General features: G+C 32.7%; 7 protein-coding genes and 1 non-coding gene across 12 annotated transcripts; 4 read left to right on the forward strand and 4 right to left on the reverse strand.

The window, feature by feature from the left end:
• Nucleotides 1–2,552: 2,552 nt before the first annotated feature.
• On the forward strand, nt 2,553–2,636 carry TRNAL-CAA (transfer RNA leucine (anticodon CAA)). Its single transcript has one exon. It is a non-coding gene; the product is annotated as a tRNA-Leu (tRNA).
• Nucleotides 2,637–13,461: 10,825 nt separating this feature from the next.
• Nucleotides 13,462–14,617, reverse strand: LOC130970703 (uncharacterized). 2 transcript variants are annotated; one of them, XM_057896865.1, is made up of 2 exons: nt 14,007–14,617; nt 13,462–13,743 (listed from the first exon to the last, which is right to left on the reverse strand). In XM_057896865.1, the coding sequence occupies exons 1-2, from the start codon at nt 14,613–14,615 to the stop codon at nt 13,657–13,659; spliced, it is 696 nt and encodes a 231-aa protein (XP_057752848.1). In that variant the 5' UTR covers nt 14,616–14,617; the 3' UTR covers nt 13,462–13,656. The 2 variants fall into 2 exon arrangements, with proteins under 2 accessions (XP_057752848.1, XP_057752849.1); XM_057896866.1 differs by having other exon boundaries at nt 14,003–14,617.
• A 9,030-nt stretch (nt 14,618–23,647) lies between these two features.
• LOC130970574 (delta(8)-fatty-acid desaturase 1-like) lies at nt 23,648–25,553 on the forward strand. Its single transcript, XM_057896699.1, has one exon. It carries the CDS (start codon nt 23,985–23,987, stop codon nt 25,329–25,331), a length of 1,347 nt encoding a protein of 448 aa, XP_057752682.1. The 5' UTR covers nt 23,648–23,984; the 3' UTR covers nt 25,332–25,553.
• A 5,535-nt stretch (nt 25,554–31,088) lies between these two features.
• LOC130968386 (delta(8)-fatty-acid desaturase 2-like) lies at nt 31,089–33,300 on the forward strand. Its single transcript, XM_057893619.1, has 2 exons — nt 31,089–31,454; nt 31,685–33,300. Exon 2 carries the CDS (start codon nt 31,767–31,769, stop codon nt 33,111–33,113), a length of 1,347 nt encoding a protein of 448 aa, XP_057749602.1. The 5' UTR covers nt 31,089–31,454; nt 31,685–31,766; the 3' UTR covers nt 33,114–33,300.
• A 1,947-nt stretch (nt 33,301–35,247) lies between these two features.
• Nucleotides 35,248–41,093, reverse strand: LOC130968283 (cullin-3A-like). 3 transcript variants are annotated; one of them, XM_057893472.1, is made up of 5 exons: nt 40,607–41,093; nt 37,739–39,842; nt 36,672–37,670; nt 36,283–36,386; nt 35,248–36,176 (listed from the first exon to the last, which is right to left on the reverse strand). In XM_057893472.1, the coding sequence occupies exons 1-2, from the start codon at nt 40,765–40,767 to the stop codon at nt 37,805–37,807; spliced, it is 2,199 nt and encodes a 732-aa protein (XP_057749455.1). In that variant the 5' UTR covers nt 40,768–41,093; the 3' UTR covers nt 35,248–36,176; nt 36,283–36,386; nt 36,672–37,670; nt 37,739–37,804. The 3 variants fall into 3 exon arrangements, with proteins under 3 accessions (XP_057749455.1, XP_057749454.1, XP_057749456.1); XM_057893471.1 differs by having other exon boundaries at nt 35,470–36,176; nt 36,672–39,842; XM_057893473.1 differs by lacking the exon at nt 36,672–37,670 and having other exon boundaries at nt 35,487–36,176.
• A 6,893-nt stretch (nt 41,094–47,986) lies between these two features.
• Nucleotides 47,987–49,028, forward strand: LOC130965320 (acidic endochitinase-like). The gene has a single exon (XM_057890083.1). The coding sequence runs from the start codon at nt 48,033–48,035 to the stop codon at nt 48,918–48,920; it is 888 nt and encodes a 295-aa protein (XP_057746066.1). The 5' UTR covers nt 47,987–48,032; the 3' UTR covers nt 48,921–49,028.
• Nucleotides 49,029–49,031: 3 nt separating this feature from the next.
• On the reverse strand, nt 49,032–54,186 carry LOC130965319 (probable hexosyltransferase MUCI70). 2 transcript variants are annotated; one of them, XM_057890082.1, is made up of 9 exons: nt 53,841–54,186; nt 53,216–53,478; nt 52,912–53,082; nt 51,967–52,322; nt 51,199–51,410; nt 50,849–51,105; nt 50,578–50,756; nt 50,031–50,121; nt 49,032–49,605 (listed from the first exon to the last, which is right to left on the reverse strand). In XM_057890082.1, exons 2-8 carry the CDS (start codon nt 53,436–53,438, stop codon nt 50,059–50,061), a joined length of 1,461 nt encoding a protein of 486 aa, XP_057746065.1. In that variant the 5' UTR covers nt 53,439–53,478; nt 53,841–54,186; the 3' UTR covers nt 49,032–49,605; nt 50,031–50,058. The 2 variants fall into 2 exon arrangements, with proteins under 2 accessions (XP_057746065.1, XP_057746064.1); XM_057890081.1 differs by having other exon boundaries at nt 52,912–53,097.
• Nucleotides 54,187–55,858: 1,672 nt separating this feature from the next.
• Nucleotides 55,859–60,493, reverse strand: LOC130967618 (uncharacterized). Its single transcript, XM_057892562.1, has 6 exons — nt 60,078–60,493; nt 59,399–59,687; nt 59,101–59,294; nt 58,174–58,528; nt 56,977–57,419; nt 55,859–56,881 (listed from the first exon to the last, which is right to left on the reverse strand). Exons 5-6 carry the CDS (start codon nt 57,409–57,411, stop codon nt 56,411–56,413), a joined length of 906 nt encoding a protein of 301 aa, XP_057748545.1. The 5' UTR covers nt 57,412–57,419; nt 58,174–58,528; nt 59,101–59,294; nt 59,399–59,687; nt 60,078–60,493; the 3' UTR covers nt 55,859–56,410.
• Nucleotides 60,494–72,089: the final 11,596 nt, after the last annotated feature.

Consider the following 72,089-nt stretch of genomic DNA (forward strand, 5'->3'; position numbering starts at 1 on the left):
TAAAAATATAGAATAATTTTATTAATATTATTTTAATTTTATACTCATTTATATTTAAATTAATTATATTTTTATTATTAATAATTATTAATATAAATATATAAATAAAAATATCAAATATTTTTATTAATTACAACACCATTATTCTTTTTAATATTTTTATATGATATTTATTAAATATTATTTTTTAATAAAAATAATATAATAAATACAAACTAATTAGTTAGTTGTTGAAATAAAAAATAGTTACTTTAGTATGAAAATGAAATTAAAAAACTTTATTATAAAAAGATATTAAAATTTTATATATTTATTTAATGATAAATGGATTATAACTTGTTGATTATAATTTGTTGAAGTTTGATTGTTTTTAAAATATTAGTGAAGATATCTATTTTAACTTTTAATTTTAGAGACTTTTGACTATTTTAAATTTTTTATTTACGTAGAATCAGTTTTATCTATTCAACCAATAATTTATTAGTTGAATCAATAAATCAATGGACTAATAACCATCTAATGAATTCGATCATCGATTTGATTCTTTCAACTATGTTCAAAACTTTTTATGCTTCAAAATCAAATCAAATAAAACCTCTCAGGGTGCATGCATATCTACTAGTAATTAACAAGAATGAAACTATGATGACAGTGATAGCAATGAAAAATTGAAAATAATACATATGGTGTTCGTGAATTTCAAAAGAAAAGTCACATTGTAAAAGACTTTTGTACACTGCAATTTATTTGGTACCAAAATTAAAGATGTGTTTGAAAGCTGTGTTGTATGGATACGAGTGTATATGGTATTTCTACCGGGAAGTAAGAATCTGAATTTCTTGAAAAAAAAAGTGATAATTTTCCCTTAATAAAACATTTTATATCAAATTTAAAATAAAAATAAGTTTAAATAATTAATACTAAATTTAAAAATAAATATTTAAATAGTCTAAATAAGGATAATAAAGATTGAATTTAGACCTTTTTATGTCGTAAAATATTTTAATAATATACATGTCACCAACTATCAATCTTAAAAACACATAAATGATTTTATATCAAACTTATGAGCAAATAATTTGTATAAATAATGGTTTTGCACCAAATTTTAACTATACATGTGCCTTAAGTTGTTGGAATATTGGAAGCATGGAAAAAATGATGACTTAGTTTACTATATCAACTTAAACAAACAAAAGTCATATATATATGAGGATAATTTCGTATATAAATAGTATAATTGGTATAGTTTTCACCAACATGTTTTTTTCTTTTCTTCATTCATTTCACAGTGTGAAAATTGAAATTTGTCTATCCTTATGAAGACAGCTTCTTTTTCTTTTTCAAATGGCCCCACGAGATGCATTATTTTCAAACTAGTTATCACACTTCACCTTTACGTAGTTATCAACACTGGTTCCTTTCAAAATGTCACTCATCGTTCATTAACTTGCATCTATCACTTGTAATAACTTTGACAAATTGTTTGATAAAATCTTAGTACTAGCCTCATTTTTGGGCAACATATAAATTGGATACGCGTTTTTTTGACTCTGGATGCCAGATTGAATTTCCAAGAAATGTATCACAGCTGAAACTTTAGGCACGATAGAGATATAGACGCTTAACTCCAAATTTATCAATACGTTCGTAACTTTAATAATCAACAATTTTGTGTTGTTAAGTACAATTAGTAATTTATTTATTTTTGGTGAAGAGGTACAATTGGTTGGGTGAAATATTTTTTGACCAATAGTCCACATGGTTAATTGAAGCAAGTTAATACATCATCACATACTAATACCAAAAAAAAAACATCATATACAGTTGTTGTTCTTGTTGTGCATGCACATTAATTATACCACATACAACATTACAAATACCAGAAGAAAAAGTATAGGTAAACAATAAAAATATTAAACAATGTAAATAATAGATATATCAGATGTTCATTTTACTAGGATACGGATGGTTATTTTAATATTAAAATTTAGAAGATTAATTTAGAAGTGTGGTGTGTTTTAATTTGATTGGTAGTTATTCATATTGTTGAACAAAATCATTGTCCCCCTAACATTCCCCCTACTAAAATTGACATCTCAATTCTAACAGTTCATAACATTTTGGTTTCCAGTCAACAGTAACCACATATGGAGATATGACAATAAAAAACAAAAAATTCAAATTCAATATGGGCCAGCTTCTAGGCCTACTGGCCCAAATAAAAAGGAGCAATAATTTGATTAATTTCTAACCAAGAAGCATGATATTTACCGTCCAAAAAAAAAGTATGATATTTGATATATCTAATAATCTATGGCCGTTCATTCATTACCAAAAAAAGAAAAACGAAAAATCTATGGTCGTTCATTTTCTTCAAGGTGATACCATATTTATCTATAATGGCAATTCCTTGACAGAAAAAGAGAGGATTTTATGATTTATCTCTCCCAAACAGTATAAGGTTTTATACAATAATGTGATTATTCCATAATACATGGTGAGTGAAATAAATATTTGTTATTAAAAAGATCCATTTTAAGTACATCAATGTCAGGATGGCCGAGTGGTCTAAGGCGCCAGACTCAAGTTCTGGTCTTCGAAAGAGGGCGTGGGTTCAAATCCCACTTCTGACAATTATTTATCTTAATCTTTGTATTTTAGATCTATCTAACCTTATTCCATTTGGGTTTCATGTGAAACTATAACCTCTAGTATTTTTGGACTTCAAACTATAACCTGTTCAAGGTCCAAATCCATATATTTTGCTGGGTCGAAAGTCCATTTTGTAACTAATATAGCCTGATCAAGAATGGAATGAGATTCAGAAGCCCAATAAGAGTCGGATAAAGAGAGATGAAAACCAATACCAGCAGCTGAGGCTTTAGGTTAATGGTCCATCATCAATGCCTCAAATGTGATGAATCTGGGTTCAAGTCTCACTAGAGATAGTGGATGAACCCTTAATAAAGTGTGTGTCGAGTGTGAATGTGTGTGTGAGTTGTCTGACCCAAAAAAATAAATAAATAAATAAATAAATAAAGAGACATGAAAAAGGCTATTTAAAAAGAAAATTCCACCTGACCAAAACAAAAATACCAGATAACTACCATCAAAATCTATCTTTCTAGTTAGGAACTAGTAGTTACTCGTTAGCTTTAAAAATCTGCATTTCCGAAATTTCTTTTTATTCACCATGTCTATATTTCTATTATCTTTTAAAAAATTAACGTTTTTGATACACATACAAGCATTTAGTAACTAAGTTTAGTAAAATTAGTACAGAATCTAATAAAAATCACTTACACAATATACGAGTAAATAAAGTATTTTTTGTTATATATATATATATATATGTTGTTACTATATTTTTTTATTTCTTTCTCCTCTTGCTCTTGGAGTTATTGCAGTTTTTTTTTTCTGTTTTGTGATTATTTTTTTTCTCTGTTTCTTATTTTTATTCTTCTTTAGCAGGTAAAACAAAATCCTGATACTTCATACTAAATTAACTAAAGTGATAAAAAAGTTATTCAAACTCCCTCATCCTAAAGAATTCGAAAATTAATTAGTGATTCATGTTACATCAAAGTTCATAAAAAATAAAATTATTAAATTGATATAAAAAAATTTATGTGTTGGTTATTATAAAATTTTTGTGCTCGACTCTAAAATTTTTGTCCTCAGTAATTTTACTACACAGCTCAAAAATTACTTCTATTGTTGCTTTTTTTTGTCCTTTAATTTCTATATTAATATTTTTATCTAATAATTTTGTGTTGAGTTCTAATAATATTTGATATATTGAATACATTTTATTGGTTGAATTAGTCGATAATCTGAGTTTATAATCTTTTAAAAATAAAAAATTTATGTATTATTCATTACAAAATCTTTATGTTATGCAATACGTGTTTAGTAATTTTGTTGAACATACAGAGAAAGATGATGAAAAAAGAAAAAAAAAATCAAACGAAAGTGCGCATGCGTAAATATATGATTTGATTGAGAAAGTATAGGGAGTCAATGGCCTAAACATATAATGTCTACAATGGAGGTTTAGGAAGTATTAGAAATATAACCATTAGTGTTACATTGTCCTGTCAGGTTACGGTTTTGGGATGAGTGGATTCATAACATGGTATTAGACTTCTACATCTGAAATGTCAATGATTCGATCCTTGGTGAACTCCAAAATTAACTTAAGTTTTTGGGATGAATGATTTTATAACATGTATGATTTCGTTAAGAAAATGTTTTACTGCCTAGCTAATATTTCTGAAAAATTAATATAATATAAGATTATTGGTTTTTTCGTTTTAAAGCAAGTGGTGTTTGTTTTTTTTTTTTTTTTCATTTGGGATGAATGTAATAAGAAGACAGAAATTGTTGTTAGAATTCTAGGACATTCGATCAGCAACCTTATAAACCAAAACGAACATTCCTTTCAAGTTTGTTTGTCGTATACTCAAACGTAATTTTTTTGGTGAACTATGAATATGATTTAATTTTCTCTTTGTGGCCGCAGAGCTATATTCTTCCAAGTTTAAGCCTAATTATCTTATTCGTTTAACTGGTCCCCAATGTGTCACGTTCTTTTTCAAATCAGGATCTTATTCATAAGGTCTTGGGGTCCATCCATGCATTGGAAAAAAAAATATTTTATTCACTAATTAATAATACTACCTTTTGTTTTGAAATTGCATGCACACATACAACACAACTTTGCTAATAATGCACGTGTAATTCACGTGGATTACTGGGATTTCACATTACAATGGCAGCACCTGTGCTTGTCCCTATGTATGTATGACATGGCTTTTCTAATGGATCAACTTTGTTGGTAAGTGAGTCAAATATGACTATAGAGCCATACAATTAAAATTTCCGAAAAAATCTAAAACATGTATATGATCTTTATTTTTCTGATATGAAATAATAGTTATCTTGATTTTTTTGGGAGAACATGTTAGTTGTGCTTTATGGACATAAAAAAAAATAGTATAATAACATAATTTAATTTTGATCCTGGTAAAAAAATGTTTTATATTAACCTCCAACTATAACTGTTTTTTTATAATGATTTATCCAGTTCATATAAAAAATAATTATTTATATTAATAATAAATTAAAATTAAATTCATGATAATATATATTTGATGTTGATGAAAAGATTTGGAATAGTTTGATTCTTTTATTATAAGATATTTGGCTATTTTATTGATAAATTATTGTAGTTTGTTTTAGATACAGAATATAAAAAATGACACACACACACACACACATATATATATATATATATATATATATATATAAATTTACTGCATCTTAATTTCATGCTACTAATTAAATTTAAAATTAATTTATTCTTTTAACCCTATCAATTCACATTATTCACAAATTGTTCAAAAATATTGTTGGTTACCTATACTTTTTCTTAAATAATTGATTCATCATAGTGTTTGTATTTAGAGAGAAATTCTACTACCCTCTCTGTAGTCAGTAGTATGAACATATATTACTAGATTTATGTATTACGACCAAGTTTTTGAGAACCGGATCAGTTATTAAACAGTTTTAATTATTAGTTTACTAATTTATTGGTCTAATCGTTCTAATCGGTGATTTAACCGAAAAACTGTTTTAGAATAAAATAATAAATAAACATTCCAAAATATAATTATAATCTAATTATAATATAAATCTTAAAATATCTTCGAAATTTAAAACATTACATAAAATATCTTCGAATTTTTATCTTAAATTAAATGTAAATCAATCACATAATGTTATCTAAAGAATTATCCTATATATAACAAAAAATTCTAACATTTTGCTAATTTTTAAATTAAAAAAAATTATTTATAATTATCTTTATATAAAATTAATAATTAAAAAATATTCTAATTTAAATCAGATTATAAATTTATAACCAAATTTTAGAAATTTATGAGCCAAACTCGCAAGTTTATTATGCGTTAAGGATTAATTACGTATTTACTTTTATGTCATTTCCCCCCGAAACGGAATGAAGTGGAGGGAGATTGGATTAGTGCCTTAACCGTCAATTCACGCAGCAAAATATAAACTCCTCCACCCTTATCAATACGAGAGACATTAGTCATCACCCATTTTTTTAGGGGTGTGCATGGTCGGTTCGACTTGAAGACTCGGTCAGGTTCTGAACATTTTAGGGACTAATTTTAGGGACTTGAAGAATTGATTCATCATAGTGTTTGTATTTAGAGAGAAATTCTACTACCCTCTTTGTAGTCAGTAGTATGAACATATGTTACTAGATTTATGTGTTACGACCAAGTTTTTGAGAACCGGATCAGTTATTAAACCGTTTTAATTATTAGTTTATTAATTTATTGGTCTAATCGTTCTAATCGGTGATTTAACCGAAAAACCGTTTTAGAATAAAATAATAAATAAACATTCCAAAATATAATTATAATCTAATTATAATATAAATCTTAAAATATCTTCGAAATTTAAAACATTACATAAAATATCATTAACCAAATCCATATAATCTTATCAAAATACAAACTCAAAAGTTAAATAATAAAAAAATATATCTAAATATTAAATCCCAACATCATGATTTATCAATCATCAAAATTCGCAAGAACTTGTTGCAAATTTGCTTCGGTGGAATCATCTTCACCTTTATTTCCACCTTCTTGAGCAGAAGAATCAAGAAATGCAACATAAAGATCACTACTACCACCGCCACTTTAATATAAATCAGCATCAATATCACCTAATAAAATTCACATGTTATCATTATATTATAAACAACAATCTAATAAATCATTAGAAAATAAACTATAATACTCACACAATAAGTCATCCACATTACTAGGAAGATCAGGCTCTTTGTCTACAACTTCTTCCGTCACCCAAAAGTCAACTAAATTGATGCTTTCATAATCAATTGGATCATATTATATCTTTTACAAATTTGTTATGATAAAGATTACGTATGAAATAATATGATATTACATGAAACATATATTACCTGGATTTAAGACGCAAATTATAGGGTTAAGTATGGTTTTGGTTCCAAAAGTTTTTCGCCAGAATAGAAATCATCCCTCTTCTAATTTTCGATTTAAAATCGTTCTTAACGTTTTTTTCGTATTAAAATCGTCTTTTTAATTTTTTTTAGACTAAAATACCCTCACCACTACCAACACAATTATCTCCTCTACCACCATCACCACCAACACCAACACCACCGCCACAACCAGCACCAACACCACCACCAACACCAACACAACCACCACCAACACAAACACCACCACCACTAAGAACACCAAATAACAGCAACTTCTTCCATCAACAAATTAAAATTAAAAATACAATAACAAAAATCATATTCAACAAAACCAACAATTCAGAAATCCAAAAAAGAACAAAATCAATCAACAGCAATTCAGAAATCAAAACAAGAACAAAACCAACAATGATTCAACAAACTAAATCAGATTCAACAAATCAAGAAGCAGAAGACGAAGCATAAATAGAAATCGAAGCAAGAAGCAGAGGTGGCGAGGAACAGCGGCGAGGCGGTGAGGAGCAGCGGAGCGGAAGCCGACGATGACAAAGAGGTCACAGCGGCGACGACGAAGGCTAGACGGCGACGACGAGGGCGAGACGATGACGAGGGCGAGGAGGAGGAGCAGAAACGGCTCGACGAGGAGGGCAAGGCGCGAGGGCGAGATGGTGACGACGAGGGTGAGGAACGGCGTTGGCGAGGAGCGGCGGCGGCGAGGACCCCTTCTCTCCCCCCTCCTCCCTGTTTCCCCCCTTTCTTTCTCTCCCCACCCCCGCTTCTCTGTATCCCTTTCTCTCCTTTTTTCGGTGACGGCAGCTCCAAGCGGCGCCGGCGCCATCCCCTTCCCCCTCCCCCTCTTCCCTCCCCCTCCCCTCCCCACCCCTTCGTATTACGCGTTTTCTTCCCCCCACCCAACACGTGTTTTCTTTTTTTTTAATTTTATAACTTTTATTATTAAAATAGGAATATGGGTAGTTTAGGAATAACATAAAAAATTTTAAAAAGGACAATTTTAATACAAAAAAAGTTAAGGACGATTCTAAATAAAAAATTAGAAGAGGGACGGTTTCAATTCTGGCGAAAAACTTTTGGGACCAAAACCATACTTAAAGTAACATAAACAATATCATTCAATCTATCATGCTCCAATCTATTTCTTCTTTTTGTATGAATTTGGTAAAAAAGACTCTAATTTCTCTCACACCTAGAAGAAGCAGATACTTGGCTAAGAATGCGAACAACTATCCTTTGTAAATATGGAGCAGAACTACCGAATAACCTCCACCATTCATCTAGCAATTATAAAATCATAACACACTATTGCTTCATCAATTGCATCCTCTACCTCATTACCACCCTACCTCTTCACTAAAACTTACTTTTATTTTTATTTTTTAGTCTGAAATTCTTTCAATAAGCTTTTCATCTGTTTTTCCACATCATATAGAACTTTAGGACATTTTTTCACGTCTCTAGTAATCTTTACTAGATGTTTCTTCATTCTGTGAATTCCGCCTCCATTGAAAACTTGTAGACAAAATAAGCATTGATATTGTAGTTTTTTCATTCACTATTGTAGAGCAACATACTTCTAAGCTAAATCAGTTTTTTTTTTCGTAAATTAGAAGAACCTTGTGACTGACTATCATTAGTACTAGGGGATTAGGATTAGCAGCATCATTCGAAATAGGAAAATTGTCAGGCAAGTTATTATTCACAGAGGCATTGTTATCAGCAATTGCTTCTTGATTAATACTAATATCCATAACTAAAATTAATAAAACAGATACGAAATTAAAAATACCTACCGCACAATGAGAAATAAAAAAATCATCAACAAGACCATATCTGAATTCTGCCTAAAGCATTCAGCAACAAACAAACTAAAATATTAACCAATAATCACAAAACACTAAACCTTCACCCAGCAAAACCAGTAATCACAAAATAAAGCCAGCAGTAAATTTGAACAAAAAAATTAAGAGCCATCAGCAACTAGTAATTACAAAACAGAGACATCAGTAAATTTGAACAAAAATTTTAGAGCCATCACTATCAACAATTACAAAATAGTAAAACACTAAAATAGACTAACTAAGCCATCGAGCCATCAAGCCATCAGTAAATTTGAAAAAAAAAATTACAGTCATCACCAACCAGCAAATACAAGACAGATCTATCAGCAACAGATAATTACAAAACATTACAAGAAAATGGAATAAAAATTGAACAACAATTTCAGAATTTCAAATGAAGAAGAAAACCGAACATTCAGAATTAAAAGGAAGAAGCGGAGGCCACTAACCTTCGACGAAGACACAGACGACAATCGGCGAGACGAGGCGATAGGCGAGACAACGGTAAGTGGCGACCCGACGGTGAGCTACTCCAAGCCACGAACAGAGAAGCCAACGAAGATGAAGACGACGTACCGAGCTACCTAGGTTCTACAAAACGGGAAAGAGGAAGAAGCGGCGGCGCTGAGGACTTAGGTGTGGCGGCAAAAATGAAGGGCTAATATTTTGCTTTGCTTTAGAGGTCTCCAGGGAGTAGGGGTGGCAGGAGTACTCGAACCCGCGGGTACCCGCCCCGCCCCTACCGGTCGGTGCGGATTTTTATCGGGTCGGGTCCACTAGCGGGGCGGGATCGGGGTTAGGGTGAACCCGCCTCGAAGTATATATTATAATACAAAATAAAACATATAATATAAATATATAAAAATTAATAAATATTATTAAATATAAAAAATATATAAACAACTTTTGTGTGGAGTGTGGGTGTGCCTCAACCTTACTCTCAGATGTAACATTGAAACCCTAAAATTATTCTTCTCTTCTCCAGATTCCGGAAACCAGTGAGAGGCTAAGGCTGAGAGCAATAGAGCATCGAGCTTCTTGCCTTCTTCTTCTCCAACACCTACTCGCCGGTTGTCGTCGTTCTTGTCTTTGTCCTCCGTTCGAGAGCAGCTGAGCAGCGCTTCGCCACCATCGTTCTCTGTCCGAGCACAGAACTTAGCCTCCGTCCTCCGTCCTTTGTTGCCATGAGTCTGTCGCCGTCGCTCTGAGTTCGTCGCCGCACCCTCTGTCCGAGTGTAGCTGAGCAGAGCTTCGCCGCCGTCATCCTCTGTTCTAGCGCAGAACTTAGCCGACATTCTCGGTTCTCTGTCTTTCGTCTTTCGTCGCCATGAGTCTGTCGCTATCGCTATAAGTCTGTTGTGAATGCCTTTTTTTGGTAATTTTTATTTAGGGTTTACAATATTTCCTAATTTTAATTTGAGTAACAGTTTTGTCCTAATTTTAAATTTATGATCAAAGTAATACTTAGTTTGTGTTGAGTCTTGTTTGAGTTGGTTACTTGGTTGAGTCATTGAATTGTGTTTTGGTTATTTGGCAGTTATTTATTTTAGATTATAGTAGAATAAATTTGTTTTTAGATATACGTTTTGTGGCACCAATCATGTATTAAACTGTAAAATTAAAGTAAGAGAGGAAATTCAAGTTGCTTCTTTATTCTTTTTGTCGGTGACTAGTGAGATATATGACTAAAGAAATTACCTTCATTGTGAAAAATGTGTTTTATGATTTGTCAAGTTTGCAGTTTGAAAATATGTTGTCATTAATTTTAATGTTTTGAAATGATAGAAGAACAATCAAATGAAATTTAAAGTTCTTACAAAAATAGCTAAGGATATATATGCTATTCCGGTGTTTACTGTTGCCTCTAAATATGCTTTTAGTACAAGTGGTCGTGTAATTTCTCCTCATCACGCAAAACTCAAAGAAGACATAATTGAAACTTTGATGTGTGGCTAAAGTTGGTTGTGGGCACTTTTGGGAAGTAAAGATAATATATTGTTTAATCTTCATTTATGTTAATTTTTTACATAGTACCAATTAATTTGTTAATTGTAATCGCTTTTGATTTTCAAGTTTAAATCTTGATTTGCAAACTTTTAATGATGATGAAGATGTTGAAAGTGATTAAGAATAAGGATTGAAAACTCTTTTATATATCTAATATTGTAATTTCTTTATTATGGTGTTAAATTTGTAGTGATCTAACACTAGCTTTTTTTTTTAATTTTAAGTTATTTGAGCTCATGACATTGTATGAATTTTATGTTTGTATTTTAATTTATCTGTGAGTTTTAACTTTTTATCTTAATTTATATTTAAATATATAAAAATTAAAATATTATTTAATTTTTATAGAAGCGAATAGGAGTGGGACGGGTAGTACATGAGTAACAGGACGACGGAACGGGATCGGATAAGGCAAAAATCCGCCCTTACCCACCCCACTGCCACCCCTACTAGAGAGTGTACGAATGATTGGGGGAAGAAAGGGGTTGATTCAGGAATGATTTTGGCTTTCATATTTTTTTTACAAATAAACAAAACGGCGTCGTTTTATTCGAATCAGTCAGTTATCGATCCAATCCAACCGACCAAATTTTGGCCAATTCGATGGTTTTTAAATTATTCTTTTTCCAATGATTATAAATAACAGACCAAATTGCTTTTATCGTTGGTCCCTAATTGAACTAGTTCGACCGATCAATTCAGTCCGATTTTTAGAACCATAGCTACGACATGCGTGCCCACCTTCATGAATATTGAATATCATGTTTATTAGTTGGCACAATTATTACATGCAAGTAGTGCACCGACAGATTTTGTCCTCACATATTAAGGCAACGTTATAAGAAATTGGAAATAAGAAAATAATGTTATTCATTTATTTATCTATTGCCTTTTTTATTGAGGTAGTAATTACATATAATTAACAACTTGATATAGTTTTTTCTTAATTTCTTATTTTTAATATTTTTCTTCATTATCGAAGTTTGGCTTAAATAAAAAATAGGCAGGCAAAAACCGCCGAATTTAAATAGCTAGGATAGGATCTCATGTCGTTAGAATCCAGTTGAAGAAAATGTAATAATGAGAAAATTAAAGACCTAACCATCAATAATGCGTTTGTATTAATTTGGTATATAACATAAAATGGCAAGTAAGAATAAGGGATAACGGTCACTTTCCGGTGGTTCATCAATCATGATAGATAAGGAGGCAACACCACGGAACAAGAGAACAAAGAATAATGAAGAAAATAAATGCGCAGGAGTTATAAAGTGACAGAATCAGCTTCGGATTTTTCTCCAACACTATTTGTCCCTTCCTGCCCTACTTCTCTTGCACTGCTTTAAACGAACAATAATATTTCTTTTACAAAAAAGGTTAAAAAAAAAAAGTGAACCTCTCTGGGTGTGCCACTTAGAAATTAGATGACACATAACATTTAACTTTGAAGCATAATCTTAGATGACACATAACATTTCTCAATTGGGAATTCCACTTATCTATGATATTTACTTTCCTAAATGTTCATAACAATGATACAATTATTAGATCTTGAAAACCTACTCTTTTTAATAATCAATTTATTACCACACAATTGCAGGTAATATATATTAATTAAAAGAAAAAATACAGAGAACTATCAGAATTTATTATTTTTGACTATTAGTTATCCATCAATTATGTTTAAAAATATAGCCAAAATATATTATTAGATTACTAAATTTAAAAAATTAAACTAAAAGAATTGAGTTGATAGCTAAGTAATAGCTAAAAAAAATAAATTATGATGACCCTTAGTATTATTCTAATTAAAATTATCGCATTAATTCCTATTTGTGAAAACATTATTATTTCTGCATATGGAAAATTAAACTAGGTTTCATAAAGTTGCAGGAATAATTGTCCGGAGCAGAAGATTCTGCCAGGAGAATTTGCTTTCTACATTATGCAAAACATGGCTCTTGGCTATTTTATTCCCATCTGTGAGAATAACGTATCCTTTTTAAATTGACAAGCTAACCTTGTGGAGGTTGTTGGTTGCACTTGTAAGGTTGTGGAAAAGAAAGAGATACTTTTTTGGTGTACCACATAGATAACTACAACCAACAATAGCGAATAACTTTTAAAATTAAATTAAATATATATTGTACAACTAAATTAAAAAAAGTACTTTAAATAATTTTTTTTACATACATTAATTTATTTTTAAATAAATAAAATATCAAACAAACTCACAGTAAAAAAAAAACAAAATATAAAATACGTACTTCACACAAAGGTAAAGATATGACACTTTAGTGTTTAATTTTAGCAACTATTTGTCTAATAATGATATACTTTATTTTTGATACATTGTCTAATTAACTAATCAAGTCATAAAAATGTGTATATTTTCTTTCTTGCTTTTTCATAACTAGATATTTTCGAAATTATTGACGGGTTTTTTCCAAGAGAATTGGAATAATAAGAATGTGATAGAGTGAAGAGCACAAACATAAGTTGAAGGCAATTGATTAGGGATTTCAACCAAATCGATTAAAGATATCTCGAGGTATTCACTCTACTATAATGAAACACTACTTTGCTATGAAAGCAAGAATTTCATTGACATGTAGAGTGATTAATAATATACAGAGGAATTTTAAAATAAAGAACATATATATATATTAAAATGAATTACATATATTAACATCAGGAACATAGGATCCACTAATATATTCCAACATTCCCTTAACTTAATATATCATGTATAAATCCCTCAGCTTGGCATGTCTCTAGCAAATTAAAGCTTGTCCAATTTTTCTTCTCTTCAATTTTCTGAAATATGAAAAAAGAAGATTAAACAAGGAAGTAATAATATGCCTTATGGATAGCGTTTTAAGATTTTTTTTTTTCTTATCTATTTTTTTATATTTTTTTTTCACAATTTTACATATTCGTGAATATTTAATTTTTTTTTTATTTTTCTTGTTCTAACTTTTAGACATTGTATTTATTTTTTTATTAAATAAAATATCAATATTATATATATAAAGGATGATTAACAAATTTTAGAAAAGTATGAATAAAAATGTACCTACTGATCTTTTGCAATGAAGAACAGCTTCATGAATTGAATTCTCAAGATGAGAATCATGGAAAGCACCAATAACAGGATGAACTGTAATTGATGATCTTTTAACTTGGCTTTCTTTGTTCTTGTTATTGTGATTATCAATATCAATATCATCATCAATAACACTAACAATTTTCCCAGAACACACAACTTTCCGGCTTAACAGGCCGATACGCCTCGAAATGTTCTTGAATGTTCTCCTTGTTGATGCCTTCCACCTTGTGAACAATTCATCATGATTATGATGATGAATTGGAGACCTAAGATCTCTTGAATTGGAAGATGAAGAACTAGTAGGCTTATTAATGGTTTTGTCCAAGGAATCTACTAGTTTGGTGTTATTATTAGGGTGAAGAACAAACAGAGGTTTGATGGTACCAGCAGAGAAGAGTTCATCAGCATAAGCAACAACACAAGAAGAAGAATTAGGTGATGGATTAGTTAAAAAAGAGATATCAAAGTTGAAGTTGTGGCAATTTGGGTCTAATGGTGTTGTAGTAGTAGATTTGCAGGTTGATGATGATAACCAACTATATGAGAAGCTCTCAGTGGCTAGAGTCAATGAAGATTCCATGATATTGCAATGATTTGGCAATAATGATGAATAAAGAAAACTTATATGCTGCAAAAGTTGATATTAATATATGGTGTTGGTTGGTTATAATGACAAAACAATGATAACCACAAAAGGATAAAGGGACAAATGGAACAATATGAATGAGAAACTTTGTATTTACTTTATGTGCTTGCCCAGAAAATAGGTATATAGAGAAAAATATAATCATTTTTTTCAACTTAATTGATTCATTCATTTGCTTCTTTCTTTTATAAAAATAAAAGTAATAATAGAAAGGAAGAACATGATGAATGCCATGATTTATGTGTTAGATTGGCTCTTCAAGAAAGGAATGTTTTTTAGCAATAAATTTCTGACAGTGTATGATGAGGATTTCATGATGATGTAATTAAATTATTAGAAGGAAGGTTTTATTACGGGGATCGGATATCTTAATTGTCGGATTTTGTTCAGGAAACGGTAACAGTGACACTGGTAAGGTGGTAAGAGAAATTACTCTGAGTATGTTGGGAATGCACAATTATTGGAATTGAATCAATTTGTGAATAAAATATGTTATGTTTGGAATTAAGAAAAATTCCACTATTGTTTGTTTGTATTTTGAAATCCCACCATTGTAGATAAGTTTTGCTTCGAAATGCTTGGATTTGATATCTAAAAATATAACAGTATTTTGCCTTTATTAATTACTAAATACACGTTTTTTTTTTAAATGTAAAATGATAAAATCAAATTAATTTTATTATAATTTTAATGAAATCATTTGATTGATAAATCAATTCAATTGGAATGAAATAATTTCTTAACTTTGTTTTCTCCATTCCCATTGGTACTCGAGAGAAAATGATTTGATTGTGATTGCTCAACTAGGAAATGCTTACATCTTAATTAATTTAGGCTTAAGTATTATTTTTCATTTTCATCTCTAAAGTTTGAGGTTAAAATAAAATTATTTTTTATTTTTTTGTATTAAAATCATCCTCAACGTTATAAAATATTATAAAATTATCATTTTATTCATAAACGATATTTTTTAGATAATTTTACTCTTAAACAAAAATTAAAAAAACCTTTTTCACTCTCACCATTAACTTCTGCATCATCATCATTGTCGTTACGCGCCTCTCTCCTTCTTCTTTTTCTCATCGCCATCACCACTACCACTATAATCATTACCACTGTCATCATAATCATCACACCTTCTTTCTTTTTATTACTTGTTCATCATCCTAAATTACTATCACCCACTCACAAACTATCCCCAATCTTTTTCTTTCAGCAACAGAAACAATCACAAAATAAATCAATAGCAACATCCACAAAATAATTCGACAGAAATTTTAGATTAAGCAACAATTCAGCAATCATCAATTGCAACTTTAGATCCAAAATTAACAACAGAAATTAAAAAAAGAAATGATATGTATGTTCTTCAAAAATTAAAAAAAAAAATTAAAAAAAGAACGAAAATAGAAATAAAAAAATCAAAAAAGGAGTGGTGTCACTGCTATCAGTTGCCATCGCAGTTGAAGAAAAGAGGAAAAAAAAGCGACAACACGAGAAACTACTACTGCTGGCGTTGTCGCAGCTATGGCTGAGGATAGGAACAGATCGAGAGAGGAAGAAGAGTAGATCTCCTCACCACCAGAAACTCGACGATGGTGATAGAGCTCAACGCCGACAGAACAGCTCTCACCTTAGTCACGACGCGATGGCGGTGGCCGCACTGGAGTAGAAGATCCAAATCGGCGGCCTAAGCTAAAACGACATCGTTGAAATCGATGCCGATATGGTTGTCGTTGAGGGATAAAGAGGGACCAGGATCACCAAGGGAGTGGTCGCAGTGAGAGATGAGGAAGGAGAGACTGACGCCAACAGAGAAAGAGTTGAGGTTGGTAACGGAGAGAGAGAAGAAGGTAGATAAAAAAGCGGGGGCGAAATGGTAAGGTAGCGGAAAGGGACGGAGAGAAGAAGAATTGGAGTTTTGGGAAATTGGGGGGGGGGGGGAGTTTGGAGAGAGTAGTAAGAAGGGGATGCGGAGGGAAGAGAGTGAAGAGATACTGGAGCGAGGTAGAGGATTTTGTTTTTATTTTTTAATATTAGTTTTATTATTTTTATTAATTGTTAAGGATAATTTGATTAAAAAAATTAAAATTGAGGTAGAAAATGAAGATATTATGATATTTAGTAATATTGAGGATGATTTTAATAAAAAAAAAAGTTGAATAAAATTTTGATTTTGATTTTAAATTTTAGAGACGAAAAAAATATTTAACTAATTAATTTATATAAAGAGTAACAATTCCATGTTCTAGAAGCTACCAATAGCTACCTACTGTAACAACAGCGTAACATACAATAGTTTTTAAATTATAACAACGTAAATGCTTAACAAACTCTCTATGGGTCCTTGACCATTTAAAAGATAACTGACAATAACTAACTACCAGTCATTTAACTGTCATTATTATAACTAACGAGTAATATAAATTAGTAACAACTATAGTTATTCTAAGGATACATGATAAATTTATTATTAATGGATTGTTTTAAATTTTTTTTTTTTATGATATTTTTTATTTCGACAGGTCAAAGACTAATTTGTCACAAAATTTTTTGTTGGCAATAAATTGCTGCATATACAAGGTGGGATTCAAATTCTCGACACTTATTTAAGCAGACTAATAAACAAATCACTAGATTAATCCAATTTGATTAAATTTTTCATTTAATAAATACAAAACAAATGCATTAAAAACTTAAATTTTTTATATTTTTAATAAAAAATTTTACAATTTATAATTTTAATCTATATTCTTAAAATACATGATAAATAAACCCTAATAATTAATCTAAATGGAATGACATTAATTAGCATTACAATTGCGTGGTTTGTCATTTCTTGGAGTCAAAAGTACAATAATATTAAGGCAAATTCTGTGGATAATTTTGGTGCTAAAATTGCCGAACTTGCCTTTTATGGTAAGTTTTAAATATTAAAAATTTATTTATTTTTATATTTTTTAATTTAAATATTTATTTTTGTCTCTTTTTAGTAAGTTAGACAAATGTATATAGACACTATAGTATGCACCTAATATTAAAAGGATTTTAGTTTTCCGATTATAAATGTTGAAAAATTAAAGCAACATATAGAGATGAAAAGATAAAGTAGACGTAAAAAAAATTGCGATTTAAAGTATTATTTTGGTTTATAAGTGTTTGAGTCGAATTTTAATTTGATCTCTAATATTTTAAACGTTTTATTTTAATTTAAAAAATTTTAAATATCCTATTTTAATTCTAAATTTTTTTTAAATAGATTTAATGTTGTATCACAATTAAATTTGACATAAATAATTTGTATATTAAAAAGTCAATAACATTTAATTTTGAAGAGAAGTATTACAAAAAAAAAAATAGTTATATTATTATGACACATACAAAAATATATAACTTAACTACTAACTAATAATATTATTAACGTACACGCCACATTTAAAATATTAAAGATAAAATTATAATTTAATCTAAACGTTAGGATGAAAATAATACTTTATCCAAAAACTATTATCCCCAAACGTTCTTCCATCACCATCCTGTCTGCTATTTTAATTGCACCATTCTTACAATAAGTGGAGCATTATAGTTATAGTGGAAGAAATTTTAACACACCGAAGAAAGAACAAATAACTTCCATCAATGAAATCAACATCCATGATCATCATTGTACTATAAATATACATATTCATCCACTCATCACTTGATGAGTAAAACCGGTTTGAGACATATGAAGCCTATAAAAAGCCCTTATTCACCAGAATCGTTCAATTAAATTAAAGAGGTTTCTTATCTCTCAAGTTAATTGAACTCACTGGACTCCTTGCAAAAGGTTCCAATGGTGGCAGCATTGCAATTCAGCCAAATGCGATATCTAAATTGAACCATCATTGCCTCTTTGATCTGATAATTAATGTCAATAGTCAGATTCCATAATTATGCGTGCTCATTTCTCAAACTAATTCTGTCCTTATGCTCTTATTAATGTATTACGATTATGATTATGTTACCAACAACCTTAGATTTAATTGGTGGTTTAATAATTAAGCACGTCCAATCAAAAATGGATTAAGGGAAATTAAAGTACCCCATTTGTCTGCCAAAAGTTGAGGGCACCATCCATGCCAACATCAATGTGTCATTCTTTCTTAGCCTTCAAACAAATCTTCTCCTCTATATTTCATCGTCTTGCTCCTGCATCAATAAAAAGTTTGCTTTGTAATTTTGTTGTCCTTTAAAGGGAAGCATATTACAACACATCTAAAGAGAGTAATAACGAAATGAGCACCAATTTATTTGTGTACTTTTTTATTTAGTTTTTTTAATAATACAAAAATTATCTACTTTTATAAGTTTTAAATATTTTTTTATAGAGTCTGTTTGATAGAAAATAAATAAAAGATGTATACAATAAAGAAAGCATATATAAAATTTTTTATAACAATATTCTTTCTCAATTTTTGAATTATTTCTTAATTTCAATAAAAAAATTTAAATATATTTAACATGTAAAAAAAATAAAAAGCTTGACTTTTTTTGTATTTAAAACAACAATAACAACAACAACAACAATAACGTTTTAGGAGAATAAATAATCAATTCTATATTATAAATTTTCATCAGTGTTCAAGTTAGTAACTTAAACTATAAGAAATCATGAGGTCTAATATAAGTGGTCTTTATTTGAGTTTAAGTGTCATGTTTTAAGTTTGGTTTTTAAAAGTAGTAGGCATATAGTATTATAGTAAATTTTGGGTTATGCGATATGTACACTAAAATCAACCACTAAAGTCAGCCATCAATATAAAATACATGTTGAAATATAAATACATTATGAAAAAAAATTAAATCACATATGTATTTATACACAAATACATTGATAACTGATTTTAGTGGCTGATTTTAGTGTACAAATAGTATTTCTCATAAATTTTATGCTCAACCTCTATGAACTGAAAGATGATTTGGGATTAGGAAGTAGTAGTTGGCTCCCAATTAACAAACAGACATTGAGCACATTGTATGTGAAGCAGATCAGAAGCACTTTGCTTATTTTCTTAACTCTGCCGAAAGTGATTTTCTGGTGGCCACAAATTAAAGTCACACACCATTGCCATGTTGCATCACGTATTGCGGGGTCTATAAACATTAGTTAAGTTTTTAATTTGTCTATTATTGCAAATCTACGAAAAGTAAACTGTATCATAATAGGCATTGACCGTGAGGGAAGAATTGAGGTTCCATCTATATATGATTTATGTACGGATATACTTTTTTTATTAGCTTAATTTTTGAGAAAAAGTTTTATAATACGATTCAATGCTTGTTTTTATTTATATTATTATAGACTAGACAATTTTTAGTTTACATCACTAATTGAAAATTGAAGAAATAATATTGTGTAATTGATTGGTCAGATTGAATGCAATTATTTTAAGGAGATAAAAATTGCTTATTGAACATCGTTCAAGGAAGAAGACAAGTAAGTAACATATATAGTTAAATCTTTTTTTTGGTGTCATGGAAAGAAACAAACCAAATACTACCCTATATCCGAGCGGATGATTTATTGGAGATCAACACAAGGTTCAGATCAAATAACATGATTAGAGTTATTTTTAGCACCATATTTAGCCATCCAATTCGCAACTCTATTTGCTTCTCGGGACACCCATTCAACGTAAACAAACCAATGACAAGATAAAAGCTCCTGAATCTTGTGAACCAAATCTGTTACTTCAGATGAATACCCACTTGTAAGCTCATGCATGATGAGCAGAATGTCAAAACAATCTGTTTCACATATAATATCACTCAAACCGTAATTTCAAGCTAAAATCAGCCCCCTCCAAGCAGCAAATAATTCACATATGATGATAGACCAAAGGGAAATGTTTCTAGAGCAGCTCGAGATCCAATCTCCCTTAGAATCTCTAATAATACACCTAAATCCTATTAAATTTGAATCCATATACAAGCTTGCATCACAATTAACTTTAAAACTATTGCCTACCGGTGGTTCCCAACACAGGCAATTTCGGAAAGACCTAAAGGTATTGTTTCAATTCCTGTAAACCTGTAAGTCCTTAGCGGTAATTCTGGCCAAGACAACAACCTTGTGGTTTGTCCAAGGGTTGTCAGCATTGAATATGTCATTGCACCTATGTTTCCATACCCACCAAAATCCTGCACCAAAGAATGCCTCATTGTTAGCCAAATTCTTTCAAAACCACTTTTTAAGAACAGTACCAGCCGTCGAGTCCAGGATACTAGGATCCAACATATGCTAAATTGCCTTTAATCATTCACAGTCTCTAAAGTAATGCTCCATAGCCTCTATAGTTAATTAAGACTTAAGAACTAAGATACTAACTAGCTACTAACAAGGGAAAGTCTTACTGATGATTGACCAATAGTGAAACTAATGTCAAAATTTTTCGGTGTTTGTTAAAACTTAAAAACTAAATTAATGGACGATGTTTATCTTTTATTATCTAAATTATTAATATAATCTTGAAAATTTTTGGACAAACAAATATATTTACTCGAATTCAAGACATTTTCATTAAAATTCTCTATTCAGTCTTATTTTGTTCCCAAATCAAATTTCATTGGCTACAATTACATTCTAAAAAAAATAGAAAACCTTTTTTTATTTAATATATATCAACAATAATGAAGTTGATAGAGTAACGGGGCGGTGATGTAAGGGAATGTAATAATATGGTGATGACGTAATAGGAGATATATTATACTATATGGTGCATGTTTGATTTTGAATTTTTTTTAGAAACTATTTATTCCTTGATAACAATGTGAAAGGAAAGCAATTAATTTTCATAAGGTGTTTCATTTATGATCTCTCCATTCTGGGTCGAGATTATAAAGACTGGTTAATCTCATATATACTACTATACTAATTAAGTCCCTGACCATGTCACTTTTTCTAGATGGGAGAAAACTCTACTCAACTCAAACTTGATTCCCTGGCAACTGGTCCAAGTCAAGAATGGAAATTAAAGAAAATATATAGAAGGTTATTCGTATATTTAACAATTAATGAGAGCAGTTAACTTTTGCTTTTAATTTATCATAAATGGTCAACAAGGTCACTATGCCATGCAGATATTTATTTTTGGGTGATACAGTTAAATAAATGGAAAAGGAAATGAAAGCTAAACTCAATTGATATCGGCACATCATCACTCAATTTCTCTGCAATAATAATAATAATAATAATAATAATAATAAGGAAAGGTATTACAAAAGTCTATTAATAAAAGAATGGAGATAACTCTACGTCAAATAATGGAGATACAGTTTTTAGGCCTTCCTCGCTTAACAAAAAAAGGTGGAGATAGTCTAAGTCAAATAATGGAAATAATGAAAAGAAAAACAAAACCAAATTGAGACATGGTCCCGTTATTAAATGACGAGCACCCAATAGATTAGTACTAAATTGCCACTAGCTACTAGGCTTGCATGAATCACTCCAAAAACTACCATCCCTAATAAGGGGTCAAGTTTGGAGTTCTCCGTAGTACGTCTCTCACCTATCATGTGTGTGTATAATACATTAATTATCAAATTAGTTATTTGTGATTTAGCTAGCGATTAATTTTTAATATATAATATTTTTGTTAAAATAATTTTTACATTTTACGATGATGTTTATTAAAATTTGGTTAAGAATTTATAAATTATGAATATTGATATAAAATACGATATAATATGAGATATGTAAAGATATTAATTTAAATTTTTTGTAAAATATAGAATATGATATATATATATATATATATATAATAAAATAATTTTTAAAAATTATAATATTTTTTCATATTTTTATATTAAAATACAAGCTAATATTATTAAATATTTTTAATATCTTTTTTAATTGTATAAATGTAAAATAATTTATTTTAATAAATAATATTATATGTTAATTTAAAATTTATTTTAAAAATATATGTTAAAAATAAAATTAAATATGTTAATACATAATAATATTTTAATATGCTTAAATGTATTTAGATACAAAATATATATATATATATATATATTAAATAAATGTTAAATAAATATTATGTTCAAAATATGTTCAACAAATAAATACCCTAATTTAATAAAGTATCTTTACTTCATGGTTAAGAAATAAGAACACTCAATTTTATTAACATATATAATACAAATGATATTATTAGAACCTATTTCGTCTAATTTAATAATAGTAACACAGAAAGGAGGTGGTAAAAAGGGTTTGAGTAGGTGTGGCACTGTATGTGGCCAGAAAATAAAATGCAAAAGATAAAAGATAAATAAGTGGCAATAATGTTTTCGGTTTTATACGTACGCTTATAATTAAGGTCACCAGCCCAGCAGCTTCCATTATATACGTACCGTACGTATGGTTTCTTGTCGGTTAATTTATTTTCTCAAACTAAAATAAAAATTGAAAATAATTAAAAAATAATATTTTAAAATAAAAAATTATTAGATATATAATTATTTTTTAGAAGTGTCAGACCACCAGCAATTTTGATGATTTATAGTTATCAATTAGTTATTAATAATATTTTTAATGATATAAAATTATATCTAATAATGTGAAATTATTCACCTTTCTTTTACTGGTTAACCGGTTAAGTGTTGGCTCTAGATTTTTTTATTATTTTTTAATAACATTTTAGTTTTATACATAAAAAGAATAACATAATAAAATATAACCAACATTTTCCTTCTATTGCTTCTAAATGAGACTTAATAATATATGGTTAACTTATTTTATATTGAAAATAATTGTGTTGATAAACGTGTTCCAGCACACGTTTGCTGCCTTGCTGGTACCTTAACAACCCGCTGCCTTGCTCATTAAGCGTTAACAACATAACAAAAAAGACTTATTTTTTCCCATGTGTGGCTAACTGCCTTAACGGCTATAACTTAAAACCTTACAATTCTGTTAATATAGAGCTTATAAATCTTCCTACCTTGGAGAAACAAGCATCTAAACCTAACACAAAAACCAAAAAAAGGAAACAAACCGAGAAAAAGAAGGGGTTTTAGGTTCCCTCAATATCAATCCAGGTCCCTTGATCAAAGGGATTCTCTGATATAATATATTATTCGTAGAATCAGATACTTCATCATCTTTCTAGATATCTTTCTGTGAATGAATCAAGAATAATATAGTTATATACTTCCATTTTTTGTTATTCTTATCCCTTGGTTGATATAGATACACATATACATATACATAGTTTTGATATCATAATCAAGATCAAGATCAAGATCAGGATCAAGAACATGCAGGGGGTTGAGAAGAAGTACATAACCCCTGAGGAGCTGAAGAAGCATAACAAGGCAGGGGATTTGTGGATTTCAATTCAAGGGAAAGTCTACAATGTCACAGATTGGGCCAAGGATCACCCTGGCGGTGATGTTCCCATTCTAAACCTTGCAGGCCAGGATGTAACCGACGCATTCATCGCTTACCATCCCGGCACAGCATGGCAATATCTCGACAAGTTCTTCACCGGCTACCACCTCAAAGACTACAATGTCTCCGAGGTTTCCAAGGATTACAGAAAACTCTGTTTCGAGTTTGCGAAAATGGGGCTATTCGAGAAGAAGGAGCATGTTACTCTATACACTCTGTCTTCGGTTGCTGCCATGTTTGCCATGGTGGTCTACGGTGTCTTGAAATGCACAAGCGTCTGGGCTCATCTGGGATCTGCCCTTTTGCTTGGTTTGCTTTGGATGCAGAGCACATATGTTGGACATGATTCCGGCCACTATGAAGTTATGTCAAGCCGGGAATACAACAAGTTTGCACAGATTCTTTGTGGGAATTGCTTGACAGGGATAAGCATTGCATGGTGGAAGTGGACTCACAATGCACACCACATTGCTTGTAATAGTCTTGACTATGATCCCGATCTACAACACATTCCGGTTTTTGCAGTGTCTTCACGGTTCTTCACCTCAATGAAATCTTACTTCTATGATAGATGCCTCAAGTTTGATGCTCTGTCTAGATTCTTGGTGAGTTACCAGCACTGGACATTCTACCCTGTGTTGTGCTTTGCAAGGCTAAACCTTTATCTTCAGACCTTTCTGCTATTGTTTTCGTGGCGGCGCAATGTCCCGGATAGAGCTTACAACATTGCTGGGATCCTTGTGTTCTGGACTTGGTTCCCACTCCTTGTTTCATGCCTGCCAAATTGGCCGGAGAGGGTGATGTTTGTGGTTGCAAGTATGGCTGCATGCTCCATTCAGCACCTCCAATTTTGCCTAAACCATTTCTCAGCCAATGTGTATGTTGGGCCGCCAAGTGGGAACGATTGGTTCGAGAAGCAGACGAGTGGGACACTGGACATCTCTTGTTCATCTTGGATGGATTGGTTCTTTGGTGGGTTGCAGTTCCAGCTTGAGCACCATCTGTTTCCAAGATTGCCAAGGGCGCAATTGAGGAAGGTTTCTCCATTGGTGATTGATCTTTGCAAGAAGCATGGTTTACCTTACAGGAGTTTGTCTTTCATAGAGGCCAATATATGGACCCTCAAGACCCTAAGAACTGCTGCATTGCAAGCCAGGGACCACACTATCCCTCCCCAGAATCTGCTATGGGAGGCTTTCCACACTCATGGTTGAACACAGCATATATAGTTGACAATTGAGGTTTCTCTCAAGCAGATTATCATACACCTTATGGTGTTAGTTTTATTTGTTCATGTTCTATGTATATCTCAATAAGCTAAATGGTATTCTTGTACAGTTTTCTTCTGGAAATGATGTTAAATTGCTGCACATTGCATGCAAGTAACATTAGGCTTATGTATCTATCTGGATTATATATATGAAAATGTCCTCTCATTTGCTACACTCTTGCTTTTTCAAAATTAAAATTAAATTTTCAAACATAATTTTGCAAAACAAAAATACTAGGTATCTAAACCTATTTTACTAAGTCCAATCAAGTCATAATACTTCTTTTTCTTTGTTTTGGTGCTTCTTTTTCTCTCCTTTTCATTTCTCTTTCTTTTTTTTTTTCTCCTCCTTCCTATTCTTCTTTTTTCATTTGATTTCTTCTCCTCATTCCTTTCTCTCCACCTTTAATTCTTAATTATAAAAAAAATTGTCAATAATTATAATAGTCTATATCATATCTTTTTAATAATTATCTTAATTCTTTATTATATCTATGAATATTATATATATATCTTTTAAATCATTTTTTATACAATATTTTGAATATAGTATATTTTTATTTTTGTCTATTTAATTTATCTGAATAATTGGAGAATTATTTGTTAATATTTTTAATAGTATATTATTATTTTTTACTATTCAAATCAATATTTTATTATTATTATTAATTTGACAACATTTAATGAATATATAAAATTTATTTTAAATATTTTACTTCATTTTTTCTTATAGACATTGAGTTATTTGTTTATTGTATTTTATATTTTTTTATTAAATATAAATATTTTGTAAATTTTTTATTTTATAAATTGTTTGGTATTAGTATAAATAACAAACAAATATATAAAGTTATTTCATTTAAGATAAATATATTCATGAATAACTTATTTTAGAAGCATATTTAAGACATAAATATAAAGAAATAAATATTTTTTATATATCATACAGATACATACACTAGTATCACATAAATTAAATACATGATGAGTTATGCATCAATTTAGTTAGTTAATTTTAGTCTTTAATTAGTTAGTTTTTAATGTTAAAACTCTCCTGATTTTTTATGTACAAGGATTATTATAGTTGTAACCTTATCTCTGGTTTGAAATTTGGTAGAGCTCACATTGACACATTGTTACTTCCATTCTTTCATTCATTCACTGTATCTAGACACAGCAACAACGACAACAAATACTAAAAATAAATAAGAAAAAAAAACTTGGGAAATAACTGTGAACGTATTTGCAGGATGAAAACAGTGAATGAATTCATTCATCAATTGAGCTGATCGAATAGAAGGTCTGTGGGTGTGGGTGTCGTGCTTAATAGTTACTAAAATCCAAAAGGTGTACAAGAATCATGAGTGCCAAAACTTCGATGTGAATTACACATAATAATTAAAGGTATATGAATTTAACCGATTTAAATTAGTTAAGTGATTAGTTTATTTATTTATTTAAATATAATTTTGTTAAGAAATTATTTAGAAGTCTAGTTAATTAGAGTTAATTAATTAAAAAATAAGAGATTTAAACTCATATTATCCAAAATAAACAGTAATATTATGTCATGATACTACTCTTCTCAAAAATTTTAGTTGATGGAAAAAGGTAACATTAATTGTTATATTTTTAATACTCTATAAATCTCCATTGTACAATAACTCCCTATACTTTCTCTTTCTGCAATATCTCTCAACTCCATAGACTAAGAACTAATTCATTACATATCTAAATTCTATTTAAAGATGTATTGCTGGCTAATAAATATTAAATCTCCAACATCGAATCTCTAAATAAAATTTCGATCTACAACAAATTAAACTTTAACTTATTTAATTGATAATTATATTATGTGTACACAAAATACCAAATACTAAGTCACAAAAAAATTATTAATCACTAAAAGAAATAATATAAACTCCGTTTTTACTACTAGAAAAAGAATCCAAATAGATACTCAGCCCTGTATAAAATGTTATACTATACGAATTATGGACGACCGAAATTACAATTTGGGTCTATCTGACTATCTCCATTTCAAAAGGTTCATATGAATCACACATGAGGCACACGGGCAATGTGAAACAATATGGAGGAAAGTGAGCCTAAACTGCCTGCCAGCGAGTTGTTTCCTTTTTTTTTTCAAGAAAAACAACGTTTATATTATTTTTAGTATAAAAAAATAAAAATACATATACCTCTTTTTCGGATAGACGAAAAGAAAAAAAAAAAAAAAAAGCCAGGCATGAGCCACTTTTATTGACATATCACATGGTTAGCAATCCTTGATAGGTGGAGGACTTAATTAACGTGTCACGTGGCATGGGGCCATGGATCAGCCAATTGCGATATTTAAATCTAATTAACATTGCCTCTTTACTCTTTAGTCTGATAATGTCAATAGACAGATTCTATTTGCTCATACTAATTCTGTCCTTCCTGTTATTAACTTATCATTTATTACGATTATTAGTTTAGTAGCAACCATAGATTTGATTCGTGGTTTAATAGCTAAGCACGTCAAATCAAAATGAATTAAGAGACCCCATTTGTTCGCCAAAAGTTCAGGACATCATCGATCCCACCGTCAATGTGTCATTCTTTCTTAGGCTCCAAATAATCTCCTCCTCTATTTCATCGTCCTGCTTCTGTAATCATAATAAAAGATTGCTTTGTAATTTTATTGTCCTTTAAAGGGAAGCATATTATTAACACACACCTGAAAAGAGTAATCATGATATGACTTATGTATAAAAATAAATATTTCCATAAGAAAAGAAAAATAACAAGGTCATAAAAATATTTTGTTTTATTTCTAGAAGTTTTCCATATTTATATTTTCAGATACTAAATATCTATAATTTTAGTTTTTAATAGCACATAATTTGCTTATCTTCATAGGCTATACATATCTATATTTCTCTATAAAAATATACTTATTTGTGAAGTAAGAAAAAAGACAATGTACAACTAAATTTTATAATGATGTATTTTCTTAACTTTTAATTATTTCTTTCAAATTTATTTAGATATATTAAATGTTTTAAAATACAGAAAATGTTGACCACTTTTTTTAAAATTAAAATTAAAGGAATAATTAAAATAATAACATGCGTTTATGAGAATAAATCAATCCTCTGGTAAAAATCTCTATGAGCTGTGTTATCTTTCATCATTTCCAGAGTTAGTAACTTAAAATACAAGCAGACATTGAGCACATCGTTTGTCGACCAAATCAGAACCACTTTGCTTATTTTCTTAAGTCTGGTGGCCATGTTGCATCACGTTTTGCGATGTTTATAATAAAAGTAATACCAGTTATACTGTGTTTAGAGTCTAAATTTTTGTTTAATTTAATTTTTATAATAAATTTTAAATATTTAAATAATTTAATTTTTGTATTTTAAATTAAAATCAATTTTCTTTTTGACAATTGAATATCAAATCTTTTTTCATAAACAAACCTGCATATTATTATTATTAAGTTTTTAATTTGTCTATTATTGTAAATCTAAGAATAGTAAATCGTATCATCATATATTCATATCCATATAAACAAAAGAAAAATTTCTTAATACAGCTAAGCTAGCGTAACATGCCTGGCATTACCGAGTTATTATCTAAATAAATATGAAACTCGAAAATGTTACACAAACCATGCAAATATATATATACACACACATTTCTTTTGTCTATATGAGATATTAAATTTATTCCAATAGATATTACTTACAATAGACACAACTTTTTGTCTTCTAGAGTCTAATAAGATTTGAGACTCAAATTCACAATTTTTTTTCATCTCCATTTTATCACCCAAACAAAATCATGTCGACAATAAATATATTTATTCTTAAAAAATTGGAAAAACATTATATTCAGGTCCCTCACCGTGTCTCTTTTTCTAGGTGGGGATAAAACTCCACTCAGTTACTTTCCTGGCAATTAGTCCAAGTCAAATATTGGAAAGGTTCAAAAACTAACAAAGAAGTAAACAAAATATCGATCAAAATCGGCTTAGAAAACGCACCCTCTTATATATAGAAGGTTCGTGTATTTAATAATTAGTGACAGCAGTTAACTACTTTTGCTTCTTAAAAAAAAATAGCCAAACCCAATTATTTAATATATCAGTATAATACTTGTACGCTACTTGTAAATTACTCAACTCTAATTTAAACTTTTAATCAAACGTGATTCATAATAAAAGCACCAACAAATAATATTAAAGTAATGCGATTTTGAGTTAGTTTATAACTTTATATACATGGAATAATATATAATAGTTAAATTTTATAAAAATAATTAAAAATATTATATATTTATTACACATAAAAGTATGAAACGAAACAACATTTGAAAAATAAATAGACATTTGTTAATAAAACTCATGTATCCATTTATAATATTTAATTAATAAGTAAGAAGATATTAAATGTCAACTAAATAACAAATTAGAATAAAATAAACAAAATTGTATGACTTTGATGCTCTGTCAATTGAATCCTAGTAACAATACCTATTATAACGACATATACTTAAATAATGATCTATTGTTTTATTCGTTTAAAAAACCTAATACTATTTTTTTTTTAAATTAACCCATCAAATTAAGTAAAAAAGTCTGACAATTATATCAAAAGACAATGAGACCCTCAACAAAAAAAAATATATTTTTTTATCCTTAATTTTTATTTTATGAGATTAATTAATTCTTCTCTTAATATTTATTCTATGTATTAATGGAATAAGCTTATATAGAATGTTAAACTAGTAATTTATCTATTATAAACCAACTAGGATTAATAAATTTTATTTTGTTAAGAATCTCGTTGTGTTTTAATAATAATTATCAAAACTATTTAATTTTTTATTTAATTTTTATTATTTTTTTAAATATATTAGTTAAATTTATTATGTAAAATTAAAAAATATTAATAATTTTTAAATTATTTTTACGAAAATATATTAGTGATTCATATATCGCATAAATATGTTTTAAAGAGATAATAACAGAATTAACCAATTTTACGGAAATGAAATATTTTTTTATCTGAAAATCTTATAATCCTTAAAATTTTTATTAGAGGAGGGATTGGGTATTCAATTAAATTACATTACAAAATATGTACATAGCGGGCTCCATCGTCTAGGCTCAAGAAGAGACCTTCCCCGAAAGTAGCATCTATGCTTATAAGTTAGTATAGCTACAAAGATTGATATTTTTCATGCGGTACCATAACTATGCTTCTAGTCTTGTAGGACCGGATAGAAGACTTACTCCGTTATTGTATTTAAATAATAATATATGGTAGATGTATATTAAAATTAGTGGTTAAAAATAATTATCAATATAAAATATATATTAAAATATAAAATATAAATTAAAAATAATATTTAACTTTTTGAAATACATTTCATTCTTTAAAAATAAAAATGTAATATTTGGATATTTTACATGTTAAATAGTATAGTATATTAGAGATGAGTTTTTTATCATGTATGCAATTTGAATTTTGATGTTATTATATTGGTGTTAAACTGTTAATGTGTGTATAATAATAAATTAATGAAAGTGCAGGCTGGCACAGCATGAGTATGGTAGTGTCAGCTTCCGCATGTGATGTGTGAGAGCGAGACTGAGAGGTGAGAGCATCACATTCTCCGTTCCCCAAAATATCTCAGCATCGACTTTAACCCACTCTCAATACGTTGCAACGCGCTTTACCATAACTAGCCTGTGCCCCACCCACCCATTCACACCCTCATTCTTCGCTGGTGTTTTGCTCCTTAAGCATATCCTTTCCACCTTGGGTGGTTACTTTCTAAATCGTTTAATTTAATATACAAGTTATAAATAAATCTACCTAGGAGATCCCAAGCATTTTCCCCCGAGAGAGAGAGAGAGAGAGAGAAAGAAAAACGGGGTTTTAGGTTCAGATTCGGCGTTCCTGCCGCCCCCTTTCTTTCTCATTCACCGCTACACCTCCTTTCTTCTCTGTTCTCTGTTCGCTTTCTCGACTCCCTGCTGATCTGATCCATCTTCTCCACTTTAGAACTTCAGGTACATTGAATTCGGTTTTGTTGTTATTTCAGTTATTCTGATTCTCAAACTGAAATTTGCTATTAATTAGGAGGAGGCTGTTATATTTGTTAAGAATTAGGATGCTGATGTTATCATGATTACGAAACTGCTTATGCTTATATTTAAAACATGCGTTATGGATATATATATCACTGGAATGCTGATCTTTAGCGCAAGTTTATTTATTTATTTACATGATACTGTGGCAGGAGAGTAAAGGAGTTTGACAACCATGGGCATAGTTTTGGCTTCATCATCATCATAATCAATATCAATATTAGGATCAAGATCATGCAGGTTGTTGAGAAGAAGTACATCACCCCGGAGGAGCTGAAGGAGCATAACAAGCCAGGGGACTTGTGGATTTCGATCCAGGGGAAAGTCTACAACGTCACAGATTGGGCCAAGGATCACCCTGGCGGTGATGTTCCCATTACAAACCTTGCTGGCCAGGACGTAACCGATGCGTTCATCGCTTATCATCCTGGCACAGCGTGGCAATATCTCGACAAGTTCTTCACCGGCTACCACCTCAAAGACTTCAATGTCTCTGAGGTCTCCAAGGATTACAGGAAACTCTGGGTCGAGTTTGTCAAGATGGGGCTATTCGAGAAGAAGGAACATGTTACTCTATACACACTGTCTTCAGTTGTTGTCATGTTTGCCATTGTGATCTACGGTGTGTTGAGCTGCACTAGCGTCTGGGCTCATCTGGGATCTGCCCTTTTGCTTGGTTTGCTTTGGATGCAGAGCACATATGTTGGACATGATTCTGGACACTATGAAGTTATGTCAAGCCGCCAATACAACAAGTTTGCACAGATCCTTTGTGGGAATTGCTTGACTGGAATAAGCATTGCATGGTGGAAGTGGACTCACAATGCACACCACATTGCTTGCAATAGTCTTGACTATGATCCTGATCTACAACACATTCCGGTTTTTGCCGTGTCTTCGCGGTTCTTCAGCTCTATGAAATCTTACTTCTATGGTAGATACCTCAAGTTTGATGCTCTGTCTAGGTTCTTGGTGAGTTACCAGCACTGGACTTTCTACCCGGTGTTGTGCTTTGCAAGGGTAAACCTTTACCTTCAGACATTTCTGCTATTGTTCTCGAGGCAGCGTAATGTCCCGGATAGAGCTTACAACATAACTGGAATCCTTGTGTTCTGGACTTGGTTCCCACTCCTTGTTTCATGCTTGCCAAATTGGCCGGAGAGAGTGATGTTTGTGGTTGCAAGTATGGCTGCATGCTCAATTCAGCACCTCCAATTCTGCCTCAACCATTTTGCGGCAAATGTGTATGTTGGGCCGCCGAGTGGGAACAATTGGTTCGAGAAGCAGACGAGTGGGACACTGGATATCTCTTGCTCATCTTGGATGGATTGGTTCTTTGGTGGGTTGCAGTTCCAGCTTGAGCACCATTTATTTCCAAGATTGCCAAGGGCACAATTGAGGAAAGTTTCACCATTGGTGATTGATCTTTGCAAGAAGCATAATTTGCCTTATAGGAGTTTATCTTTCTTTGAGGCCAATCTATGGACTCTAAAGACCTTAAGAACTGCTGCATTGCAAGCCAGGGACCACACTATCCCTCCCCAGAATTTGCTATGGGAGGCTTTCCACACTCATGGTTGAAGACAGCATAGTTGACAATTGTGACTTATCTGGAGCATATTATCAAACACCTTGTGGTGTTAGTTTTATTTGCCCCTTGTTTTCTGAATTGGGCAATTGGAGTGAGATTAGGATTATACGTCTATCGGGAATGTATCAAATTATGAGCGATGATTCATTCAATAATAAAATCTTTTCCTTTTATGAATGTAGTTAGTTAGAAGAAAGTGAAAAAAGTGGCGGGTTTTGCTAGTTCTACACAAGAAGACAAATACAATAATAAAAACAGTAAGGGCAATGCAAATTAAGATAGATTCCCACTTGTTAACGTGATAAGATAAGTATTCGTAAACGATGGAGTGGTCATTTCCATAAATTTGGGCAACTAACCAACTACACACCTTTATTTAATAGAAACAAATGCTCAAGAATATCCAATGATGCTGTAGTATTTGACTATTTCCAATACTTAGTACATTCGAAGTCTTAATGTGGAAGAAACTTAGCAGATATTTATTTGAGATTGCGGTATACTAGTCTTTGGAATTGGTCCATGGCCATTGGGATTACTGGTTTCAGATCCCTGACTTATCAAACGTATATTGTTACTCGTTTTGCTACTCATTCCCCTTTTAAAAACAACCAATGATTTTATTTTGCTTGATTATATCTGATGTTTGCAATAAACAAATTTTTCTTTAAACATATTTGTGTTTAGTTTTTTTTATCGCATTATTCATAATTCTTTATTTCTTTTGGATATTTCTCTCTAATTATTTATCTATTTTTATCTAATGTGCTCTCCTGGTTGAAATGTTTTGTTGGTTTCCTCAGAACGTTTTCCTTGGGACAGAAAAATCGAATTTCATTAATGAAAATTACAAGGACAAACAAGTATAAGTTCAATATCACAACACTACAGATTATTATAAATCATCAAAAAGCATGCAGGGCATAGTGGCATACCCTTTAATCCCTATATAGGTATTTAAGTACATATAATATCATATTTCATTCTTGTACCCGAACTTTTGCTTAAACTCAACGACTAAATCTCCATTTTAGTCTCTGAGATTCACGCGATTACTCATTTTAGTCCCCGAAATTCAAAATTATTTATACTGGTCCTCCAGATTCAAGTTTCGGCACCAATATGGTCCCTCAACTCTTTTCGGTGATGATTAGGCAAATGGAGTGCTGAGATGACACCCTTCCTGTCATGTTGGACGCTGTCACGGCTAACTGACACGGCGATAGTTGTATTTGTATCTAATTTAGTCCCTGAAATCCTAATTATCTTATTATTTATCTGAGTTATAATGACAAAGTTTTAATAAGGGGGACTAAATTGGATACAAATACAACCCTCGTTACGTTAACTAGCCGTTACAGCGTCCAACGTGACAGGAAGGGTGTCATCTCAGCACTCTATTTGCCTAATTATCACCGGATAGAGTTGAGGGACCATATTGGTGCCCAAACTTGAATCTGGAAGACCAGTATAGGTAATTTTGAATTTCGAAGACCAAAATGAATAATCGCGTGAATCTCAGGGACCAAAATGGAAATTTAGTCTAAACTCAACTCTTAGAATTGCAACCAAATTCTATACATACACTTCTGGACCCATGTTTGTTAAAATTAGTCTCTTCAAAGTTATTATTTTACATTAGCCGACGACAACACATACTTTTCTGTTTCACAAATTTTGTTTGTATTTTTGGCCCACAATAAAAATTTGTTGAGAGGCAACTGACTCAATTCAATTAGTGGGCTACAGTAGAACCTAAGGCCCGGATTTCTTGTAACTGGTATCCAATAATTCAAGGATCTATGTACAAAATCAACAACCATTCAAGATTCAACAAACTTGGCCAAAAAAAAAAAAGATTCAACAAGTAATATTGAGAATATTTTACCCAAAAATATATATATATATATATATTGAGAATATTATTTACCCAAAAGAAAAAATATATATATATATATATTGAGAATATTATCTCTACCGGACTACCCATGATAGACACATTTTATACCTCACAAGCCAGAAAAAAAAAGACATTTTAATCCTATAGAATAATTAAGAATTTATCTCTCTACCAAAGAATTAAAAAGAGTTAATAGTCAAAATCGTCCTGAAAGATATTTTGATCTATCAAATTCGTCCCCGAAAGATAACCAACCTGATCGCGTTAGTCATTCCGTTACATGACTTGTTAACTGCCAGCATAGCAGCTTAGTGTACCCTCTTGTTGCTGATAAGATAAGTTTATTAAATCAATTCAAATCAATCCCTATAAACCCTAATCCCAAATTCAACCATTGAAGCAATTCAAAAACTTTCTCAAAAGAAAGACGTCATAGTCTCTCAGATATAGAACTTTCTTCTATTCACCAGGAAAATTTTATCTTTTGGTCTTTTTAGACACTTATTGCAAAAACAACACATGAAGGGGGAATACCATTAAAGTCTTTCCTCATAAATTATGAATTCTAATGAAAAGAAATGTTTTTTTTTTTCCTTTCTTGTAAATATGTATGTGTGCTTACCCGCTATCTCTGATTCCTTTTAGCCAATTTCGTAAATCTGATTCATTAGGTCCAGCATATCCTTCCCTACTCTTGTCAACATTAGCCAATGAACCCTTTGGAACCTTGGGGTTCCCTTCTCCAAGAAGAGTGAACCTTTCAACGTCCTTATGATCATTGCAGCTTGGATCTCTCCAGGTAAAGTTTGACGTACAGATGGAGACCAAAGGGAGTGTATAGTGCGAAGTAGCTGGGAAATAAGAACATGAACCGCTTAATACAAAGTACTTAATAAGTATTGGATTTATAGGAGTTGAATCCAGTGTTGAGCTGTTTTCAGGATTCCAATTAGCTTTCTTGATTCCACTCCTGTTAAGTGCCTTCTCAAAGAATGTCACACTGTGAAAACTTGACCACATAACTTGTGCTTCTGAGAACAAGTAAACCAGGCCATATGGTTCAGATAAATACTTATCCTGCCATTCTGAATGTGTCCAATCTTGGCTCAAAGGTTCCAAAAACCGTGCTAAAACTTCTTGCAGTTGTTGAATCCTGTGCAATTAAGGAATAACAAGAAAAGGTTAATTGATATCTTGACTGACTTTACACCAAAATGAAAGGAATATTGACAGAATTATCTGTTATATCTGATCATTACCCAGCAACAGAAGCCATCACAAGAAAAGCTTCACCTAGAAGATTATGCTCTCCTCGAAGCAAACAACCTTCCCTTTGCAAACTTCCAATGGTATTGGCAATGCCCTGCATATAACGTTGCAAGAGTAAATAAACACACTAGATCTCCCAAACTATGCTCTGGACATCAGAGTACTTTCAACTTAAGATTATATGAAATTTTGTAAATGTATTAAAAAGCCAGGATCTTCTGTTAAGATGCAATTATCCTTTCAGTCAAGTTTCACAAGAACTAAAGTCAAACATATGTATGAATGATGTTAAGATTAAAAACAAGAATATATGACAAATTTGTCAAAGAGAAACCAACTGAACATCTAATTCAATATTTTATAACTAATAACTAACTACCTGTTCAAGATAGAAAGGAAGTATGCTGCTATCTCCAACAATACTTTGCAAGTTAGTAGCGCCTAGTGACACCATATTTTCTCATATAAATTCCACAAATGCATATTAACCATCATCTATAGATTCTAGATTTGAGCCAGATCTGTACAAAAACTCAAAATCTTGAGGAAGAGGGACATGAGTACCAAAGCAACCAATGATTAAATTTGGAATTAGGGTCCATGGACTTAGGGACTGATTTAAATTGATCTAATAAACTTATCTTATCAGTAATAAGAGGGTACACTAAGCGAGTGCCATGCTGGCAGTTAACAGGACATGTCAGCGAGTGTTAACCACCTCAGCGCAAGAGATGACGGAAGGACTAACGCGATCAAGATGGTTATCTTTCGGAGACGAATTTGATTAATTTTATCTTTCAGAGACAAAAATGGAAGCCGAGGTATCTTTCAGGACCATTTTGACTATTAACTCGAATTAAAATAGAAGAGCAACAGCAAAGCAAAGAGAATAATATAACAAGATGCCTAAGATTCTTAGGCTAAGAACTAAGCAGCGTGCCACTTCACACAAAAAATGACCGACAGACAAAAACAAAACTGTGATCCATGCACAAAGAAGTCATTATCTTTCATAATACTTGAATCTAACTAACAAGAGAACATCATGAATCGGCTCCCTTGACAAACAGGACCTATATCTTGTTGAGCAGCATCTGCAACATTGTCAGACAACCAAACCATCTGGTTGAAGGCTTTAGGTATCAAATTTGAATGATGGCCATTTAAGTCAAATTCTTTGATAATATAACAAAATTAAAGCACATAAACTGGACTTGGATCCAAAATTTTAGTGATAATAGGGCATGGTTCCCCCACTTTCATTGGATGCTATCAGTAACAAGAAGTAAAAACTTAATCCGAAAAACATGTTAGAACTTCCTCACACCCAAAGACATTTGTCCGAATTGTGATGCAGATAACAATGAAGAAACAGCACCTGGAGGGGGAAAAACAAATCAATATACATTGAAAATCAATGGAGCTATTAAAGGGCAAGTTTCTCACCTAGTTTATAAAGATACAACATCTGGGTCACTGTAACTCAAACTAAAACAAAAGAGTTCACCAATTCTAGGCAAGATACCGATACAGTTTTCTGTCATTTTCATCCCTCTCCAAAAAGTCCCGTTCAATCAGGGACTCTATCCGTTTCTTTACCTCGGTTGGGTTCGCAAGAAATCGTGATTGCAACTGCTTTGTGACCTCGGCTATAAGGTTATTATGATCAAGTTGCTTCCTAGATTTCATGATCCTCACTATGGCTGCTTCGATCTGGGGCTTCCGGTCCTCCTCCACTCTCTGTCGAGTTTCCTGTTTCTCGGGCTCCGATTCCTTTTGTGCAACTACAGTTCCTATTTTCACCTTGTATAGTTTGCTACTGAACTTGTCATTAACAAAGAATGCATCATCCTCTCCAACATCTTTACTCATAGGCTCTTTCCTAAGGACATTTCTTCCTTTAACTAAAGCCAATGATTGCAGGCATCTCTTAAGATCTGAAGCAGGAATCTCAGTCGCTTGCTCAATCTCCTTGTAGCTAAGTCTGTCCGCATTATTAAAAAGCATAAGAACACACATTTGGTAAGTGGATACGTTTAGCTCGTGCTTCTGACCTTTCCCAAAGGTTGCTTTTAAGTCTGCAGTGCCCATATTAGTTTGCCAGGACAATCTCCGGCCGGTGTGGGTTCCGAGGTAATATGATCGAAACTTCTCACAAAGGGCAGACATTTCGGCTGGCAGGTTGCATGTAACACTGGACTGAGTTGGCCACGACCCAGTTGTCAGGACCTGTACAGTAAGTGTAGGACCATCAACAAGTTCGGGGTGGCTGGCATAAAAGCCCTGCATAGTGTCCTGGGAGGTTTTCATGTCTGTAAACATGCCCTCTAATTTGGATGTAAACTGGTAACCACATTCCGTCTTGAGCTTAACTATGAGACTTCTCTCTGCATCATCCGAAACAGTTTTTCCTGACAGAAGTCGCTTTGCCAGATGCTGTTTGTAATACTTCTCAAAAACATCCTTTTCTTGCAAGTAACGGAATAGCATCATCACCTTGTCAAGGGTAACCTCTACATCATCCTCACTAACCCCTTTCAGACCTTTACGAAGTTTATCATCAACAAACAGCGAAATAAACTCTGGAGATCGAGGGTTCAAGTTAATGAAATATTCAAAGGAGGAATTCAAAGCATTCTGGAAAGATTTGTCATTGTTAAATGCAAAGTTGATAATCTTGTCATATTTGTCCTTCTCATCTAAGAGCCTCTGCACGAATTCTACAGGATCCTTCAACCTTTCAGGATCATTAACAAGCTGCTTGCCGGTTTCTTTGATGTGTTCAGTCATGACTTCTCGAATTTTTGAGAGACCATCGGGAACACGACGGAACAAATTATACATTCTACCCAAATCATCATATTTATCATCAGAAAACATGTGTACCAATCCAGAATTCTCCATATGGATTAATCTAAGCATGTGATTTTCAATCATCTCCTTCTCCACCACATTAGTGATCTTCTTTTCAGTCCTGGGATCCAAGTAATGGCTCACTCTATCTATTTCTTCATTCAGACGCCTCTCAGCTTTCTTCAAATAATCACCACAATCGCAACACTCAATGAATTTCTGGGATTCTACCCGGTAGAACTCAGCTGAAACATGAAGAAAATGCAGTTCAAATTCATGCACATAAACAGAAGGACCCAAATCCACGAGCATCTTTGTTATATTTCTCATTATCCCTCTATCAATAACATCCCCAGTGCGTTCACTATGTACTAATTCCAGAAGTGTGTTCAGTAACCGATTCCTGATCTGATTGGAATAAATAACGATTTCTCTCCAAAGGTTCAAGCCGAGTTCATGAACAGGGGTCTTCTGAGTGCTTGGTATATAAGTCCTGTCCATGTACATAAGTATGTCTCTAATCATTTGCAATGCCTTATTATGATCATTCCATTTTCTGTTCAGTTCTTCCAGAAAGGAACCTCCTTGAGCAGCTTCAACAGATTTGGCTATTTCTTTTAGATGTCCAGTCATGGTAGCAACCAGTCCTGAATACAGCTTCTCACCGAATTTGTGAAGCACCATATTGTATGCATTTCTAAATCCACACACAAATAGAAGGGTGATATTAAAAGCACTATCGATTTTCCTTATGAAAACCAAAAGATATAAACATATTTTTAGTCCCTCCAATACATGATAAAAAATCCAACCCATATTTGTCATACACAAACATGCTGTACACTTCACTACGCCCAAGAGAGTTACTACTTAGGCAATACAGAATCCATGCTTAATCACCATGTGACATCACTTGGATTTTCAAAACTACCATTTGATGAGCTATCAAAACTACAAAAGAAGAAAATAAGAAAGGGCAAAGACAACGAGTCTAACTACAGGTACTGACAAAAGGGCACAGCCAAAGTCATGATTAGTGAATTGTAATAACAACATATATCAACATCTATGTAGCTCACCCTCAACAACTAAATGTTTGAGAGCGAAATCGGCATATCATAGCACTACATGCATAAATAGAACAAAAAACAATGAATTTATTTCTAAGGTAAATCATCGTTTGATAAACATTCCTAATGCTGAGTATGTGAACAGGCAATAGACAATACCTTAATATAAACATGAACAGCACCTCTATGAGCAACACCCCTAATCCCCAATCTCCTCTAGTTTTGTTTTTTTCTTTTATACATAATAATAATAACTAGAATCATATAATCATCAAGAGGAACTCAGTACCTTATCTACATAATACGCATCAATCATTTAAGGCATACATAATAATAAAAAAAGAAACCAAAATTATTTTTAAGGGGAAAGGGAAGAAATTGGGGAGAAAACCTGTAAAGCTCTTCAAAGCTGAGACCACTGGCGTTGTGATTGTAAATCTCATGAATAGCATGTTCGAGAATCTTCCATGTCTTGTCGGCATATTTCGGATCTATGACAACCCTATGCTTGAAAGCTTCTATCTGAAAATTTCTCTTCCTCTGGTTACTCATCTTCTCCCACTTCCCCCCAAAAAATCGAACCTTTCCTGCGACCCAAAACCCTTCCCTCTTCAGATTTACTCAAACCCCGAGATCGACGAGGTTGCACCAGAAATGAGCATGCAAAGAAATCGGGTCAAAAAGAAAAATTGGATTCTTTTTCTCTGTCTCTCTTTAAAGAGAAATTTATGGATGCTGATGAATCATTGGGCAGGATTTAATAATAAAATGATTTTGGAAACTTTGAATGATTGGACTTTTTTTTTCCGGGTGTGTGTCGGAGATGAAGAAGATGATGATGATGCTGATGATGGGACCCTTGGGCTTGGGTGCTGTTGTTTCTCGAAATTGTGGTTTATAATGGCGAAACGACCTAAAACGAAACGAAACGTTTCTTCTCGGAGTTTCGCGTTACACTTATTTTATTCTTGTGCTGTGTTGTGTGACACTAATACTACTAGTGATTCAATTCATTACATAGGCACTTGGCAGCATTACATTCTAAGCAATTCTCAATTTTAGTTCCTAAAAATATTTAGTAATTGTGCAGGATAATTTTACTTGGTTTACAAATAGGAATTTGTTTTAAAAAATATAAATTTTATTAAACACTGTTCTAAGAGAAATAATTAAGAAAGTATTTTAATAATTTTTTTGTTAAGTATCTTTAAATAGTATTTTTAAGACACTTATATTCAACACTCAAAAAATATATCTAACTTATATTTTGTATATATAATAAGAATGTAGGAAGGATTGGTATCTAATTTTTATTTTAAAATATTTGTTATTATATATAATTTATAAAAAAAATATATTTTTGTTACTTTCAATACTTAAATCCAACACCTTTCAATTATGTTATAGATCACTTGTCATTTCAACTAATTTTTTTATTGATTTTATATACAATAAATAAACGAGTGAATTAATAAACACTTTACTACTAAATAATGCACTAGTATATAAGTAATATAAGTTTCCATATATTTATTACATTAAAAAACTATAAGAAAAATGCTCATACTTTGATTCGTATCATTTTTCATCGTTCGATCAATGTATAACCTCTTAAGTAGTAAACTAGCAAAAATAAAGCATAAAACTCGTATACGTGACAATTTATAATTGAGTAATGCTACGGAGTTAAAATATTATAGATAATAAATAAAGATATATAATTAATAATATTTACGTGTATAAGAGAGTGTGAATTATTTTTTTAATTTAATTAATGTAATTAATTTTTTTATAATTAATTTTTTTTATTTAATTATACTAAAAATTAATTCTAAATTTAATAAGAATTAAATTCCAAAAATTTCTCTCTCATTATTACTACATACATTTATAATTTGATCATTTTTTTCTCAAATAAAAATTTTAAATTTTTAAATTTTTAATTTTAGAAAATCTTAAATCACCTCAACACATTTTATAAAAAAAAGCATCTTAAATTTGATAAATTTTTATTTTGTTGAAAATTAAAAACATCCAAAATTGTTGGTTCATGACTTACAAAATAAAATAATAAATGATAATAAATTAACACCAATTTATTGATTATAAATATTATATATATAATTATAAATATTATACGTATAAAAATACGGATGTTAAATTAGAAAATTTAACAACTTTTGTTATACAACTCATATTTTACATATAGACTATTATAAATTAAAAAAATAAAAAATAAAATATAAACAAAAAGTAAGAAATAAAATTTTAAAAGTAATTATTAACTCGTCATATTAAAATCAATAAATAAGCATACATATGAATAGTAAATAAAAAATATTAAATTATGACCCTTTAGTGTATATGTAAGATAATCTAAAATATATAACAAGACACATAGTTTAAAATTTAGTAATATTAATTATAAAAATTTGTTAGTTATGAATACTATATATATATATATATATATGTGTGTGTGTGTGTGTGTGTGAAATTATGAATGTTATGAGTATGAAATTATGAATGTTATATGTATTTCACCTAACTATAAATATTATGTGTATGAATTTCTGGATGTTATGAATAAATTAATTTAGGTATTTGACATTTTCTTTTTCAAATCTAATTATAATAAAATTTGAAAATATATATGAATAAAAATAAATCATTTTCACATTGAAAAACATGAAACAAATTTTTAAATTATCGAAGACGGTGATTTAAAAAATTATACGTTGATTTAAATGTATAATGTCTTCAAAAAGAAAATATTAAAATATTTTGAATCATAATTTATTAGTGCATATATAAAATAATTTAAAATATATAATAAAATATAATTTAAAATTAAATAATATTAATCGTAAAAATATATTAGTTATAAAAATTATGTATATGAATATATAGATGTTATATAATAAATAAAAAATGTGCTTTTATTATTATAATATAAATTAACTACCATAAATATAAATGATGTGTATTCATTTAATAAAAATATAAATTAATAAATGTATGTACTTATAATATGTTATTTAATATATGCCATTAATGCTTTTATATACATTAAATATTATAGTAAAAAAAACATAGGCGCGTGAAAGGATTACAATTAAATTTTATTCATCTCATTAAATAAAGTTAAAAACGAAAAATTTTGGCTGATTTTGGTCCCTAAATTTGGTTCCAAACTTTTTCCTTATAACTAGATTACTGATAATTGAATTTGAATCTATATTTGTGATGTCTAATTAATAAATGCACAAAGGGTAACCGGTGTTCATGATTAAGTAGCTAATGACATGAAGTATGGAATTGTACCTTTTCAATTTTTTTAAATTATTTGATAAAATATAATTTTTTATTAAATATTTTTTTATATATTTTTTATTTTATTTAAAAAATATAAGATAAGAGATCATACTTTATCAAATATTAAAAAAAAAAATTGAGAGGATCGATTGCTATGTAGCACTAAGCAAACGAAATAATTTCCGTAGGACATGTAAAGGCTAAAACATGTTCTGCCTCTAACAATGAATCTATTCCATGACTCACTAAACATAGTTAAGCAAGCAATTGAGATTCATATTTCTGCTTAGCTGTAACATAATGAGGCTTAACAAGCAACTAAAATTCCTCCTTGCTTTAGCTACCCGCAATTGTTGAATTTAGTTTAATGGATTTTCCTCGTTCATGAAGAAACTTTGTTGCTTGACACAAGTCATGATAATGATAAAGATTTAAAGAGATTAAATTAAGAATTGTTTTAATAAATATATAAAAAATTTAATTGATAATAGTAACATTTATCTTTTTATCTTAAAAATAGATGTTAACTAAATCCAATAAATAAAGATAAATATTAGAAAGTTATTAAAATTTATTGTTTTTAGTTATTATTTAATTATCAATTCAATTTTTTTAATTTAATTCGTTTAGTTTAGTCCAATAATATACTTTATCCTATACTTTAAAACATCGATAGCTGACTAATGGTTAAAAATAATAAATTCTAATCATTTTCTAGCATTTGTTATAAATAAATAGAATAGAATAATATGAATGATTTAAATGATTTGTCTAAGATATGAATCAAATAGTATAATAATCTTCCAATTTCATCTAGAAATATCATATTCCAGTCTAACATTGGGAAAAAAAAAAAAGCACGGCTCACATTTTGTCCTGCCATCATAATTTGTGAGTAAATACTCATAGTAGTCCCTAAGATTCGTGCAAATGCCCAATGTAATTCTTAAGATCCCGATTTTTTTATTATAGTCCTCTAGATAGAGCTTCGAGCACCTAAAGTGGTTCCTGGACATATTTCTGGTGATGAGTCATCATTGGAGCGCTGATGTGGACTTGGTTTGTCATGCTGGAGGGGTCCCAAACGTCGTCGTTTTGGTTTGACGCCCTTGATAGCCAAAAACGATGCCGTTTTGATGTTATTTAGCATGAAAAATAGTTTTCTCTCCAATACAAACTTCATTCGTCTCTTCTTCTTCCACCCTCAGTCTTCATCTTCGTCTCCTCATCAATGGCGTAACCGTAAGGTTCTAATCACTTGGTTAAAAAAGTTGAGAGAAGAAGAAGCAAGAGGTTTTCGTTCTTTTCTTCCGTCACCAGAAGCAAGAGGCTCCGACTTTGTGATCAAAATTCTCCTCCCTTTTTTTTTTACTTTGCATTTTCAATTCAGTGTTGGTTGATGATATGCAAGTTGTTAATGTGTTTGAGGTTCGGGAGTTTTGGTGTCGTTGTAGTGTCTAGGGTTTGAAGGTTGGCTGGGGTTCGTAGGGTTGCTCTATTTAATCCGAATGAAACAGGAATATCGTAAACGATGTATGCAGGACTGGTTCAAAATGTGTTCTTGAGGTGTTGATGTTATTTTTTTTATAATGCATTAGTAGGCTTTCAAATTCTGCCTGTATTAAGTAAAAACTTTAAATTTCTTGCAGATAGAAGAGAGTTTGGACATCATATTTCATAATGGGAGTTACTTCAAAAAGAATGTAGAAGGGATTATAATTTATTCTCCGGACAACAAGGCCTGTTTAGGTTATCTAGACACTGACACTCTAGATGTCTTTTTCATACGGAACTACCATAAGGAACTTGGGTACAATGACAAAAAGTATTGCTGGTGGCATGTTCCTGAAAAAGGCTTGGATAATGTGTTGAGAAATGTAAACAATGACAAAGAGATAAGAGAGACGGTGAATTGTGCTAGGACAAATGAGAAAATGATTTATGTATATTTCGAGTATGGAGTATCAGTGTCGGAGGTGTTAGAAGGAGGTAACACAGTTGTGTACTTTGATGAAGATGGTGAAGAGTGGTGTAATGCTAAAGATACTGATGTTAGTCCCCAACTGATTGAGACTCATGCACTCATAGTTGCTCCCACTCCGAAGGTTGTACCATCACACTCCAAAACCAAAGTTCACACTACATTTGAAGTCACACAGCCACCACCAGTGTCAAGGACAGCTGGAGACCTTTACATGCAGTTTCTGTGGTGAAAAGGGGCATACGAAGAGAGGTTGCAAAAAGAAAAAGGATGCTGATGCTGCCGCTGCTGCCGAGGCGGCTGAGAAGAAGAAAAAGGATGCATGATATCCTGCACCTGAGCAGCCTATTGAGTAGCCCCAAGACGGTTGTCGCCAAGCAAATGTAAAAAGCAATCCCATGAAAATCGAGATAACTCAGCCTATTGCTTATGAGGAAGAGGATTCTCAAAAGATAACTAAAATTTATATCTTTAGGCTTTTATTATTTTCGTGGATCAATTATACTTAATGCCAACTTTTTCTCATATAGAATCCTGGACTGAAAAGACCTTCGAAGCTGTCACCAAGAAGAAGATCCTCTCTGCCGCCAATTTCACCAACAGTGAACTCCTTGCAGGGTACATCTTCAGCAACAGCTACAAAGTTTGTCAAATTGATGAAGTTCATCCCAACACCAGGATTTAAGCCACCAAAAAAGAAGGATCGAAGACTTTAGATAAATCTACTTAGGAGTTTCTGTTTTGTGTAATTAGTCTTTTCCCTCGTACAATGACTAGATGGTGAATTGTGATCCAAAGGCCATTTTGAGATGCATTTTTTTTGATGAAACTACAGATAGCAGCATTCATATTCCTTGGCTACCTTTTATCTTTGTCTTTTGTTGTTTTTTGATAAACAATGGAATTTATCTTAATACACTATGCTTTGTGGTTTACCAATTACTTTTCTTGCCTTATTCGGCCTTTACTGATTACGGTTCATTTCATGCACAAACATAAATAACAACAGTTTCATAGTTAACAACATTTTCATTCTATCAACAAGCAGTTTTTTTACATATGTTGCTAACAGGGAACCTAAACCACCAACTCATTCATCATTTACAATACAGGATTACAAACAACACTATCAATACAAACACAACTAACACTAACAACTGGGTAATCACTTTTTGCATATGGACATCCTCTTCCAACCTCCGAAGCCTCCAATCAAAGTTCATCTTCACTTTATAATCATCACCACAAGATTCTGACTTATCAACCTGTTCCTCATTCACAGAATCTGCCCACACAAAAAAGTCTGCACCATCTCTTCCCACTTGTCTGTAACCAACAAACAATCAAAGTTCAAAGAGGAACAATAGAAGAACAGTGAGGAGAGAACAATCATAACAACACAAGTAATTATTCTAACCCACATTATAATTGGGGCATCCATAAAACGGTTTGTTCGGATTCGAATCTGTGCCAATCCATCTGAGAACCGGTCGGCAACCACAGCCGCACCATTCTGGCGGGCCCGATCTTCTGCTCTTCGTTTGCGTTCTCGTCCGATTTCAGCTAGATGGGAATGAACAGAGCTTCCACCTGCAGTGCTACCAGACCCATCATTGACATGAGTAGCGGCTCCAGACGGAAGTGTATGAAAAAGAAGAAGAGATGAACAAGAAGAAGAGATGAAGTGTATGAAAATTTGGTGATTTAGGGTTACATATAATAGGAGGGACCAACGTAGGTACAAATTGAAAATTAGCCAGCTCAGCTAGCCGTTTGACCCCTCCAGCATGGCAAACCGAGTCCACGTCAGCATTCTGGTGATGACTCATCACCAGAAATATGCTCAGGGACCACTTTGAGTGCTCGAAACTCTATCTGGAGAACTACAATGAAAAAATCGGGATCTTAAGAATTATATTAGTTATTTGCATGAATCTCAGGAACGATTATGGGTATTTTTTACTCCATAATTTGTCGATTTGGGACCAATTCATTTTTGGAGTGTGATATTGTTACTTTTTTGTATAATTCTTTTTAAAATTACCCTCCGTCTTTATTATTTTGTTTTCAAATGTAATACCGTAATCGAAAACTTGTGTAGTAGTTTAAGAGTACAAGAATTTGTTAGCTGTACATTTAATTCAACTATCAAAATTATTTACTAGTGTAAAATACATAAAAATCATTCATTTCTGTTATCAGAAGATGCTATTATATGAAGATACTATCATGACATAATAATTATAAGTTGAAAATTATAAATTGACCCTTGCCTTAGCTTATTATTGTGCTGTATTCTACACGACTTAAATGAATGAGATCAACATCAGTGACTGCTTTCTAAGCATGAAGCGCGAGACAAAGTAGCTGCCAAGCCACGCACTTATGAGGCAAAGCTAAAAAATTGTGTGTAGTTAGTTATCTTAGCGTTATAAAAGGCACTCTCACCAGCACTGTGTGGCATACATCAAAAGCATAGATTGGTTAACACTCGAAGAGTTCAATAGACATAGCCTTCTTGACAATGGCATTCAACTTGCCAGTCTCACTCACATTCTTCTCTTTATTGCTCTTAGCACTTGCAAATGGTTCTAATGCAGGTAGCATTTCAGTCTATTGGGGCCAGAACGGTAACGAGGGCACGTTGGCCGAGGCTTGTGCCGCAGGAAACTACGAATTCGTCATCATAGCCTTCTTGCCAACCTTCGGCAATGGCCAAACCCCCATGATAAACCTGGCTGGTCATTGTGATCCTTACAGCAATGGTTGCACCGGCTTAAGCTCTGATATCAAATCATGCCAGGCCAAAGGCATCAAAGTCTTGTTGTCTTTGGGAGGTGGCGCCGGAAGCTACTCAATTGCGTCTGTCCAGGACGCGCATAACGTGGCCACATACCTTTGGAACAACTTCTTGGGGGGAACTTCATCCTCCCGCCCTCTCGGTCCTGCAGTGCTCGATGGCATTGACTTTGACATCGAAGGAGGATCAAACCAGCACTGGGACGACCTTGCCAGGTTTCTTAAAGGGTACGACAAGAAGGTGTTGATAACTGCCGCGCCTCAATGTCCATTTCCTGATGCTTGGATAGGAAACGCCCTCAAATCGGGACTCTTCGACTATGTTTGGGTCCAATTCTACAACAACCCTCCATGCCAATACACTGCTGGAGGAATTGGAAATCTTGTAGCTGCATGGAAGCAGTGGACATCAAGTATCCCTGCCAACAAGATATTCCTCGGCCTACCGGCTGCCCCAACAGCTGCAGGCAGTGGCTTCATCCCTGCAACTGCCCTTACTTCCAGTGTACTTCCAGCAATCAAGGGTTCTGCTAAATATGGTGGCGTTATGCTGTGGTCCAGGTACTATGATGTTCAGAGTGGCTATAGCTCCTCCATCAAGAACCATGTCTGATACCTATATTCCTGTCATGTACTCTGTATACTTATCCCTGTCCTGTTGTATGTTCAAATATTTATGTCTATAATATGATTATATTTTGTGATGATCTATGACAAATTAAAGAAATAACACACCTGTGAAGAGTATAAGTTTGTTAATCAAGTATTTTCCAAAAAAGAGTAAGAAAAAATTAATTTATAGACATCACTGCAACTAAAAAGGGACATTTACAAATAAGAGTAAAAAATGTATCCTATTTCACCAAACAGATGAAGAGACATTTACAGTTTTCTCGTTTCACCATTCAACCATAATCCTCTACTAATGTGTGGGAGAGGATGGAAGACTGCTACTTGTTACTTGTTAGTTACACAAAAAAGAAAGATTAAAATTACATGTTAGAAAAATGCCAAAATCACCTCTTCCCTCACATTAAATTAAGAAACAAAAAAGGAAGCTGAACAAACTAAAACCTTGATCAACTTGCCTTCTCTCATCAACAACATCCACTTGAACGGTTGAATCCCATCCTTAAGTGAAAAGCTTGCCCACAATAATTCACCTTTTGGTACAGCTACATGACCAATAACTATTTTCTCCGCCAGAAGCAACTGACTTTGCCTCTCGTTAATCCGGCTCAAAATAAACATCAAGTTCGAGACTAGTCTATGATAAACTTCATTTCCAGTGTGCATCCCTTCACATATAACATATTCTAGTTAGATGCTTGGATAAGAATGAAGAGCAAGAGTGTGGTTAGGGAGAAGGTGGAAAGTAGAGAGAACGGAATTTGGAAGGTAAACCCATTTTCTCAATTTTGTTGCACCGAGCCAGGTGTCAGATAGTAGTGTTCAACTATTTCAAGTTTCATTTTCCCAGTTGCAGCTATACTAAACATTCTACGGTTGATGAAAAAAGTATTTGAAATTCAAGCAACAAATACAACTTCAAACACCTAATTATATCATATTCTTATTTACCAAATTCATGGAGATAGTTTCTCAAGTCAAAACAATGGACAGCTAGTTATTTGAATCATATTCTTAAGTTGGCATTGAAAAGATGAAAAAGCAGAAGAAAACAAAATCTAGCAGTATTAAATGAAGTGATATCAAAAGGCACCTTAAAAAGCTGGAACTGATCAAGCAGTCTATGGTGGAGAAGGAATTGTCCTATGCTGGAATAGTTTAACTAATGCTCTGCGCTCACAATCCTGCATAGATTAACGGTAAATGTGCATTTTTCAGCTTGCGGAATACATTAATCTCTTTGAAGCAACAATCATCAAAAGGGTCAGAAATAATAATTGACCAAGATAAAGTTTTGGCCAACTTAATATAAGAGGGAAGTGGCTAATAACATGAATAGTGGGTATAGTAGGTATCTAAGATTCAGAAACAGACAATTAGCAGAGGCTTAAATAATAGAATAAAAAAGATTAATGAAGTAAACGTTTCACAATAATGAACAATACTTGTATTTACTGAGAGCTTGGGTAAATTATTAAGTAATACCAACCAAGACAGATATTTCTGTGCAAACTAAATAAAATGAAAGATACCATTGACTAATAAGCAGTACGATGAAGATCACATAATACATGCAATGAAAAGTAAGTACTGAACACCAAAAATACTATGAATGTTATAAATTTTGAGTAAAAATTCACCTTGAACATATACAACTGAAATGGTCTCTCTGGATTCATTCTCCTCAATTTCAAATAAGTATAAGCAAAGCTTAGTTGATCTCGAGAAGTAAATCGATCAACTTCATTGAACCAAAGGCATGAAAATAAATTTGACATTGGTGTATGTGCCCTTATTATCAAGGAACCCTCAGGAACATCTGCAAAATGAAAGACTCATCAGTAGGAATTATAATATGCACAATTGGGAATATAAAAACTCCAAATGAACAAGGTTTTGAAGATGACGCACAACTTGGAAGAGGATTATTTGGGTTTGAAGGATCAAACTTGGTTAGGCCATCAGATTGGTAAACTTTAAACTGTTGGTCAATTGCCGTGTGGTTGTACTTGTTTAAGCGTTTGTTTTGGAGTACCTCATCCCAGACACAGTGGCGATCATAATGATTTGAAATGGCAAATTCAGCATTCCTTCGCCACAAAAAATATTCAATGATCAACATAGGATCAGCATTGAGTCTCATCTTGCTGTCAAGCCAAATTGAATACCTATCAAACAACGGTTTACAAAGTTCAACCAACATTACAATGAGGAATAGAAGGTCAAGCAACTCGGATTGCAGGAAATATTTCAAGAACTACCTAGAATTTGGGAAGAGGCGGTGAGCTAAAAATTTTGGCACCTTGCCAGTCCTCCGCATGTCTTTGTATGGCAAGTTTTTCACAACTACTACTTTCCATAGGCCAATATGCCCCCTTTCATCGGGACTGTTCCCTTCTGATGAAAGTTTGGATAGTGTTTGTTCATCCAAGAACATCACAAAACAAACATTGTTCTTTGAATATTGACTAATCTGCAGCAATGGACATATATAATGTTTTCTGTATGATAAACAGGTGCTTTATAAAGCTAAGATGCAATACATTTCACTATCAATAAAATATTGACGGAATCAAGGTTGATATTTAAGTTACATTACTTCATAGTAAGTGTAAAAAGAACAAATGATACATGAGTCCCAGGAAAGGCTAAGGCGGCTAGACCAAACGAAATAAATAAATAAAATAAAAAATCATCAATTATTGCCAAGAACAAAAAAAGCAATAGCTTTTTATGTTCCTTTTCCTTCTGTTTCTTTTTATTTTCTTATGTTCCCATATTTATTACTCTAATTCTTTACACAAGTGAATGCTTTACCGAGTTCATACATGAAACAAGAACACATATGACATTTATGCTCTGACTTAATATCTTTTATGTACATATATTTTTCTCGCCCCAGTGAATGACATCTTTATCAATTTATTGAACTGACATATGATTACTAGGTATCTTCAGCAAGCCTGTTTTCATAATGAATTATTTGCAAAACACCAAACAAAATATTCAAAAACAGGTAACATAATTACCAGTTTACTTGTAGGCCTCCGAAGAAAATCGGAGCTTCCAAAAATGCAAGAAGAAACTGCAATCTTACACTTTGACATGTATGCATTATCTTTTTCATCTAAATCAAATCCAGTGCTTGAATACCCTGGTGATCCTTTGACAAAACCACAATGAACCATTTGGTTTTTGGCATAAAATGACTTTTCTCTCTCCTCAAGAGTCTGATGTCCTCCAAATCGAGGTTCAAACAAACCACTATCGGATGTTTTTCCTTCTTGTTTAACATAATCTAGAGAAAACCAAGTGAAATTCATGTAATTCTTGGGTTCAGCAAGGCCATCTGCTGACTTCAGAAATTCAACTTCACAAGGAAAATCTGAAAGAAAGATATCGAGGAAATTATTGCGGCAAATTGAATTTAGTCACTAACTTAGCTTACTGAGGAAGGTCCAACAAAATTATGCTAATAGATAATAAACAATGCTGATTTAGTCAACAGAACTCGAGCACTATCAAGTGACATTAAAACCAGGTTAAAAATCTCATGTGCTTTGAACTTTGGAAGTAATCAACATATGTTACTATGACAAGAACTACATTTGCATGATAGGATTTGGTAGCTTATCAAATATGACTGTAAGACATAACAACCACATAAATTCATTCTAACAAAACTACATCTGCCATTATCTAAGAAATGCTCCACTATCTTTCTGACACCTTAGATGTCTCAAGGTCTTATCACTTTCACCAGCAACAATCTAAGTAGCTGCTCACTATATTCAGCAACTTCATATAGTCCAGTATTGCTTTTCTAAAAGGTATTAATCAACAAATCTTCAATTATAAAGAGGGTGTATCTGTGTATGAGGAAGCAATGCATAACGGAAAAGAAAATGAAGTGCCTATTCTAATTCATTAAACATAATGTAACAATAACTGAAGTTCAAGGCAAGGAATGTTACGCTTCCTGCGCTTGCTTTTAGGTGGTGGTTTTCCAAATTCAGATAATGAAACAGTTTCTTGAAGGTTGAGCTCTTTTTGTATACTGTGTAGGTTGAGCTCTTCATGTTTACTGTGTAGGTTGAGCCCTTCCCGTATACTGTGAGTCGCTGGGAACCTAGATTCCATTTTAGCTGTAATAGAACCATCTAAGAGAAATATAAGTGAAAATTCAGAAAGTTGAAGTTTTTCTTTGACACATCTTGCTACAAAATTCATATAACCTTTAAATGAAGCTGGAAAAAAAAGCCTATATTCAAGCCTCACCGTGAATAAACATTTTCAGGCCACAAACTGTGAAATAAACTGAAAAGAGTGCAGTAAGAAGGAGAAGCCAACGCGAAAGTCTGTGTTTGGTAATCCGACCAAGCCTTCTACCACGACGCAAGATTCGCGAGCCATGGTCACTTTTACCAAGAGAATTGACAACCGCATCAATGATGCCCCTTCTCTCGGTGAGCAATTCACCATTGTTTCTATAAAGAGCCATTCCAAAGCGCTTCCCAAGTTTTAGACATAGACTGGTTCATCTGTTAAAGAAAATAGGAAACAAGTCTTCACCTCTTAAATTTCTACAAACACACAAAATTCATGCATAGTTAAATCCTTGAAATAGTTAATATTTAGTAACTTAGATGTTGATGCATGCACTAAATTTGACAGCCTTATTACCAAAGTGAATCAATATTAAAACAAGCACATGCAAAATATCAAGCCCAAAATTGATAATCAATTCTTCTAGCTCCTACAGCTACAAGCAGCTGGCGTGAAAGGGAAAACATTCAAGGAAAGCCCCACCACAAATAGCTTCCAATTGGATTATCCATTGAAATTGGAAAAGCCAGAACATACGCAAAATGAGAAATGAAAAGATGAGAATGCTACAACTCACAGGGATTAACCAAAAGAGCAATGCAGGAAAAGGCGAATCTTCTTCTTTCCCAAGGTGAGATCTTTGTGCAAGAAACAAGAGTCAAACAGTGGAATGAACATCAAAAACGGATCCTTTGAGCAAATGGGTGAGCGAACAGAGGAACAGAAATGGATGAGGATCTATGGTGCGTGATGCATCAGCGGAGCACAGAAGCTGGTGTGTGTATTTAGTGGCTTTTCTTCATGTGAGTTGTTAGTGTGTCGTGTGTTGCCAAATATCACGATCCGAGCTTTTGATTATCAGAAAGTTTCCATTTTTATTCTTATTACGGTTTCTTTGATTCTTTCACAGGTTCTTACTTCCCTTTCTGGGACCCCTTTTTCTTCTTCTTCCTCTTCCTTTTTTTTTATATTAATATTATTATTTTCTTTTCATTTGTCACAGCTTTGTTTGACACCGACACGGTAACGAATAGTATAAAAATTAAAAAATAAAGCAGAGATTTTGGGTAAACAAGTGAACATGGTTCTGGAATCTGGACTATGACTATTGCTAACCCTGATTTGAGGAAAATAAGATGAGCAATATTTTTCATTAACAATTTATAATTATTTTTTAGGGTAAATGATGTTATTGAATAAAATAAATCTCTAAATTATACAAATGCAATTTTGAGATTTAGTTACATCATTGTCATCTTTCATATTTATATAAACCACGTTGACTTATAGAATTTTTACATTTTTTAAAGTAAACCGCTGTTTTATTTTAGTTCAAGTGAAAAATTCTACAGAACATTTACCATGTATATATAATTTGGCAGGTCTCATGGCATGTAAACACGTCCCTAAACCCTCAGCTATATATTTTAAGAAAAACTATTTTTTATACTTTGTCAATTTCAATATATTTTACATAGATATTTAATTATATATATTGACGCATAATAAAATAAAATAAGAGAAATGCTAGAAGCCAGCAAAATTTGTAATGTATAGCCATCAATTAACTATCATCAACATTTTTAATGGTATGAGATGACATCTAACGATGTAGGATTATTCATTTTCATTTTGATGGATAAGTGCTGGCCAGATTTCAATAAAAATACTGGTCCTTAGACTTTCTCATAAAATAATTACTTTCTACACTAATCAATCAAATTGTCAATTAAAAACGAATTTAACTACTGTCTTATGGTTGAAGTTATATGAGTAAAAAATAATAATACCAAATTTCTAGAGTTTTACATATATACATATACTTGTAAACCCGCAACCCTTTACATAGTTAAAAGATGCAAATTTTTAAAATTTATTTTCTGCAAAATGTCAACAAATAAACTGATGATTAATTGATGACAAAAATAATAAATTTTGATAACTCCTTGCATTACTCTAACAGTTTTTCATAAGGCTTGTTTTTGTTTTAAAGTTAAATTATTACAGGACAATAAATGTTAATATGCTCCAAAAAAAATAAAAAGTGCAATATTATTTAAATTTTAAAGCATATATCTTAAATTTTAAATTTTAAATTTTGAATTAAAAAATTTAACTGTTAAAATTAAAAATTTAAACATTCTAAATCTTAAATTTTAAATTATTAATCATAAATTTTAAATTTTAAATATAAAACATTATTCATATAAAATATAATAAATAAAAAATTAAAATTTATTTAATTAATATGGAGTATAATATTTTATATTTAATAATAAACTTTTAAGGAAGATCCTTATAGGACTACAAACATACCAAAATAGTATCAAATGAATAACAGAGTACAATTTTGGGAGGTCATTGTTCATAAGTAAATTAGTGAAATCATGGGAGCATACAGGAAAAGGTTGAATGCAAACGCCTTTAAAATTAGTTTAATTTAATTTAATTTAATTAGCATAAAAAATAGCCATTCAATTTTCAAAATCATCATCATGACAGTCTAAAATGGTGACAATTGTGACACAAGAAGGATGGATAAAGGAAAACAATAAGAAAATATAAAAATAAATAAATAATAAAATAAATCCCATATTCTAATAATTTATTGAAAATTAAAATATTTCATAATGCATAAATTTAGTAAACTATAAAATTCTAGTTGCATTTAAAAATAGAAAGAGAAGAAAATATTCCGTTACACTCGAATATCGATTTAATCTTTGAAATTTCAATTGCCTCAATTTAATTCCTAAATTTTTCAAATTTTAATGACGTTAATTTCTAAAGTGATTTTCATCACAGAATCAATTAAAAAGTTTAACTACATTGAGGCCATTGAAATTTTAAGAACTAAATAGATATTAAAGTGTAACTTAAGTGACCAAATCCAATATTTTCTCTAAAAGAATAGTTTAGTTTTGGACTAATTCTAACTAACTAACAATGACCATTCCATGCAACAGTATTGTGTGCCCGATAATGTTCAACCAACAATTGTTGTCTAAAATTTTCGGCTTCTTTTATTGCTGATGAAAGCTTTTCTTGCTCCCGCTCTTTTTTTCTCTTTTTCGTACAAATCTCTGGCTTCTTCCTCTGACTTTGTTAGTTCTTCTATTATATCGAGCAATTCCTGTTTTTCTTGGTTCAAAGCTTGGATTTCTTGATCCAATTTTGATTTCTCTTTTTATAAAATTCTTCCAATTGTTGTTGCCTTTTCTTTGCTTCCGTCATGGCATCTTCCATAAACATTGCAGCCAATTTTTGCATCTTCTCAAATGCTAAGTGCCATTCACCCAACATTGCCTCACACTTGGAACATTCTTTATTCGTCTTCTTACTTAGCCACTCCGAAATTGTAGAGTCGGCATCCTCTTCCTCTTCCTCTTCCTCTTCCTCTTCTTCCTCTTCCTCCTCCTCCTCCTCCTCCTCCTCCTCCTCCCACTCTACTTCTTTGAATTCATCATCACTTGTGTGAACCTCTTCCTCTTCCTCTTCCTCTTCCTCTTCCTCTTCCTCTTCCTGGTATTTTCCATTATCATGATCCTTTTCTTCTTCTTCTTCTGTTTTGGCGGAATTTATACCGGTTGTATCCGAACAGTAGTTATTACTGTCAACCTGAAAATAACACGCAGGTAATTAATTCAGATCACATGGCAAAGGATATGTATTTTCTATGGAATTATGTTTGCAGTCATAAATAATTTACTTACAAAGAATAAAAATCGATGGAGGCAGCAGAGGAAGTATGCGCCAGTAACAAGAAGAGACAAGAAATACATTAAGAGAGTTGGATTAACAAAGATGGATCCCTGGGGAACCGCAGCAGGCATAACCATCACCAGCAACCTCTCCAGAATGAAGAGAATTCTCCCTACCCACGGTGACATCTCAGTGGTGGCCACCGCGGTATAGAACCACCGGAACACGTAGAACGCGGGCATGATGGTATAGGTAAACAGCACCAGATAAATAAACGACCACGTGTGAGGATCATCCGTGCTAGGGCAAGTGGCCACGTTGTGTGCTGCACATGACCACCATATTGAACCAGTGACGATGGCGATGGAAACCAACGTAATGCGCTCCATCAACAAAACCTTGAACTCAACATCTGACCTTTCTTTTTCTGTCATTCTGTTTGCCATTCTTGACACTGCTTAGATTAAAGAAGGTGAAGCACTCAATTAGGCTCTGTTTGCTCGCTTATTTATAATCTCAACAATCATATCTACATTAAAACTGCTTATTTATCTTATCTTTTTTTTTTTTTTCGGGTAGAGTTATCTTATCTTTTTTTTTGTATTGTTATCTTATCATATTTTATCAAAGAATCACTTGTATTTCAAAAAGGCCATCAAATTAAAACACAAAAAAAAAGAAAAAGGAAAAGGAAAAAGTACTGATGAAAGTTTGGATAGTGTTTGTTCATCCAAGAACATCACAAAACAAACATTGTTCTTTAAATATTGACTAATCTGCAGCAATGGACATATATAATGTTTTCTGTATAATAAACAGGTGCTTTATAAAGCTAAGATGTAATACATTTCACTATCAATAAAATAAAAATGATTGATACTCAGGTGTGCAGTCGACTTCACGTAAAGTACTCTCAGCCATCAACTTTATGCGAAGTCGACTGCACCTGAGTATCACCAAATAAAATATTGGCTTAATCACAAGTGAATGCTTTACCGAGTTTATACATGAAACAAGAACACATAGGACATTTATGCTCTGACTTAATATCTTTTATGAACATATATTTTTCTCGCCCCGGTGAATGACATCTTTATCAATTTATTGAACTGAGATATGATTACTTGGTATCTTCAGCAAGCCTGTTTTCATAATGAATTATTTGCAAAACACCAAACAAAATATTCAAAAACAGGTAACATAATTACCAGTCTACTTGTAGGCCTCCAGAGAAAATCGGAGCTTCCAAAAATGCAAGAAGAAACTGCAATCTTACACTTTGACATGTATGCATTATCTTTTTCATCTAAATCAAATCCAGTGCTTGAATACCCTGGTGATCCCTTGACAAAACCACAATGAACCATTTGGTTTTTGGCATAAAATGACTTTTCTCTCTCCTCAAGAGTCTGATGTCCTCCAAATCGAGGTTCAACAAACCACTATGGGATGTTTTTCCTTCTTGTTTAACATAATCTAGAGAAAACCAAGTGAAATTCATGTAATTCTTGGGTTCAGCAAGGCCATCTGCTGACTTCAGAAATTCAACTTCACAAGGAAAATCTGAAAGAAAGATATCGAGGAAATTATTGCGGCAAATTGAATTTAGTCACTAACTTAGCTTACTGAGGAAGGTCCAACAAAATTATGCTAATAGATAATAAATAATACTGATTTAATCAACAGAACTCAAGCACTATCAAGTGACATTAAAACCAGGTTAAAAATCTCATATGCTTTGAACTTTGGAAGTAATCAACATATGTTACTATGACAAGAACTATATTTGCATAATACGGTTTGGTAGCTTATCAAATATGATTGTAAGACATAACCACATAAATTCATTCTAACAAAACTACATATGCCATTATCTAAGAAATGCTCCACTAACTTTCTGACATCTTAGATGTCTCCAGGTCCTAACGCTTTCACCAGCAACAACCTAAGTAGCTGCTCACTATATTTCTGCAACTTCATATAGTCCAGTATTGCTTTTCTAAAAGGTGTTAATCAACAAATCTTCAATTATATATATGAGGAAGCAATGCATTATGGAAAAGAAAATGAAGTGCCTATTCGAATTCATTAAACATAATGTAACAATAACTGAAGTTCAAGGCAATAAATCTTACGCTTCCTGCGCCTGCTTTTAGGTGGTGGTTTTCCGAATTCAGATAATGGAACAGTTTCTTGAAGGTTGAGCTCTTTTTGTATACTGTGTAGGTTGAGCTCTTCATGTCTACTGTGTAGGTTGATCCCTTCATGTATACTATGAGTCGCTGGGAACCTAGATGGCTAGATTCCATTTTAGCTGTAATAGAACCATCTAAGAGAAATATAAGTGAAAATTCAGAAAGTTGAAGTTTTTCTTTGACACATTTTGCAACAAATTCATATAACCTTTAAAGTGAAAAAAAAAAAAAAAAAAACCTATATTCAAGCCTCAACGTGAAGAAACATTTTCAGGCCACAAACTGTGAAATAAACTGAAAAGAGTGCAGTAAGAAGGAGAAGCCAACGCGAAAGTTTGTGTTTGGACAGTTTGGTAATCCGACCAAGCCTTCTACCACGACGCAAGATTTGTGAGCCATGGTCACTTTTACCAAGAGAATTGACAACCGCATCAATGATGCCCCTTCTCTCGGTGAGCAATTCACCATTGTTTCTATAAAGAGCCATTCCAAAGCGCTTCCCAAGTTTCAGACATAGACTGCTTCATCTGTTAAAGAAAATAGGAAACAAGTCTCCACCTCTTAAGTTTCTACAAACAATAAACTATCCATAACAAACACACAAAATTCATGCATAGCTAAATCCTTGAAATAGTTAATATTTAGTAACTTAGATGTTGATGCATCATGCATGCACTAAATTTGACAGCCTTATTACCAAAGTAAATCAATATTAAAACAAGCACATGCAAAATATCAAGCCCAAATTTGATAATCAATTCTTCTAGCTCCTACAGCTACAAGCAGCTGGCGTGAAAGGGAAAACATTCAAGGAAAGCCCCACCACAAATAGCTTCCAATTGGATTATCCATTGAAATTGGAAAAGCCAGAACATACCCAAAATTAGAAATGAAAAGATGAGAATGCTACAACTCACAGGGATTAACCAAAAGAGCAATGCAGGAAAAGGCGAATCTTCTTCTTCCCCAAGGTGAGATCTTTGTGCAAGGAACAAGAGTCAAACAGTGGAATGAACACCAAAAACGGATCATTTGAGCAAATGGGTGAGCGAACAGAGGAACAGACAGAGGGATGAGGATCTATGGTGCGTGATGCATCAGCGGAGCACAGAAGCTGGTGTGTATATTTAGTGGCTTTTCTTCATGTGAGTTGTTAGTGGGTCGTGTGCTGCCAAATATCACGATCCGAGCTTTTGATTATCAGAAAGTTTCCATTTTTATTCTTATTACGGTTTCTTTGATTCTTTCACAGGTTCTTACTATCCTTTCCGGCCCCCTTTTTCTTCTTCTTCTTCCTCTTTTGCTTTTTGTATTAATATTATTATTTTCTTTTCGTTTGTCACAGCCTTGTTTGACACCGACACGGTGACGAATAGTATAAAAATTAAAAAATAAAGCAGAGATTTTGGGTAAACAAGTGAACATGGTTCTGGACTATGGCTATTGCTAACTTGATTCGAGGAAAGTAAGAAGGCAATTTACATAAATAAAAGAGTAAATGCCCTTTTCGGTTTTTAACGATTTGTCCGATAAACTTTCCACCCCCTAAAAAATCTAAATATCTAAATCGATCCCTATCTATTATGATATCTGTACGTTTCAGTCCCTACAACCGGTTCCGAACAGATCACTGGCTGATGTGTCACTAACTTGTCCATGTGGGTTTCTCTCCTTCATAATTAGGACAAATCGCCCCCTTAACTTTTGTTGAAACGTTGCGTTTCAACAAGAGTATTATTCCATAAAACACCTTCCTCTCCCTCTTCATTTATATTTGGCCCTAACTCTGAAACCTTTATCCTTCCCTCCAAAAAGAGCATTACGTTGAGGACGTGCGATCGTGCTGCACCACTGTGTGGAAAGACATTGACTGCATTTGGCAAGTTTCTTTGAAACGGTAAAGAATCTTTCGTTCTCTTCTACTTACTTTATCTTTCACTGTAGTCAAGTTGAGGAGTGTGTCAGATAGTGGGAGTGAAATTAGCTTTGATAACTCAGTTCTCCTCTGCATGGTGATTATGGGTGGATGGGGTGAAGCACTAGCTTTGTTTGATGAGTTAGGGTTGTTGCGAAACTATAATAGTGATGTTAACTTTGAAAGTTTCTACCTTTCTGTTTATTGATGAGTTAAGAATTCTTAACTGATAGACATTTTAGTCTATTTGCTGGTGATTAAGTTTGAAATTTAGCTTTGTTACTGAGTTATAGTTTGGATTTTTACAGATGTCTGTATTTGTTATCCCTGTTTTTCATCATGGTGGGATACTCAAGAAAGATCCAAATGGAGTGAATCCAAAGCCACAACCCCCCAGGATAGTAAAACCAGCTGGTCGTCCAAAGAAACGCAGGACTGAATCCGGTGCACCCCCTCCCCCTCCAGTGATAGGCGACAAAGTGAGAAGAACTTTTTAGGTAACGTGTAGCAAATGCGGGGAGAAGGGGCATTATTATAAAACATGCAAGGGAGCACCAGCTAAACCCGACTGGCAACCAAAAAGGAAGAAGACAAAAGCGGCTAGCAAAGCTTTGGTTGTGATGACTGAAAATGTAGCTCCTGCCCCTCCCCCTATAGGGAATGTGGCTAGTATTGATGGTGGTGTAAATAACATATATGTTGAAGAATCTGAACCTATTAACCTGGACCCTCTTGTAAGTTTTTTTTTAGACAAGTATTTTGTAACTCGTATACATTTTGGGTTGTGTCTTTGAGTATTCACAATGAGTTAATATTTGAAAATATATGTGGCTGCGAAACATGTTTCTGTCATACAGGATACGGCTAGAAAAAACAAGAAAAAAATGCCAAAGAGGCCGCATGTAGAGTCAAATGAGATAAACATTTCACAAAATGCCCCAACTGTAGAGGTAAATAGACACACCATAGTTCTTAACTTTTTTTTTTTAAACACAAAAGATGTAGTTTTGGAGCCCAAATGTTATTCACTATTGTTTTACCAGGTTCTAGGAATTGATCAAACTACTCCAATGAATCAGGCCACAACTCAGGCATCAAAGGCTCAGCTCCATTCTGCAGCTCCAAAGTTTAGGCCCAAACAGAGTGTCAGAAGGCCCCCAAGTCCTCCAGTGTAACCCAACGAACCTCCTCACAATGTACAAGCCCAACCAGAAGGACAAGGCTTAGAGAGAACCTCTCATGCAATCTCAAATGAAACTTTGGCAGCAGCTAGCACTGGGACCTCATCAAGGCTATTCAAGTTCATTCCAACTCCAGGAATGAAGCCTCCACCAAAAAAACAGTGAAAGAACTTGCTATATGGATATTATGTTGTTTAGGGAATGTAGAACTTTGGTTTAGGGGGAGACTCTATCTTAATTATTTTGGTTATAGTGTTGATGTTATGATTAGGTTCTGATTTGATGTCTACATAATACTCAATGTTGATTTAGAGATACAGTCAATTTTTTTTGTTTTTGTTTTAGTATCAAGTTGAAAAAACACACATGGTCTTATGAGTGAAACTCTGGAGCTGTTCATATTTTGGAGTGAACTTTTTGTAAAACACTCATGCTTTGGTTTGTGAATCACTTAATCACTTTATATGTTGGTTTCAACTTTTATGAAACTCTCAGGAATTGGAGTGCAATTCCAAATGTCTCACAAATTTGAATATTTATTTACATTGTTATCTTCATAGACATGTGTTTCACAAACTCATAATAATACAATATGATAATATCTCAATACACTATTTTAAATTCTAATAACTACATGAAATAAAATAAATTAAGTATCATTGAATTAGAGTAAATAATCATAACATCAGTTGTTGTCTTCATACAAGCTATGAATTTCAACAATAATACATTAAGTAGTTGTCTTCTATTTACATAACTTTGCACACTAAATCAAATTCACATTTTTCTCAATTAACCCACTGCAAATTGATGAAATTATAAGTGTAACTGCAATTCCAATTAAAAAAGTGGTTAAGGTTCAGCATTTAGTGTTGCCTCAAATATTTTTTCAATTTTCTGCTTTGCCATCATTACTTCCAGTGCCTCCAATCTTTCTTCCATCGTCTTCAAACTTTCAACCACACCATTCTGATTGGCATAAGCTTTATGTGAATATGATTCAACATATTCATCAAGCCAATCAAAGTATTTGCAATGTGGAGCTGCGGTCTGCAACAAATAACACTCCATGGTAATGGCAACGAATTTTGAAACAAAACTAAAATTGAAAAATGATTACCTTAAAATAAGAGCAACCAAAAAAAAGTATGTTCGGATTTTATACAGTGCTAGATTGAAACAATATTGTATATGTGCCACAATGACATCTGGGTGCTACAAATCTTTTCTTGCCTTGGTTTGCCTTTTCTCCTATACTCCCAGTGGAACCCAGAGTCGGACTCCAACACAAATTCTTCCCAACTTCATTGCTTTCCTCCACGATTCGTGAAGAAGAGTCTCTGATTTTCATAGCCATATTGTTCTTCAGGAGAAAAGCCCTTATCTTCACTCTACACACAATGAAGACAATGAAGAATAAAGAAAAAACCCTAAATAACTATGAACACCCAGGAGATAATTGCTCATAATAAAACGCAACATTTCAACAAAGGTACAGGGGGTGATTTGTCCCAATTATGAAGGAGAGAAACCCACGTGGACAAGTTACTGACACATCAGCCAGTAACCTACTCAGAACCGGTTGCAGGGACTTCCGTACAGAAATCATAATAGATAGGGATCGATTTGGGTATTTAGATTTCTTAGGGGGTGGGAAGTCCATCGGGCAAATCGTTAGAGACCAGAAAGGGCATTTACTCTAAATAAAATGATTGAAGAAAAACGTTATGCAAATATAATATTGGCAAACTCCAGACGCAAATGCAATAAAAGTAATTGTATGTAATCTGCGACACTTTGTAGCAAAATCCAGATGCACGTAATCTGCTATACTCCTCGCGGATTACGTTGAGAGCATGCATAACATAAACCACTACACCCTGTAGCGGTTTATGACTAAATTTTTTGAAAGCATAATCTGCTACACCATGTAGTGGATTATGAGAAAAGTGGCTCATTATATAAACTTGTGTAATAGTAACAACCCATGATGCAAAATGTACGAATTGATACAAAATGGAATTGTCATTTGCAATAAGTCGGACGAAAATAATAGCCACCAGGCATTAACACTAACACAAAATAAGTTAACTACATAAGTCATACAAATATAACTGTCACAAGTTGTTAACCCTAACAGAAAATAAATAAGTCATAATTCATACAATGATAACGGTAGAAACTAAGACAATGGGCACTACTGATGGTGCGAATGGACCAAGTAGGTGTGAGCCTGTGCCACATCGAGTCGGACGCCTAACCCTGGCTGCTCGCTGATCTCTGGGTGGAGCCTCATGTAGCCCAACCCCAAATGCAGATGGTGGCATCTCCACCATGCCGAACCAAGTGTCATACGGGCTGCCTGCGGGCTCATTCAGGTCGACCGGGAGCTGGGTCTCAGGAACCTGGGACAGAACATTTGCTGGCTGTGGCCTATACTCCGGAGTGTCGGATGGGCCTCCTGGAATCGGACTCTGGTACTGATGAACGTCGTTAACCCGTATGATCTCAACAAAATCCGCATAGAATTGGGGTGGGCCAGCTGATCGTACAAATCCATGGTGAAAGTAGTGGTAGCAAGATCAGCTAACATCTGCGTGCTACACTCATGCAGTACCTGAGAGTTAGATCGTGAGTAAAAGGTATACCACCCATACTAGCCTCCGCAGTGCCACCAACTTGAGTATCAGTAGGGTACCCACGAGACGATTCAGCCTCGTCATCATGGTGGACTGGAGGTGCTCGTCCAGCACGAGCAGCCCGCCGTCTAACACTAGATCGATGAAGGTGATGATCTGCCCGACCTCCGTCATCACCACCAACCTGCTCCTCCTGCATCATGTCGTCGAGCCAGTGCCACTCGCGATTAGTGGCACGTGTACCAATGTGTCGTCTCCGCTCCACACGTCTGTTATCGGGCATATCCGACGCTAGAACTCTAGTCGGTGCCGGCGACGACCATCTGAGTATAGCATCGTCCGGAACCTATGTCGGCCTGGGTCGGAGAAAGCAATCCTTGGTGACAGAATCCTATGTGCAACACGGTGCCACCAGTTCAAGTACTCAGCGGATGGACCGGGATCAGCCACTCTCTAGATACTCAACACAGAGCGAACTCGCTCGTCCCAATGCTGATGGCATGTCCTATAGTAAGTGGGGAACCATCTATCTCCACCCCTACCGTCCTTACTATGAAGATACTCAATATTCAGGGCTGGCTCATGCAGATGTTGTACGCCCCCTAGTTGTGGGAAGACCCTGTCTACATGATGACACTCAATCACTACAAAGTATATTAGACTGGTGAGGCCCGGCATAACCGGCTGTGCTTCTCAGTCAGTATCTTCCGATGAATGACTGCCAGTACGTCCAGAGAACCATAAGGCTCCCACACAATCTGATATCAGGAGGCAAGTCAACATTATACCAATGTATACATATAAGTGGGGGAAGAACTAATAAAATAATGAAAAAAAACAAATTACTTACATCTCGATGTGTCAGTCGATCCAATGCCAGACGATACTGAATAATCCGTTGTTCCTTCCCATCAGAAGTGGGCAAATATGTGGCCCATTTGAGTTGCAGAAATAGCACATAAGTATGTAATTTCATATATAGAACGTTATGAACTTGAAAGAATACGTGAATTAAATTATGCTCGGATGCCAATGGAAAAAAGAGAGCGTCAAAACCTTGCGGTCTTAGTGGGGGAACCGCCAAAAGATCCATGACTATAGCAACTATAAGGATCCAGCCAAGTTGGTGACGTTTCTGTTCACCACCCTACACATACATCGGTACAGCCACGCCAACGCAGCGGCGCCCCAACTATAGCTGCCCATGTCGTCAAGTCTCACCATAAAAGGCAACCAGCGAAGGTGGACCCGATTAGCACTCTTGTCCATGAACAGCTGTGTCGACAGAAGCATCATAATATACGCACATGCATATATGCGCACGGTCTCCTCCGAAGCATCAGCCGGTAACACCCTGAACCGCTTATGGAACCATGTGAAATGGACTGTGTATAACTTTCTCTTATCCGGTGACAGAAGCTCACCAAATAAGTCCTCGAACCACTCCCATGCCGGTCTGGCCCCCTCGATATGCAGGTGAAAGTCATTCATACACCCAGATACAGCCTGCCCATCCACGGGCAGCCTCAGCTAGTATGCCACATCCTTGAGCGTGATAGTACACTCTCCAAATGACATATAGAAAGTGTGGGTCTCAGGCCGCCACCTCTCGATAAATGCGCTGACCAGTGGCTCATCCAACCAGAACCAATGGGCGTTCAACCTAGCTAGGTGGTACAACCCAGCTCTCTCCAAGTAAGATATGATCCTATCATGTAACGGCATATTCTGTTGTCTACGGACGCTATACACACATCGGGTTGGCTGCATATTCAGAAATAAAGAACACCGGCTTAATTTCTAACAATGACATCACCAAACTATAGCTTATGTTTCTATTCTTAAGCTACTTGGGTTTTAAAATTATTAATTTACCATCCACAACTAAAAATCCAACTTCTCTACCTTTATTTTTAAATGTTAAAAGTAAAAGTTTAAATTTCAAATTTTGATTTTCAAACCAAAAGCTAAACTAAGTCTCTATCTTTCTAATTAATAAATTACTTCCTTAATATTGAATAACATATACAGTTATTAAAATATTGAAAGAAAATAAAAACACTTACCTCTTCATTGGTGGTTTCGGCTACGTGAGCAATGCAGTCGAGCCAGTACAATGTAACCGCCGTTTATCCTCCATTCTTCCAATGCTAAAAAATTTTCTCTCCCTTCTCTCTACTTTCTCTCTCTAACTTTCTTTCCAAATTTTCTCAAATGAATTCCGCTACAGCCTCACGCGGTTTATATAATAAGCCACTCTCCTCATAATCCGCTACAGGTTGTAGCGGATTATGCTCTCAAAAAATTTGGTCATAAATCACTACAGGGTGTAATAGTTTATGTTATGCATGCTCTCAACGTAATCCGTGAGAGAGTATAACGGATTATGTGCATCTGGGTCCGCTACAGGATGTCGCGGATTACATACAATTGTTTTTGTTGTATTTGAGTCTGGAGTTTGCCAATGTTGTATTTGCATAATATTTTCCTTCAACCATTTTATTTGTGTAAATTGCCTAAAGTAAGATGGGCAATATTTTTCATTAACAATTTATAATTATTTTTTAACACTAAAGAGTGTAATATTGTCTTATAAGTTTTTAGTAACCATAATTTTCAATTTTTATTTTTAAATTTTAAAAATACTTTTTATCTAGATTTAGCTCAATAAACTAATTATGATAATTAAATTAAATAACTTTAAATTTTATTAAATAAAACAAAAAATTCACAATGACCTAAATAAACAAACAAACAAATTTTTTTAGAAAATAAAAAATTATTGAAAATTGTTTATACTTCACGAAACATATACTCTAAATTATACGAATACAATATTTAAAATTTGGTTATATCATTGTCCTCTTCCATATTTATATAAATCGCGTCGACTTATAGAGTTTTTATATATCTTACGTACGAATTCTAATAGGAGGATGAAAAATCTTAACAATGTGTACAATGAATTTTGAATTTAGCTCAATACAAAAAAAAAAAAGAAATCCAAGAAATTATTTTAAAAAATTAACCATTTTAACTATAATTTATCAAAAGAATTCACCCAAATATCCTCTTCCCTCCCAAGCCATCTGTCACTCCCACTCTCATCAATCATCCCACCTCTCCGGCGTTAGAAACTTTCTCATCGACCATCATTATCCACCCTTGTAGCCCCCTCTTCCATCACCGTTGCGAAATCGTCATCAAACAACCATTCACGTAATTATTAAAATAACTATCTAGCTACCTAGTGAAATGACCATCCAACATTTATTAATTGTATATACGTAAACTGAATCGAACAAAATAACCATCTAATTAATAATTAAAATAACCATCTACATACTTAGTGAATTGAACATTCAGCACATTTGTGGGGTGGATAGAGTCGACGACGACACATGAAGATAGGGGAGGAGATCCAGCGACAGAGCAGCCACACAACGACAACTTCGGCTAGGTGAGGTTGCAAATCTACTCCATAGTATTAATCAAAATTAAAAACTAAAATACCTTGGTAATGTCACGTGGCAATGACGGTTCGTCAACGGGGTTGGGGATATCCATAAAAGGAGAGGCTGTAAGTAAGAATTTTTCGGTCTCGAGGTTGGCTTTTAGAAGAACATTTGTAGTCTGACCGGGTACTATGACAATGGTGTTTGTGTTGATTGGTTTTATGTATGTGACATCAACTTCAACCATCGTGAGTTTGTGCCCTACTACTTTGAAGAAAAGCTCTTCATTCTCTACACCATTTATTAACGGCGTCGGCTGGGCGGTGTTGGGCCGACTACGGGAGAGGGACTGCACGACTGGCGCACTGCGGGACTACGCAAATGATGCAAACTGCGCGACTGTGCTGTTTGGCGTTCGCGGTGCGCACGACAACGTTTGCCAAAGTTATGGACGACGGCGGCTACTGTCGATGACGGCACGGCAGCGATGAGACAAGAGGAGACTGAATAAGAAAGAAGTCACATCACATTAAAAAGAGCAATGTCGTTTTTGCGGTATACGTAACTGTTACAAATTTTTATTTATTTTAAATTTAAATTAAAAATTATTAAAATTAATTAATTTAATTATCATTTAATATTAATTTTAATGTTACACGTATTATACACATTATACACTAAATTTATTGACTTTCCATATTTTTTTTACGTAAACCGCTGTTTTATTTTAGTTCAAGGGAAAAATTCTACTGATGAACATTACTATGTGTATATAATTTGGCATGTATCATGGCATGTAAACACGTCCCTAAAACCTCAGCTATATATTTTAAGAAAAAATATTTTTTATACTTTGTCAATTTCAATATATTTTACATAAATATTTAATTAGATATATTGACACACAATAAAATAAAATAATTACTTTCTACATTAATCAATCAAATTGTCAATTAAAAAAAAAACGAATTGAACTACTGTCTTATGGTTGAGGTTATATGGGTAAAAATAATAATACCAAATTTCTAAGAGTTTTACATATATACATATACTTGTAAACCCGCAACCCTTTACATAGTTAAAAGATGCAAATTTTTAAAATTTTGAGAAAATGATATATTCATCTTGATTAGTCCACAAATATTTAAATTTTTAAAAATTTAAAAATATATTTAAGTTCTTTATAAGAATTGAAATAATTATTTTAATAAAATAATTTTATACTGTCCAAAAAAGATTTGAAAATATAGAAATGATATTTTAAAAATAAAAAGGTGAAATTAATTTGTGTAAATATTTTGTGTTTTGTAATTTCTCTTTATGCGATTTTGAGTTTTTATTTTTTTATCATACTTCTAGTTATATAAAGTAGTCTTAAATTACTACCATAAATATGGATTTTAGCAACGCCAAATTTTGTAACGTCTTAAAACCGTTCTCTTAAATAGTTTTAGAGAATGATTTTTTAAATTGTTGCTAATAAAGTTCAAATTTTTATTACGTTATAGCAACAAAATAAAATCATTTTTTTACTATTTTAAAGAACAATTTTATAACTATTACAATGATTTATTTTTAGGTAACAGTTTTTTATTGTTGTTTAAATATTTATACAAAGGATACGTATAAAAACCGTTGCCAATATTGTAACACTTTAAAACCGTTTTATTAGATGATTTTAAAGAACGATTTTTACAATATTACTGTTGAAGTTCAATTTTTTACTATGTTATAGCAACAAAATAAAACCGTTCTCTTTGATTATTTTAAAGAACGGTTTTATAATCATTACATCAATTGTTTTATTAAGAAATAATTTTCCAATGTTTAAATAATTTAATAAATATTATTTAGGGAAAACATAAATTTAAAAATATATTAGTTTTTGTTCCATTCAATTTTCGCTATAAAATTTAACATATAATATTTTTTTACACTTAAAGAAAAACAAAAAAAACAATCAGAACCTTAGCGCAAACTTCCTGCTCATTCCTTTTCCCTCCTCTAGCGACCCATAACCCACTATTCATCATCTTCTCTCTCTTTACTAGTGAGTCATAACTCACTACCATAATGGTGAGTTCTAGTCTGGGGCTGGCAGAATAAGCCTCCCCATGAGGCTGGTACCGTCTTGACACGGTTTTTAGGTTGTTTTGGTTTTTGTTTTATTTTTTTTATTAAAAATAATATTTATACAAAGATCCTAAACAATTTTTTTTATATAAAGTACCCCTTTTTTGTTTTACAAACATTAGTGGACCGAATGGACCTCATAAAAACTAGTCCAATATGTTTTTACTGAATAAACAATAGAGTCATAGTTTGTCCAAAAAAGTAATAGAGTCATAGTAAATTTATTATTTTAAGTAAATGAAAACATCAGTCCAAAAAAAATTCCCATTTTCAAAAAATATTAAAATTTCAGAAAATTAAAAGTGCTACCCAGCTATTACATGTTCAAAATAGTTTCAGCATATAAATATAATCACACTCCTACAACAATTTTACTGAAAACAAATCCAACTATTACATTGTTACCGACTAATCTTCTACAATAAATTTTTTTATTTAAATTTTTTTAATTTTATTTTTTCAAATAATAATTTTATAAATATTAATAACTTAATTATATTAGCATTTAACTATTTTATCAGTTGTTGTACTTTTATTCAATTTTTAATACAATTCGTAATTATTGGATTTTAATTATGTGAAATAAGAATTTGTAATTACATTTTTAATAGTAATTAAAAGTACTCAAAACTATATTACCTGCTATTAGCATTAGTATTATTATTGCTATTATTTAACACTGTAGCTTGGCACTTTCTCTTCATGAGAAGAAGAAGGGACATCAAAAAAGGCCACCAAAATAATGGTCTGCATTAAGGGGAGTTATAAAATTTCAAGGCCTGCATTAAAAAAAAGAAAAAAAAACAAACAAATAGTTTAGTCCATAAAGTCCAAAAACTGGTATATACAAATATTTTGAAATTGGCATCTCAACCTTTATTATTTATACAATGCACCATGTGTTGGGGAAGAATAATAATTTCTATACAACACCGGAATTGTCTTTGTTCGGTTACAAAGTCATAGAGTAATACACATACCTTTACACGTGTAGCACCCTGACAGTGGACAACAATCCACTCCGTACCAGCCTCATGGAGAGGCTCATTCTGCCAGCCCCAGACTAGAACTCACCCTACCATAATCCACCATTCATCATCGTACGTTAGCCATCATCGCAGCCCTCACCGTACCACCAAACTTCAATTTATCATAATATGAACTCTTTATTTTTAGAAATTAATCAATTAAGAGTAATTAAATTAATTTTATTAATATTTAGAATTAAGTTAACTAATATTTTTTATATAATTTTTATAATTGGTTATTTCACATAATTTGAAATTAAAAATTCAGTAACGAAAGAGGGGGAGCTCGAAGAGGAGAGCTCGAAGAGGGAGGGGGGGGGGGGGGGGGAGATCAGAGCACGGAAAGAAGAGGAGAGGGGAAGGGAGAGAGGCGCTGCCGGTGGTGACCACAGCCACCGTCGCCGCTGACTTTGAGGGGAAAACGAGAGTGAGAGAGAGAGAGACGCAAAGAACGCGCGACGCGAGGAAGAGAAGGAGCTCGTCTTCGTTGCCGCCGTCGCCGCGCCTTGCCACCGCTGCCGTGACTTGCCGCCGCTGCAGAGAGGAAGGAAGGGACGCGTGTGAGAAAGTGACGCAAC

Source organism: Arachis stenosperma, chromosome 3 (genome assembly GCF_014773155.1).
Source record: "Arachis stenosperma cultivar V10309 chromosome 3, arast.V10309.gnm1.PFL2, whole genome shotgun sequence".
Lineage (NCBI taxonomy): Eukaryota > Viridiplantae > Streptophyta > Magnoliopsida > Fabales > Fabaceae > Arachis > Arachis stenosperma.

What these genes read in the sequence shown, in the direction of transcription:
- LOC130970703 (XM_057896865.1), bottom strand. Translation starts at nt 14,615, where the DNA reads ATGGAATCTTCATTGACTCTAGCCACTGAGAGCTTCTCATATAGTTGG. An exon ending in TTCTTCATTGCAAAAGATCA is followed by an intron (nt 13,744 to 14,006) that starts GTAGGTACATTT and finishes TTCATATTTCAG; the next exon opens with AAAATTGAAGAGAAGAAAAA.
- LOC130970574 (XM_057896699.1), top strand. Translation starts at nt 23,985, where the DNA reads ATGCAGGGGGTTGAGAAGAAGTACATAACCCCTGAGGAGCTGAAGAAG.
- LOC130968386 (XM_057893619.1), top strand. Translation starts at nt 31,767, where the DNA reads ATGCAGGTTGTTGAGAAGAAGTACATCACCCCGGAGGAGCTGAAGGAG.
- LOC130968283 (XM_057893472.1), bottom strand. Translation starts at nt 40,767, where the DNA reads ATGAGTAACCAGAGGAAGAGAAATTTTCAGATAGAAGCTTTCAAGCAT. An exon ending in AGCTTTGAAGAGCTTTACAG is followed by an intron (nt 39,843 to 40,606) that starts GTTTTCTCCCCA and finishes GTGTGGATTTAG; the next exon opens with AAATGCATACAATATGGTGC.
- LOC130965320 (XM_057890083.1), top strand. Translation starts at nt 48,033, where the DNA reads ATGGCATTCAACTTGCCAGTCTCACTCACATTCTTCTCTTTATTGCTC.
- LOC130965319 (XM_057890081.1), bottom strand. Translation starts at nt 53,438, where the DNA reads ATGGCTCTTTATAGAAACAATGGTGAATTGCTCACCGAGAGAAGGGGC. An exon ending in GGAGGCCTACAAGTAAACTG is followed by an intron (nt 51,411 to 51,966) that starts GTAATTATGTTA and finishes CCATTGCTGCAG; the next exon opens with ATTAGTCAATATTCAAAGAA. An exon ending in CGCCTCTTCCCAAATTCTAG is followed by an intron (nt 51,106 to 51,198) that starts GTAGTTCTTGAA and finishes GTTGTTTGATAG; the next exon opens with GTATTCAATTTGGCTTGACA.
- LOC130967618 (XM_057892562.1), bottom strand. Translation starts at nt 57,411, where the DNA reads ATGGCAAACAGAATGACAGAAAAAGAAAGGTCAGATGTTGAGTTCAAG. An exon ending in TCCATCGATTTTTATTCTTT is followed by an intron (nt 56,882 to 56,976) that starts GTAAGTAAATTA and finishes TGTTATTTTCAG; the next exon opens with GTTGACAGTAATAACTACTG.